Source organism: Opisthorchis viverrini (genome assembly GCF_000715545.1).
Source record: "Opisthorchis viverrini unplaced genomic scaffold opera_v5_251, whole genome shotgun sequence".
NCBI classification, from domain to species: Eukaryota; Metazoa; Platyhelminthes; class Trematoda; order Opisthorchiida; family Opisthorchiidae; genus Opisthorchis; species Opisthorchis viverrini.
This window is the reverse complement of record NW_008751908.1, coordinates 728,172-789,785: the sequence shown is the minus strand read 5'-3', so window position 1 is coordinate 789,785 and position 61,614 is coordinate 728,172. Positions and strand designations below refer to the sequence as shown.

The following is a 61,614-nucleotide window of genomic DNA, read 5'->3' as shown; positions in this document are numbered from 1 at the left end:
ATACCTACCACTATTCTACTTATCACAATATTCCAACTACATTAATGCGATGTTCGTGGTCAAAGACCTGAAGATGCCTCAGATCCTCCACCCAAAGTGGCAAAGTCTCGCGGACGTATAAAAATATGGCGTGTGCCGTAGTGTGTCACGCTCATCGTTTTGGTCGCCGTGAAATGTCTTTTGGACATCATAAGTAGTTCAAATTAGCAGACGCAATTCTGGCATTTGAAGTGCGTGCGCTGACTACACTTGTCAAACCACCACCAGGCTACGTGTAGCGTCACTGCAGTGTCACTCGTCCCTTGGATTCTCGAAGGCATGTTCAATGTGCACTACAACTTTGCACTTTGCGGGCGCAAAGAAAATACCAAAGATCTACATGGCCTTTGGTCAAGTGTTGTTTGCTCTTCCTGCCATTCTTCAAAATGAGTGCGTTTTTTCTTCATATACTAGGTCAATATGTTTCTCGCCTGGACAGAGTTGATCACTGCGATTTTGGGAAGCTTTCAGCTTCGGCCTCATTACCTCATCTATAACGAAACTAAGCAGAATCAAAAGACGTGGATATTCTTGTTACGTTTCACTGCTTATACAATAGCCTTTAGGGAGATCCCAACGCGCTCCCATGCTCCCAGAGATCTAAAGACATAAACGGCGCACGGTATTCATGAACCTCTGGGTTATATGGCTTTCAGCCAAAAGCTCAGCTGACCAGAGCTGAAAAAACTGAACTGAACTGAACGTTGGTCGGTCCTCGGCGAGTAAGATGCCGATCGTTAGGCGCACCCCCCGAATTCCTCTGAAACCAGGGTCTTCTCCTTCATTGTGCCTGGATATACTTAGAAAGTATACCTTAATAATAAATGCATTGTCTTTTTTGCGCAAACCAAAGGCAGAGCAACCACCAACAACTTGCGCGGAAACACTTTCTCACTTTTCACAAAGCGTCCCGCCACTCAAGGCAAAGGAAGTCATCTCAGATAGTAAACTTAAGGGATTTTTATGTGATTGCCAGCACACTTTGACTTGACTATATGGCAATGTTCCCTCTTCACTAGTATGCTGAGAATCAGCGGGCAGTAGGAGACAACAAAATAAGGTGACCAGTACTTTTTAAGTTTGGCACAAGTTCAGCTGGCTGAGGTGGTACTTTGGGTGAATATAACACTCGTTTCGGGAAACAGCATAGAGCAGATGAACTACGGCTGAGTCATCAGAGTGGGTATGCCGACTGCGGTAACATCATCGAGATGTCGTGCTTGGGTCCGTGAACAGCCCCGTACGTCAACATTCTGGAAAAGCTGAGGTTGTCAGGCTTGGAAATCGCGGCAAGTTAAGACCCTCATGGATCAAGGATGTCCCTGTGTCCCTCGTGAGCGCGGTGTGGTTCATTGCTGTCATACAAGGAAATGACTGCTGCGCATGATATCAGACAGCCACTAGTGGTCATAATTAGTAAGTGCTGAAGTGAGGCGACTGCTTGATTCAAAGAAGCCAACCGCAGATTAAGGGGAACCGCGTTGTGTGATCGGCTTTAACAGTTGTGGCAATATATGAGCGTGAGGTACATGCGTCTATAAAGACGGCTAGTTGGGTAGTCTTTGATGAACCCGGCCATGGTGGAAGTCGATGGCTCTCAAAACCGTGGTTGAAGCATACGTTGCTCCGTAGCTAGCTCGTGCACAAGGGGCCGTTATTTGGCGAACGTTTTGGTTGGTAGGATTATTATGTACTGAAGATTGTTAAGGCGGTCGACAAAGATAGCTTACATGTTATAGGCTACATTGTTGTGTAGTATATCGAATGAGGACGTGGATGGCCTTCTGATATTACCTGCTGCGTGAAAAGAGGTTCTAACAAACTTCGAAGTGTGCAGATAAAGAGCCCGAAGATAAACACGGGGTGCATGAGCGTATTGCATGTCTCGAGGATGAGGGGATTTTGAACGAGTGGAATCCGCTGGCGATATAAAAGCTCATGTGATGGATTTAGCGCTGTTGATGCTGGATCGGGAGTCGTCTCAGGACACGTTGCGCAAGAACAACAAAGTTCGGCTGTTTCAGATGCGTGCCAGACAGACTGCTGTTTGCAGTGCCAATTGGAGAATAGCGGAAACCGCTTGACAACTTGGTGCTCACCGAAGAACCAGCCCCGAAGCCGAATTCGGTACACCAGTGTCGGTGGAGATGGTCGGTCACTGCCTGCCACTCCGTCTGGAATTCCAGCATGGACTCCGACCCCGCACTTGTCCGCTGCTGCCCACGCGAAACGCGTACACAACGCTTAACCATTGAGAAGCCTGTGGAATCAGAAATCAAGCGAAACTTGAAACCAACTCCTCGAACGCACACCGAAAGGTCAGATGTCTAATCAGCTAGATAAGCGTAACCTACTTCACTTACCGCAGACTGTTAACCGAAACCAGCTGACATACACCCGGAAAATCCACTGATTCACGGCTGTTGTGACCAGGGGCATCCCGTGCTCCGGTAGGTTGTAATCGGACAACCACTGCTAACTGATGAGGAAGCAACCTAGAACGACAGTCATGACTGATATTTCTTTCCAGCTGGAACCAACTGGTCGCTGAATATCAAGAACGAATGGATGTAGGGAAGCCACATCGCCTGGTAAATGGCACATGCGTTGAACAGCACAAGTTGACCGTCTGGGGGCGCTTGAGTGTATGCAAAATTGAATACAAGTTATTCAATATAGATTCACCTAACCCTATTAGTTCCAACATAATGGTAGGACAGCTTCAATTGTCGCGGTCCCAAGTGCCTCAGAATGAGAAAGAAGGCATACATGGCCATCCTACGGACATTTAAAACGCAACGGTTGCCTTCCGGGACTTTCCCTTTGTCACACACCAGTGTGACCGAGGGAAAATCACGGAAGGCAACCGTTGTATCTCATATTCCTGAATAGGCCGCTTAGCGTTCCGGGACACCACATTTTTGGCATATTCCCTTGGGCCTAAGCGGTGCACCCGCATTCTGATGCAACTCCTGACGTTATTCAGACGTCTTCCGGTCACAGTGCGAAGGTGGATTGTCCCGAATTGTGTGCACACTTTGCGAGCAATGTGCAACCTGTGGACCGAGGTAAAAAATGAAACGTGAACCCATACAGCGCAGCGGTTGTAGGCCTTGTTGGAATCTCTATGTCACTACTGTGATGAAGAAAAAACCCAATGTTCGCCATTGTCCAGGATGACCATACGACAGGATATGCATCCGCTGTTCCCAACTTATCTATGACCAAATTACACAGTTGATAGCTTCGCGTACATGGTAATAGAACAAAGTAACATCGCATCCGAACACTAATCTTGCCGCTGACACGCATGTCACCGGTTCGCTCACGACAAACCTATTTGATGGATATTGTTCGCCAGTCCACCATCTGATCGAGCCAAACATTTCAAGCGTGGGGGGGAATTATTCGCTTTCCACGAAGGCATACATGACCGAGCGTCCGTAACGCATGAAACCATTGATCGAGCGTGGGTAAATCTTGTATCAACGGGACAGGTGTTAGTTGCCTCAAAAACACCTAACTAAATCGGTTTTTAGTATGCCTTTCATTTCCATTAATAATGTCCAGAAACCGTTGGAACAGCACTATCTGCTGTCAATCGGCGGAGCATATGTGATTATAGTTAACTTCCTCATGCTCATCACAGGCACTTGTTTAGACTCGCAAAGCTTACCCAGGACCCATGTCCCCTGCCACAAAAAAACGAAACTAGCCTGAACTTGTTCAACAAAGCAGGTCATTATTTCCCGGCTGTAGTTTTTGATGCCTTGATTGTCAAGGACCCTGTCGAATCCACTGACAGCAAAGTGCCGCACATCACGAGGTGGCGTTCTGTACCGCAGTAGGGCGCCACACGTGCTCAACTAATACCTACTCGGTGGCGCGAAATCTTGCTCACTTTATCACTATGCTCAACGTGATTATTAGCGAACGAGTAAAGGTTTCTGTGACCCCCTGGACACGACCGTAGGGAACAGTCTATGACTGGTGTGATGCCAGTTATTAACAGTTGCTCTCAGTTCATTGGATTCCCCCTTAATGCTGGACTTTTGCTCGCTTCCGCTAATCGTCTGCCGCATTTGACCCTTAGCTGGAAGGTGCTGGCTCCTCCAAACCCTTCCGGGTAGAGTGAAAAGTTTTGCGCGAATGCGTTGCAGTTTGTTGTATGCATCCTCAAACCAAAAACCACCATAATCTGTTTCACTTTTGCTGAAACTTATTTTGCCCAAGCTATCTTCACAAATTTTAGCGCGCAATCAATTAAATGTTGTGATGCTACTGTTTCTGCTATGGCCTCAAACAAGTCTGCTGAGAAATTGGCTGCTGCAGGGTTTGCATCCTCCATGACAGTTGAGAAGTCATCAAATGAATACTTTTGAAATACTTGAATACTCAAAGCATCAACGCCGGTTTTATTAAGGGTGCTTATATCACGAATGTAGCAGGTGTCCACGAAATTAACGAAAGTCGTACTTATACGAAGAACCTATTAAGTTCTGTGCATTTACTAATGGCGAATAGTACACAAAACACCAGCTGTCCGGTTTGTTTTAGTCTAAATAAGACACGAGAACAAAACAACTTTTCAGCGCGTTGAAGCAAAACGCGGTTCATCCAAAGATTCGTCGCTCACACTGGCAAAGCTTTTCCACCTGGTGCTTTGTCAGTCACTCAACAAAGGGAGCAATTGTTATGCAACCTACAAAACTGGTGATTGACATTCGCTCGACTACTGCAGACCTATTAGCCTCGCTGGCATACACGAAATTCTCCTAGGCCCTTTTTGCGTGACGAATACGCTTGTATTTATGGACAGCGTAACACAAGCTGAAAACGAAAAGCGTAAAATGAAGGCCACTTTTTACTGAATTAACAAAGGCACCTTTATTGAGTCCTTTACCTCCATCTGCTTCAAAATATCCAATCCTACGGGATCCAAGGCAGAAATCTACGCTGAAATAAGGTCTTTCTCTTAAACAGAAAATTTCGAATGAAAGTAGGCTCGACGTACTCTCCTTTAGCGCCGGTCTTCGCTTCATTTCCTCTGGGCTCATTTTTGGAACCAATTCCGTTTTCACCTACGCCAAAGATCTTCTGGATCTTCTTTCGAGCACGCACCTACTTTTCGCGGAAGACTTAAACTCCTGGGGTTAAATTTCTACGCCCAACAATGGGTGTAGACGCCTTAAAACAGTGGTCGCTGGGCTGGCAATTTTCTTTGAATGACGGAAAGTGCATCCATATATCTTTTGGCAGAAACCCATTAAACGGCTTGGTCGTTCATGATGAGAATAGACCAAAAGAATCACAATGTCAGATGTTGAAATGGATTTAAGTATCTGACTTACTTCTCACTGCACCACTTGTAGTTGGCTCGAAAGGCATTCACCGTTCTACGAATGATTCCCCTGTATTACTCGCCTAGACATTCAGACACCATATGGAGCCTGGTCAGAATGCTTCCTGAATGTGCCAACAATGCGGTACACTCGGGACAAACGGAGGACGAAGTCCTCATTTAGCGTGCCCAGCCGGTTGTTACGAAAGTGCTTACCGGCCTTAACTCCGCTGACCATAAAAAACGTCTCGTGGCGCTTGTCGTGCGGTTTTTTATTCGCAAAGCCATAAGGGAAAGAATCCGTATCTTTCGGTCACAGGCACTCCATGAGAACTTTAGGCCCTTATTCTAGTGTATTGCTCGCCCAGACCGTGTCGCAGAGTAGGTTTTCTGTTTCACACGAGACCTGCAACAGCTGCACCGCACGAGCACACTATTCGTCCATTGTTTCTTTTAGCTGTACGGCCAACAGCCATCTGTGGAACGCTGACGGTCTTCTGAGAATGGGGGCGCCCCACTCAGACACAGTGCAACATGACATACAGAAACTGCCCCGGCACATTGGATGGCTCATGCGCATATATGAGATACGTGCCTCTGCCTGCCTCATAGTGATATTTACACAAACGTTAATAGCTCATTGAACACTGTGCACGAAGAGTGCCGTACGATTCCTGCCAATACTTATTTGATAATCAATATACTTTTTATCTCGTCTATGTTAGACCAACGACGTTTCTTGATCGAGCTGGAAGGCTGCATGTCGGCTAGTTGATTAGCCATCCGTGTGCGTTGGCTTGCGTAGTTCAGCTCTCCTCTAAGGGCGACGTTTATCCAACATAATAAATTCGTTCACAGTGGCAATTAATTAGAACAGCTATTCCCGGGTCCCAAAAGACACGGGATTCGGCATGCGTCTAATCTAGCGAAGGCTGTAAGGCCATATCCAATTGCAGTAGTGAAACTTCCACATACTCTGCGATCATGGGTTTGGTGTGGGCGCCAGAAATTTAGCCCAATCACTTCAGCTTCAAAACCACCCGCAAAGTTTGCCCATTTTAAGCGACACACATTTTGCGGCAAATCGTGTTGCCTTTTTATGATTATACTGTAGCGTGGGACGTCAGGAAGTCAGCGGTATTCGACGTCCGAGAAGGCGTAGCGACGGTATACGTCGGTTCTTAAATGTGCAGATATAGAGATTGGTAGTACTGAATCCACACGGCACATATTCGCACAGGTCGGGTGACACAGGAGAAAAGATCGGAGCGTGGTAACAACGCACGTGTATTCAACCGAAACCGAAAGCGGGAGTCAGGATTACAAAGTCAGGTCGAGTTCTATCAGGAGGGTGTACAAGCCGGCTACTCTTTCGTGTCCGGAGCGCACAGTGGCTCGTCCGTGGAACCACACTTTCAATTCGACGTATTTGATGGCCTTGAAGATTCATTCATTTAAACAAACCAGTCACAGGGAGAATTGCCAGGAAAGCCCACTGGACATGGACACACTTGACTGAGGAGTAAAACTGCGAACGTCGTCGTTTCGGGAAATCCTTCATTTCGGCAAAAATTCATCGGACTTGTAACGCAAAGTTGGTGAATTTTTAACTACTGCGCGCATAAAAACCTTATATATCAATTCAATGCCTTCTCAAATGCCACGAGGTATAAAAGTTTGATATTTGTAGTTATGCCCAAACTTAGAATCAAGTTAATCTTCGTTCATTTTATCACAGTCTGTTTTAATTAACCTCGCTTCGTAATTATTGACGATCATTCGACTTCGCACTTGCTGTGCTACAGAAGTGGTTTAAATATGTTTATTGAGATATTGTAGCCTATCCGCCTTCTGCCTTTCATGGCAATTGGGATGGTGTTGAAGGAATACACGACGAACAACTATGGGAAGTTTGTACGTGTAGCCCTGTACTCGAAGCGCTAATGCTGTTGTGCGTTACGCGCGGCTGTAATGCAAATGCACTAGGAACGACGACCTGATCTTTGTGGAACGTTTTGCCACTAACAATGGAGAACTCCGTTGTAGTTTAGCACCAAGCTTGATGTAGGTATAATGGACATCAATGTCTTCAAGACATAAGTTCTGCCAACTTTGCATGAGTAATCTGAAAATAATGTATTTAGTTACCGCGATGACAATTTGGAATGACAATTATCAAGGTCAGGGAATAACTAATTCGGCATGAGGACAAGTATCCACAGGCACAGTGTAGAATCCAGAAAGCTCACTGATTTGTTTCAGCCACCGAAATACCTGCCAATTTGGTCCATTCTAAGCGAATAAAGTTTTAGCGCAATTTGCGTTATCATGTTTCGTTAGCCACGGTACGCACCGTGAGTGGTAACCAGTGACTTTGATGCTTCGCTCAATTAAATAAATCACACATGCAGATAATTTGAAGAACAAATCATTAGGCACAGAAAGTCTTCATTGTAAACTCCGTAGTTTTTGATAATCCAGTTCCATTTTGCAAATACTGTACAGCCAAATTTTGACGTTTGTACGCGAAAATATTGTTCGACCTGCGGTGAGGCCTGTCACACGAATGCCTCCGCCAAACCACTCAAAGCCGATTTGAAAGCCCTGACTCAAGGTCAAAGGTGCGCGTTTAATACCGCAGTGCTTCTGTAAATTTCGAGCTCACTCTTCGCAAAACTGGTTGTCCCTTGGTGGTGGCTCTTTTGCGTACACCCAATTACTGTTGGAGGGATTCCAGGAAGTTGCAGCAAATGGTCAACTGATGAACCTGGGCAAACATAACGATAGTTGTGGAAATTACTCCTGCTACAGCATCCAAACCTGTTTGGAGTAACGCAATTTTGATCAATTTAATCATTGACGCAGTAACTCACAAAAGTACTGCCAACTTTAGCTTCAACAACAATTTTCCCCATTTCGGACACCTGGCGCTTGGAATAAATTTCCTCCAGCGGTTGTTCAAGGTGCATCAAGCACCAAGTTCAAAGCGATTTAGGCTTTTTTCGCCGCCATCAGCTGGGAAGTTAGAGAGCAGTGTCACAACCTTTTTTCTTGTACCTTCAAGTGAGTGTAGGCCGCGTAACGACAAGAATAAGCTCGATGTTAGAAGCTTGGGCAAAAGCCTCGATCCTGGGTATAAATCCGTAGGGAAAAGCCCATCGAGCCGATCGCCCAGTTCTTTTATGGAGCTGATGATGGTATACTCCTCGATTTGTGGTCCAGCGTTACGAGGATATTTTTGAAGGCGCACAGGAGCGCAAGGATGATGTTGATGGGTGAGCTTATAGCTGCAACGACCTGACACAAATCAGAGAGGTCAAGTTATTCTGCACAAGATCTGTAGAGTTTCTGCATCAGGGGGATGACGCATGCCTAATGGGAAAATAACATCACCAAGGCATGCACAAGATATCAACTTTAACAAATTCGTTCACCGACTGTCAACAACATTCCGCGGGCATTCATGCTTATTAGGTATTTGCAATAGATGTGTAACGGTCGAACGGTATCTTCGAGTGACGCGTAATACCAGAACCTCCGGGTAGGCAAAACAAAGTCGGAGCTGGGTTTCTATACGGTACTATTGGGGTAAGAGTAATTCACAAATTATACAAACCTCGACAGAGAATACGCGTCTAAAACAAACAGACCGCTTGGACTACAAAAGTACAAATAAAGGGAGCAAACAGGCTCCCACGCGCGATAGTCGCACGTGAAAGCCCGATACAAATGATCGGATGACCTCAAGGCCCAATGGTGAAGTGGGTAAGGACAAACAAGCGTCAGTTCATATATACATACTAAACACAAAAGTGGGGCGGGGGTTACAAAAGGGAACAGAATAAGCGTGGGGAATTTCATTGTCAACACAACAGATGATACACCGCCCGCCAAATTCTCCACGTTGATTCAGCGGGTGCCCCGGTTCTTGCCTTCTACCTACGCGCAGCTCCATTCTAAGGTACCCCATCAGCCACCGACACGAATGGTCCGAGTCCACTCCTGCCACAAGTGCCGACTTCGATGAAGTGCAAGCCTATTTGCGTCCCTCCAGTAAGCACACCTTTCTAATATCTCCCTTAAGAACGCCGCACGCCGTTCTAACATACAGGGTTCTTATTAAGCCATCTGGGCTCGCCCCATACCTATCCACTATCCCTAGAGGCCATTTCTCACGAGGCAGGTCCTCACCAGAGACCAGAACCAAGTCTCCTCGTTGCTCTGAGCCACTTGGTAGGCACCTGCAACGCTGACAGATATTCCCTTATCCAACGATGACAGAACACGTCAGCGAGATAAATGACCTGTTTGCAACCGGTATGATATCGCCGGGCCAAACCATCGTGACCGGGTACCGCAGGACAGCACCGCATGAGCAACAAACCTTTTGGAGCAAACGGCTCCAACTCGTTGCTGGCTGATGAAAGCGGGACTATGTGTCGGTTAGTTAGAATCCATTCTGCCTGCATAAGGAACGTGTTCAGTTGTTCATCGGTCACACACTGTTCCCTGCAAGACATTAAAGGATACGTCGTAGTGAACTGCTTATACGCTCCAACACACCACCACGGTGGTTAGCTGCTGGTGGATCGAAGTGCCGCTGCATATTCATAGTCAAAAACCGATCTGATATTTTGCTCGGACTCCACCGCTTTATATCATCCCGAAATTCCGTTAGCGCACCAACGAAGTTCCTACCATTATCACTGTAGATATCGGTGGGCCTGCCACGTCTACCAGCGAAGCGCATCAAACATTGTAGGAATGAATCTGTCGACAGATTGCCTGCCATCTCCAAACGAACTGCTCTAGTCTTCAGACAGCTAAAGATAGAGCCATAGCGTTTTTCTTGCGAACGGCCGCGTTTGAGCTAAAAAGGTCCAAAGTAGTCCACCCTCACGCTCTCGAAGGGGCACTAACCCAATCCTACTCTGTCTGCAGGTGATGGAGCCATCATTTGTGTACCGAGGTGTGCGGACCGTCGCCTGCATAAAGAGCACACACCAATCACTCGCTTGACGGCGCCGGCCCCATCGATAATCCAATATCGCATTCGAGTAGAGTCCAAGACCTGCCCTGCTTGTCTACTTCATGAAGGTGACGTACGATCAAGGCAGTAACTAGATTTCAGCTCCAAAGAGCCGGATGTTTGACTGACTGACCGTAGTTCGAGTAACTAAGTCTGCCTCCCATGCACAAAATGCCACCGTTCAAAACAGGTGACAATTTTCGTAAGCTGGAACGCTTCGCATCCAGTACAGAAGCGTTAGCCTGATGCAGCTCTTGCGCGAAGTGGATTGCACCACCTTTATCAAACAATTACGCACTTGGCGGGGTTCGGATACTCTGATAACACCGGAAAGTAGAGCCCCTTTTCTCGCTCTGCCCGTCTTAATCAACAGATATTGCCTGTAACGCAGTAATCAAGCCCCGACCCGTAGCTTTATCCAACAGGAGAACCGAGACATTAGTGGGCACATGACATCATTTCCATCCCGTCGGTTAGCCTGTGCTACAAGGCTCTTCAGAGCACCTCTATCACAGGGGTCAACCTTGACCTGTAGCAACATCCCTTTGATGTCGGCTGCCACAGCAACTTGCTCTAAACGAAAGCCCAGCATAACATTTACAAGTTTTGTGGTTAAATCAGGGCCCGAATACAGGCGATCGTTTGGGGACACAGTCAAATACAACCCGAATCTTTTGTGGCTTTTCTGGGCTAATAACCAGATGGTGTGGGAGATACCACTACTTTGAATTTGATGACAGTGTGGGGGCATCCGCCAACCGTTCAATGTATCCCTTCTCAAGGTATGCGCGAAGCACCTTATTGTACTTTCCGTGTAAAACGCGATCCTTGCACAGTTTAGTTTTCAGATTATCTAGACGTTTCCTAGCCAACTGGAAGTTATCGGATAGAGCAAGTGCGTTATCCTTCCATGGAAGCGGCAGCTGGTAGTGCCCACTTACTCGCACCGCACCAGTCTCTGCTATCAACAGTGCTCTTTGATCCTCTAAAGAGACACTAGCGTTTGATGCTGAAGTGTCTGCGAATTCCGAGTTGTCCAGTCGCTGCAAATGCTTCTGGATGCCCTGACTGCACCCGCTTATACAATGACTGACGACCTTCTGCTTCATCCCGTTTTTCATCGGACCACGAATTATCCAACCGAGTAAGGTTTTCACAGCAAACGGCTGTTTTTTACCCCCCAGGCGCTGGTCGAAGACCCAGTGCGCTTCAGATACGTCACAACCAATAATAATTCCTACATCGTCTTCAGTCATTTCGACGAAGGCAAATTCCTTAAGGTGAGGCCACTTGTGAGCCGCTTCTTTGATAGATGGGAAAGCTTGCATAGGTAAGCTGTCAACGACGAATGCCTTGTCAATATCTATCGACTGCCTTTCATCCATTGATAAAAGCCTGATGTCATTAGCTTCCGATGTGCATCCCATGGAACCACCCAGTGTATCAATGGTCATAGACGTGGGTAGCAGCCTGACCCCATTTTTCACCAAAAGGTCCCGCTTTGCTATCGTTGTGTCGGACTCAGCATCTAAAAATTCATAGGTTGTCACCTTTCCTGCAGGACTGTCAAGCTTGGCAGGAATAACTCCTAGGCATGCCGGAAGCCGACTACCTCGAGTTAAGGCACACATACCCTCCGCCTCTGAGGATGTAGATGCTCTGTTTCCGGGTTGTGATGTATGTAACAAATTATGATGTCGTCCCTACGACCCGGCTGGCCGCATCGAACTACTGGCTTGCAATCCTTGGCCATGTAGGAGTCTCCTAAACAGGCAAAGCGTGCATTATGCTCCCGTATGGAATTCCATCTGTCAGGAACTTTGGTGGAAAAAAGCGCTGGCAACTGGAAATTGGGTGGGGCTGTGAACATAGTGCGCAAGCACTTGAACGACCGTCTTCGTCTGGTCAGATGTTAGTAAGGAAACTGGCATAACTATCCCGTCTAGGGGTTCGGTTGGTGGAAGTCGGCGTTACAGGGGGGCGTCTTACGTCCCCCTCTCCAACCAGCTGCCCGAACCGACTCCTTGCATCTCGGGAGCGCGTGTTCACAAACTCCGTCAAGTCTGTGAAGGTTGGATCCCGGCCACTCACGGATATCTTATCTGCCACCTCAGCCCATTTGTGCTGCAGTGGCGAAGGAAGAGAACGCACAATTCTCTCTACAACCGCTAGTGAGTGCAAGTCTGAAACGTAACACATTTGCGTCAGCGCAATTTCGCAACTGCGCATTTTTATACACAAGTCCGACAAAGACTTGGCTGCTCCAGTGGTCTGTCGTGCAAAACGAAACAGGCTTTCTAGTAGACAGCGAGCGATAATATGAGGCTGACCAAAGAGATTGCGTAGAATCTCCCGCGCCCTGGAGTACGCTACTTCCGGCGGGAGCATCACACATTCTTCAGTGGCCGCCTTTGCGTCGCCTTGACAGTAGTGGATCAGATAAAGGAGCCTCTGACCGGCGTCCTGCACCTTGCTCTCAATGTATAACTCAAATTGGCGGGTGAACCTCCAGTAATGACACGGATTACCATCAAAGTATGACAGTTCCACCTTTGGTAGTTCCATAGTGGCTGACACTGGAGTGACGGAAGTGGCCGGTTTTGGCCCTCTGATATTATCAGCATATCTCAGTGGTCTTTCATCTGTCTGACATTGTTTCACGTACCCCGCCGATCGTTTATTTGAGGCCACTGGTTCCCAGACTTAAACTTGTGAGTCCTCTTCGGCCTCTAGCTCGATTTTAGCTAACCCAGTTTTGCTACCTGCCTCTAAGAGAGTCCGCTGGAGCTCGACCTCCCGCTTAACCCGATACTCCTGGTACTGATCCGATTTTGCCAGCAGCGTAGCGGGTGTTGCCGTGTAGCCGGATGATATTATTCTAAGGTCCGATGTTAGTTCGCTATATACGAATTCGCCGAAATGGGGATCATTTTGAAAGAAACAAGCGGCTGTTACTTGTAGACATTCAGAGCGGACACTGCTTACGTCACACGAAATAAAATAAGGTATAAAAGCACGCCCGACTCGCACTTCGTTCTTGATTCCATCGCCTACGCCGAAAAATTAGGTCGTACAATGAGAACTGCAATATCCTCTGATTTCCATTGGTGGCGACGGACTGGTTTCGATGTTCCATTTAGGCTCCCGGGCCCTTCCAGCCGTTGTGCTGAAAAGGACCAGCTGGAATGCTCTATGAGGTTCTCAGCCCCTCGCTAAAGACAACGACTGAGAGAATGGATTACCGTTCCGGGTGAATTATAGGTTCGCTGTTACTTGTCTTCTTTTAACAAGTTGATCCAATCGGCAGGAAATAGACTCAATGAAATTCCACTCCATCTCCTGGGCTTTCAAAATCTACCAGCGTTCACTGTCACTCTTCAAGCCCCTGGTTATCCGGTGGTTGAGGGATCAGCGTGCGCCAACACGGCTGGTATGGGCCTTTGGCAGCAAAAAACCCCCGATCTAGACAAAATCCGCTGTCCATTCATCTCAGACGGATGGCTTGGACAAACATTTCCAACCTCACCTCTTTCACTCTTTTGCATTCAGCCTCAAAGCAGTCTTTTTCATCCGAATGAGCGCACCTTTCAAGGATTTTTGTAATCAGATAAGTCCGGGGATTCACGGCGGCTAAAACTCGTCGTAGCCGATGGCTGCGTCTACTCTGCTTTGGCAGAGTAGAGTCTTGTTGATGGAAAGCGAAGTGGCAACCGGGCTTGCACAATGGCATCATCAGAGTCAAGGTGCGTAAACCAGAGGGGACGATGACCTAAAATTGACGCTCTCCGTTATATGCCTTAATTGAGTTCACTACCGTTTGCGGTTGCTGGCGTCTAAGTGGTTCGATGAGGTTTCAGGTGCACGACCGAAGTGGGGACTTGTGTGCTTGTTTCGGAGGCACAACATACACCAACAGATAAGGAAATCACTCGTTCAGCAAGAGATGTCTGTTGTCCGATTTGACATCTACTGCGAACATTTAAAGCTGTGACGTGTACCACATCTTTTGAAGTAAGTACGTTATCATTTTGGTTTCCTTTCCTGGACGGCGGTGAGGATTCGTAACACTGGCTAGAGCATTGGCAGGATGGCTGATCGTACCGCATCGTTGAGTGGGTAGAGATGGTGTGCACGGGGAAGGCCAGTAAGCGGAGGGCCGTAAGGATGAATGATATTTCCAGGTTGCTTGAATGGAAGAAGGGATTTGGGTGAAGTACCTAATCTTGAACCAAAAGCCTCAAAAGTCCGAATCACGAGGTAGTAAGAGAATGTCAGGTTTCTTTCGGGGACCCTGCCCCTAGCCTCTGACTCAACATCTGAATCGAGGAGCAGCGTTGTTAGGCTTCATTGAGGACCATCCCCAGAGTCAACACCTCAATAGTCTGACTCACTTAGTTTCGGAAAGCCGACCTGCACGGTGGAGGAAGGGAGTGGAGCATTACTTTCTCACTATTAGTGCGGGTGCACACAGCAAGGGCCCTTTGATCAGTGCCAAACTCGTTGGTTCTGAGAGAATTTAGGAGGTATTGAATAATGCGCCTGTTGGTCACGGCCAATTGTTGGGCGTTTCCAGTGTACGGCTCTCGGGGCCGAAAAATTATAACCCATCCTTCCTTGGGGGAGGGTAGTGTCGCTGCTTCGTTGAATATGGATATGCTGGTCGCCTGGGGGAAGCACCGTGCTGCTTTCGGATTCCTACCCCACTGGACAGTACGACTTCACCTCCTGTCCTTCGTAACACTATTCGTCGCAGTACAGGGACGCGCTGTTCCTTGTCGGGCGGCTCCACATGGGTGAATTTTTAGGAACTGAGTTCCATACAGTATATACCGCAGGATAATTACAGCACGGAAGCCAGACTACGACGACAAGGTGATGGCTTTAGGTAGGAGATCGGTCAGGGAATCTAATGCATCCGGACGGAATCGCCGATATGAGGGCGACATGTCAGTTAGCTGCGGTTGACCGGGTACCCGGTCCCAAAACAGACGAGCAGCCATTAAACTTCAATTTTTTCTTGAAATTCTCGACCTTCCAGGGCTAGCCCCAGCAGCCACTGCCGCACCTCTACCTCCCATTACAGATTATTTGCTCCAACGCGGACGGTGGGCAATCACGTCAGAAAACAGGTGGAGCCACTTCAATATGACCCGCATTCAAATCTTAACGTTAGACGGCCACAGTGGGAGGTGGTTATGAAGTTCAGGTTACTGGAAAAATTACCAGAATAACCAAAACTTAGCGAGACCCTCAAGCTCACGCAGAGTTGCAGTAGGGAATTTTCAAGCATCTGGGCCAGAAAACCTGGCTACCGATTGGACGCTCGGTCAGTCGATCAGCAACAGCTGGTGATGCCCGTGTGTCCGGTTATGTCAGTGGTTATGCAACTGGATCCAATCGCCCGGAGCCGATTGGACAGCCTGGATTCAAGGTCAAAGGTGCACTTTCAGTACTGCGAGGTTCCCCCTAGTTTTTGCGGTCGCTCGTTCGGACTCTAAGATTCTGGATCAGGGTTGCAATTAGTTAAAAAAGATGTTACCGGTGCGACCTCTGTGGTGCCGACGGTGACAACGCGTGACTCTCGCTCAGACTTACGCTAAGATTTGCATACTCCGAATCAACCCAACCGGTTAGATGTCGACTCATCTCAGAAGGTGAAAGGGCCGTTTGCTTCGTGCTTACATGGATTCAGTTGATCATCATCATCTACAGCATAGTAACACTGTTCAGCTTGATGGTTGTGATTCTGTACGTTTCGGAACTGTCGGACGAACCACCATCCAAAGTTTCCCAGGTTGATCATAGTATATTACATCTGTACAAGTTTGCGAGTCCTTATGTACCGTTAGGATTCGAAGTAGCTGTTGATGGCCAATGGTACACAACAATGTCATCCCATTTCCGGGCTTATGCGGCTGATGGGATGGTACGGAAATCGGGTGAATACCCTGTAATCCAACTCATCCCGATTGCATTTATCTGTGACCTAGAGGGGGCTAATGATATCGTGGTTGTAGTCATTGGTGTCACTAAGATTCAGCAGCTACTGCACCTCGCTGAACAGTAAAACGCCGAACAAAGTTTTGAATTAAGTCTGACAGAAGTTAAGCACTATCCCATTAGTGGTGAAATAGCCGAGCCAGCGAACTCATTTGAGTAAGCATTCAAGTTCATCTTCAAGCGGACCGGGATTTGAGGATACTGTTTTGTCAATTCCGCCTACATCCAGCTCTGGGATCTGTGAGTTAAGACCCATACCTATGGACACGCCCTGTGCAACTTCAAATATGAGAAGCACGGTCTTTGTAAGAAGGCTTTAGCGGTTGCGAATCCAAGACAATTATGCGCCGCCAAAATTGGGTTCCTGGTCTGAGTGAGTTCAAGTATGTTTCCACGACACCAGAAAGTGACGGTTGATCACCTAACGACCTCAGCTACAATAGTTTGACCACGTGATCCAAAAAATAAACAGACTTACGCGACCACACGTTTCCTCGCGCTCCAGTTGGCATAGCAAACAGAGAAGAAAGACACGGCCCAACAGCATAAAACCCCTCCGATCATGAGTCTAGAAATCCCCGTGAAAGTGGAGAAGTATGTTGGTGTTTGTAATAACCTCGTCTCTAACCATCGATTGTGCGTTGCAGTGATCGGTGACATCACTGGAGTTGACTCAACAAAAAGCATCCTTTCTAAGATAAGGTGGAGTACGTAGTTTGCTTGGATCGCGTAATCGTCCTCATGCTAAATTCAGTGCATTTTGCAGAGTATACTATGCCCTTGTTAAGTCTGCGCATTTATGCCCAAAACTGTTTCGTTCCAGCCAGTAATTAACAGTTAACCGACACTTCTTCCATAACTACGCCCATAATGGCTTGAACATCTCTCCCAATGTCGCTTATTACCGATTCTTCGCGGAGGAACGCAAATTCTGATGCCTGGTTGGATGACCTTGCTTCAGACACCAGTGGGTCATCGGACGTGCAGCCGGTTGAAGCGGTGAAAAGAGTGAAAGCGGACTATGCTTGGCAGTCAGCAACCTCCACGCGCAACGCGCATAGTGGCGATGAAGAGGATGAAATGGAGGACGAAGAACGCATGGATGAAGCGGGAGATGAAGATGACGCTGACGATGAGGACTGGGTCGCCTCCGATTACGATAGGAAAGTAAGTCCTGCCAGATACGAAATTTAGCAAAACATGTCAATGGCCGGCTTCCCACCGCAATACCATTCCCTTTGGAGAACGCACCCTTTGGGGGCGCCAAGACGCTTCACCAATGGGTTTTTACAGGGGGGTTACACCAAGTACCGTACTATACGTTTTTGATACCAGGAGGGTGAAATTTCTGCTGTATCAGACTGCCCAAGCCGATTTTCGGGCATCTGACGTGCATCCCGTTTGAGTGGGGGAGATACTCCAGATATTCAATACAATCGTATTTACTTGATTGATACATACTGATGCAACGTAGTGCTTCCTGGTGGCATGGCAGCCAGGCACTGAAAATGTGCCACAGCTGATTGGCAGCGTAGTGAACACGCCGAACGGTCGTGTCTTTAGGCCCGAATGACACTACTACCACTACATTGCTACACCTGATTAAGAACTACAAGACAGTTAATGTACTCCAATGTGACGGCGGAAACGAGAGTGTTGATTTTGAACTCCAATATTGGGTTATCATGCACAGCTTCCTCCTGTATGCTATCTCCATCGTCTAAGTTCTGCCTCACGTCCAGATGAATGGTGGTCCTTACATTTACCGATCTATATCCAGTCCGAAGTGCCTGATGATATGATGCTATGGTAGATGGGCAATTCTCCTGCTATCCATCCTCTGACGACTGGGCCAATGCGAGTTCCTATCCAAAGTGTTGCTTGGTCATTGGATTAAGTATGCTAGTTGGGGGACCAGGATGTTTCCTGATCAGTTTGGAGGGATTTGTTTTCTCCAGGAGATTATGGTAAGAGGAAGTCAGTACTTTCCGAATTGTTCCCTTGACGGCTGTCTTCTCTTATGAAAACACTACACCTTTAGAAGGAGCACAAGGAGAGTCTCCGATGCTTGAAAAATGCACCGTGTAAAATTCACTGTATACGGTCTTTTTGTTTGTAGCGCTTGTTTTGCGGCGAAGACCAACAGCTTTCGAGTGAGAGAGGATATAATGTCTCAACTGTGAACTATCGGCATTACATATAAGTTGCTCATTGAAGTTTACGCTAAACGTGCGTTCTTTTGCCTTTATTACTTGCTCTAGACACAGACACATTCACCCTCGGTACACAGACTACCCTCTGGAAAATACGGAGCGGTTTTTTATCTGAGCGTGATCACGGGTTTTATTGATAACCGAATTATCGATTTACTTCGTTTTGTGCTGTGTCCATAATGGTCCCAGAAACTAATAAAAATAGTTTCGTCGCTACGCACTTATCACAATTTTATTGATCTTTGCCAAAACTTTTTCAAAGCCATCACCTTTCGCGTGATACTGCGGAAAATCCCCGAATATTCCACTACCATCAACATAGCACCCGCCATTTGGCAAAAATTTCGCGAGCCCTTAAGTTTTAGCCGATTGAATCGGAATTGTAGAAATTCGGCCGAAAAACAGAACAAATGGCATCTCGTCAATGGAGCGAGTCCTCTACAGTTGCTAGTTTTCAACAGGTCTCACCAGACTCGCCTTTTCTATCCGCCTCCACGATATTCACTCGTTAGAATTTTCATTCTGAGACAGATGAAATTCGACGAAGCTGCTTCACAAGAATAAGTCTGTCGTGTCAAAACCGCTATCATTGGTTTGGATAACAAAATTAACATTTGAATATAACGTAAAGCAATAACCATTGAAGGCTATGGTAATGCAATTCAATTACTCGACTAATCACCTTGTCTTATTGTCAGTGTCTTTCATCATCTGCCTGTCTCTGTGCTTGTCCAGCCCCTCTATGTATCGTTTCTGCCGACAAAGAGTGGTGGCATGATGGCGATTGCCTCGGTAGGTGCGACCATGTGGACCTTGTATTAGCCTAGGGGGTGCTATGTGGGCAACTTGAGACTCCTCAGTCGTATTTATTTGATGGCCGATGTGGGCCTTGGTCTTAACAGCGAACGAGGTCACCCAATCAGCCACCGGGTCTCGTATTGCTACGATGGTCTACCTGCTCGTAGTTTTCACTGGCTTATGTTATGTGTAAATATCAAGTGTTGAACCTAAGGCACAAATTGGGATTGATGAGTTTGGCTTGGAAAACTGTTTTGTCTCCTTATATTTTCAGTGAAACAAATCCATGGCTTTCATCACAAGCTGTCGAATTATTGCCATCAATGCTGGACACAATTGTTAGTGTCACACCGGATAGCTATATGCTTATGCTTGGATTCCACCAGCAGAGCAGCAAGACCGTGAGAGTTTATACAAGTTTGTGTACTCGAACAAAACTTGTTTATCCTCTAGTCATGCTTACTTTTGAAAAACTAACATGTAACAAACAGGCCCAATCACAAAACTGGAAATTTCAGGACAAATAGTTTTCCACACCGCCTCCACCACTGGTCTAATTTTGAGAGTTTGTGAGTTGGCGAAGACAGTCGACTGCTTTCAAGATTTACACACTAGTCGTCATGACAGACGTTTAGTTTGTACAATTTGTGGACACACAGCAAGGGGGGCCAGCAGTCGGATTGTTATTCTATCAGCCGTTGACAGCTCTCGCATTTGGGGAAGGCCACCTCACCATGTCGCTTCGCGGTTCGTTAACGTGCGGCTCCCATCAACCATCGAGGCTCCGGTAATCTTACTGTTTGTGTCTGCTCACTTTGCACCCATAAAGGTTTGTATAAAACAGTTTACAATGTGTCAAACAAGTTAAGTGCTTAAATGTCGGAGCCGATTCATAAAGCTGGCGACAAACCGCTGGGAGCCATGTAACCAATCACAAACTCTCCCGAGCAAAAGATCGTCACTCAGAAACTGGAAGTTTCGCCGTCATCGTCATTTATGTTATCACAAGCATCCGTTAGGTGGTTGAGAGAGACGGTGAGATGACTCAACATACACCTTGAAAATAATGCTTTATAAAACGGTCGCGTACCTGGGCTCCGTATAGATATGGAAACGTGGGGAAATGGTTGGTGAATACGGAGTAGTCACCAGTGTAGTAACGTTTTTGGAAGAATGAAGAGGTTTTGCTACGAACTTAGCTTGTTGACACATGCAGGGATCTGTTTGGCTGAAAGAAAGGAACGTGACGCATGGACGGGCGGTTGTTGTTTGAAAGCAGTCTCTGGGAGTGTTTCCAACCCAACTGTAGTAATACTGTAGCAGTTGGAGAGCTAAGAACGGGTCCTTATCAGGACATGGTCTTTAAATAGATAAGATCTTGCATGGTGGTGAGTGCAGTTTAACTGAGACCTTCGTTTCAACCTTACAGTGATATAAAACGTACTACTACTACTACTACTATCTCCTTTACGCTCTGCCGTATCTATCCTGGCAGCGCATACAACGATCAGGCATGCAGCGTCATTCTCATTCATCGTTGAAGACGGCAGCTTCTGGCAAGTCTTGCCATCATCAGCAACGTGTTCGCCACAAACCGAGTCTTAGTTCACCCAGACCTTCGCAACAGACCCAATTCAATTGCGGCCCACCGCGTTCCGGTCGAAGTGGATCGCAACATATCAGATCTCAAAATCGGGTCAAATCCTCTGTCCGCGATAATATGCAGACCTCTTCCGGCTCTCGGCGAGGCACTCGTCGGAACGCACCGAATTCGCCGAATAGATGTCCGCTGCCATGTGAGCTGGCCGAACCGCGTCAGTGTTTTGGGCCTGGGTGTACTCGAACCGCCGCTCGACCTGACACGAAATATTGTTCAGAAGAATGCGGTATACGACTTGCATTTCGGTATGAAGCTTTCGTACAGTCTTTGCTGCCTTTTGATCGTTATTTTTATGTCACAATGTGTCCGGGGCATGATGCCATTCATGATCACTACTTTTGTACGTTTTTTTCCACTACGTAGTGAAATCATGGCGGGAGATCTACAATCTGTAAAGTTCAGTCATGTTTTCCAAGAATGAGGGCCTTTTCGATGTGGTGGTCATTTTTCTTGGTGTAAGAATATGGCTGTCTGACATTGTAAGAAAAGATGCGGATGGAACACCCCGTCTGTTTTGTAGAGAGTAGCTGGTAGGTGGGAAGTTATTGAGATTAAATGCCGTCCGAGGTCGAATGCGACTTCGTTTTTTGTGGTCAGCTGTTCGTCGGAGGCCTTGCGAAGGGTTCCAAAAGTCAAAGCTTGACCACCAAGGAAAGTGAAAGTCATGGGTCAGCTTGCACATTTACATCTAAAGTTCAGAGAATTAGCTGATTGCATCCTTCAGAAAATCTCAAGCTATCTGGCTTCTGGGATACTGTCTCGCTGCTCCAACTCGAAATCAGCTGTTTCTTCAAGCTCCTTGTGAACAGATACATAAGCCTTACTCTCGTTTTTAGCAAAGTACTCTTGTGTAAGAAATCTGCCGCCTCTGAAAAACTTCGAAACAAGGGATTTTCTTAGTTTCCAGTTTTTTTCTACATTAGGCATAGAATAGTCCCCCTTCCAACAAACCTACGTTCCGAAGGCAAAAAATTTTTCGGATCAGTATTTTCACATCATAAATTCTCCGCACCAACAAACCCCAAGTGATCAGGCCAGGAACACTACCTCCGTGCAGCAACACCCCGAAACAAAGCCTACGTTGTGTGGTCGCGTCTTCGACATTCACCTCATCGTACTCACCCGAAACAAGCCTAGACACGACAGGTAGTCATTACTTCGTTGGGTTTGTCCCTGTGACACGGAAATGAAGTTTCTGATGACCTCTTCACAGAATTGTATCTGCCGAGAAGACCAAGACTACCCGATATCGATCGGAGGTTTAGCACTTAGTTCCAAACACTAGCCCCCCCCTCACAGCAGGCACCTCAAGAGCGACTTTAAGAGTATTCCAGTCCTATGAGACTTGGTATAAGATCAACACCTTTTTTAGAAACCACCCTAGCGAGATCACTCTAAGTGCCCCCAAGGAGCAACACACCTCCGCAACAAAGACCGGAGTGAGAAGTTCGTGTTTCGTGTTTTTCCCGATTAAGATATATCGCTTATTTGGTTTTACTACCACTAGTTTCCACCATATTTGGGGTACTGTGCAACCATGAGGATCTCATCTTATCTTACCCTTGGAGAGTAAACTAACCCTACCACGAGGAGCATGGCTCTGTCCACCAGAACGCTTGCTGGCAAGTGATCACTCATGCATAACAGCACAAATCGTTGAAAATAAACGGTTTGTTTACGCACACGTAAGAACTACAATCCGAAAATCCGTGGCAATAAGCGAAGATACATGTGAACAGCGTCTTGAGTGATAACACCGATGCGTACGGCAAGTGACGTCTACCCTAAAGTTGTAGGCACAACTCAAATCGGTGTTTTCGTGACCTCGCCGCTAGTTGATTAAATCTAACCTTACTAGGAAATATACAGTAAGTTAGACTCCCCCCTCCGAATGGAGAGTATTTCATGAGATTGGGCTTGAAAGTGCTATTTTTTAAAGGGTTACCACCCAACAAAGATCACCTAATTTTCTCAATGGCGCACAACAATCCCAAAATGGCCTAGGTTACACAATGAATGTACGGTATTGTCATGTATTTTTGCACCCACTGGGTTTCTGAACAGTGGTGTGAAGACAAAAGTGTTCCCCTAAATCCTTGAGAGTTTTGTAACATGGTTTCATCCTTAGAGCACACAACTAATACAGTATTTCTCTCTATAAAGACAACCTTCCCAATAAGTCCACTTGTGACTGGACCCTTGTGAGTTCATCGAACGATCCTTCCTAGAAAAGACCAGGTATCAGAAATAAGTCACCTTTGATGAGTCCCTGCGGCGAGAGAGAAGAGAATTTCCTGAAAAGACCGATCGGAAGTCATCTTTTACGGAGTGAAAATTTTACATTCGTCCCTTCTTGATGGTCTGACCGAAAAAGTAATGCAAATTAGGTACTGAAATGTGTTTCATTATCTAGACAAAATGGTTTCTTTTGATGGCTGATTACTTCTCACAGTGGTCCTCCCAAAGGTGGGCATAACCATAAATTGAGCCACTGGAGGTCGCGATTACCTCGAACTAGAAGACCATTTGATACTGTCTAACCATGCACATCAGTGTCTTCGTCATCCATCAAACATAACACAACACCTTGTAGTGTTATCAGAAAGAGGAGTCATCAACAAAAGTAGCTCTGATGTGAAGTGGATTTAATCTTGTCGCCTCTCCCCCCACTTACAAGCTCACACATGCCCACAAAATTTACCAGTGGAGCCCAAGGTGAATAATCATTTGAAGCACCTTGAACCAAACCCGATCAAAAATAGTTTAGAATCCCTCGACCCATCAACCGTAAGATTAGGCAACCACTCTCCCCCCACTTACAAGCTCACACATGCCCACAAAATTTACCAGTGGAGCCCAAGGTGAATAATCATTTGAAGCACCTTGAACCAAACCCGATCAAAAATAGTTTAGAATCCCTCGACCCATCAACCGTAAGATTTAGGCAACCACAATAACCAACAAGACTCTAACATTCAATACTGATCTTGTATGGTAATTTGAAGAGGTCCCACTCATTGGTTCTCCGTATGCCTTAAGACCTGACCAACTTGGTGACCTGCACGCTTGGTCTGATGATGCTTTGGTGGTGGGAGCGAAAGGTTATCCAGTTTAAAACTACCGGTTGTGTACCAGGCCCTTCTGAAACGATAACATGTTTGTGTCAACCTAACACAACTTTAGACAGCCTCTACTAGATTTGTCTCCTTGAACGGACCGTCCATTGGACATGTGAATATTTACGGTCTCATTGTGCGCCGTTTGGGACTCATGCGAGAGTACCTGGGCGCCATCCCATTTGGCTGTTTAACGGAATGTTCTTGACATCTATCGTGGTGATAGTTTCAATGGGTGACATTGGCGGAGTTTCTGAGGTGTGCCATTGTGTGCCACATTGTGCCATTGTATTATTATCATCAGAATTTGGGCTTTTTACATCCTTACTTAATCTTACGGTTGGTAGAGGGCATTCCTTCCCGGAGCAGACCACTCTCCCCCTAACTGAGATCAGTCAGACCGTTCCACCTGAATGAGCCTTTGTTTGGGGGCATGGCCAATGCACGTAATTACAATAACCTGACAACAGACTTGGTACCAAATAGATCATGGTCCAGAAAACACAAACAGTTTACGTAAATATCCAAAGTCAAACGGTATTTTACTTGCTCAACTACGCCACATTTTATCAAGCTCACCTATTATTCTTTTTTGTACTTCGCAACAACAGAAACAGAACAACCACGCTAGTGGATCGGTTTCGTGCTGCACTTTTCAATTCCTTTAGCCAGCAATAATCTCTATCCTTCGAACCCCACCTAGGAAGGGGACTGAGTCGGCAGACTCTGGTAGCTAGCCAGACACTCAATTAGGTGGACGTCATGTTCAACCCGCGAGCAACACAACACCATCTGCTTATTCCAAATCTAGGGCGTGATTACCTGGGAGAATCTCAACACCACTGTTCTTTTGGTCCTTTATAACCAGCCACGGTAAAACTGACCCAGACCCACCGCCACTTTGGGAGAATGTATCCTTACAAAACCGTCACATTACCCGCCATCATTGCAACCTATTGGGATGAACTTGCACATGTCCTACTATTTTCCGTCAGGTTTCATCGATGTTACCATACCTCCTAGGAACAACTACAAAATAAGCCAACTGACCAAGTTTCTCCAAAAGTCCGATAAAAGCAGATAGGTGGACAAAGCAAAAATGTAGCCTGTTACTTCCTACAATGCTTAAGGACTATACCCACATTCGTGATGCTATGGAAATGTAATCAGCCTTCTAGCTTTCTGGAATCCTTTGCATCTCACATACCAAAAAGTCCAGTGGCCGTACTGGAGTTGTGTTAACTAAGCCGAGCAGAGATCCCTTCCGATGGAGGACTACTTTTTGGTGGCATGTGATTCTTGAGGCAACCTATGTATGCTTCTAAGTTTTTTTAAAATTCTGTTGTCTAAATGGAGAGAACGTCTGTGAACGTGCGAGACCTACAAATGTGCCTATAAATATGTGCTAAGATTAACGGTCTGTTTGATGCCGCATCTGCCTTCATGTTTACTGTAGCTCCCACAGTTTTTGTACACAATGGATTGTCCGACAACCCAAATCAGAGTTTACTTCAAATCGTAATCAAAGTCTATTTGAGATTGACTGTGTCACGCTGGAACACGCACAGTGGGCGAATTCAGGTCGAGCTTATTGGCTCAATAGGGAAGACACTGTGTGTAACCGATTCTATGGCGTACTGGATCGTGGTTTACGAAATGACCAGAGAACTAGCCAACAATGTTGATTGTATCCCATTGTCGCCCGACACAGGGCCTAACCAATGTAGGTACTGCTCTTAACTGCTTACTAATTCTGCTCCATCTATGCGGTATAGCTAAATAGAGGCGAGCGGCACCTGATCGGCTGTCCGAACAGGGAGGCTCACCATCATAAGCTGTACGTACGAATTTAGCGTGTTTCCATTAGACGTACGGTAGCAAATTGTTCGAAAAGAAAACTTCACAAGGAATACGCGAGGTTGCGACCACTATGCTTGCAACCCCCCTTACCATCGTAACTTTACATGGAGACACTTCCATTCTGATTTATAGTAGAAATCGTACCCGGACACACTTTTGTTTCAAACGGCATATCTTACAACTAACATCAGGACTTATTTGTATGGTTTAGGGTGACCTGGTTTAGGACAAAATGGAAACTCTAATGAGAAACACCCGACTCGTGCGTTTAAGTCTCCCTCTAGGCTTTTTGTAAAGGCTCTGTGCACCACGGACAGGTGTCCTTGCCTAAAAATACCAACTTAGTGCTACAGATTAGTCGGCAACTGGTTTCAACTAGTGTCGAAAGGACGTTCGGCGTTTGGGAAGCTGTTTGTAAAAAAACAGATGAACCACCCCTCGGGCTTGTATTGTTATAAGTTGAATGTAACTATCCTTGTTCCTATTGGTCAATTCATTTAGAAAGATTTATTTTCAGCCAATATCAAGGCCTACAATAGCCAACAGCTGATAAGTCCCGCTAAAAATGAATTACTTTCTGGTTGGGCTCATCGTGGTCTGGTCGCTTTTTTACATGAAACGGTAGCTTTAGCTGAAATTGTTAGAATGAAGTGAACGTGGTATCACAACATCCCACCTTTGCCTTAGCCAATCATTCTTCACTCTCTTCCAATGTCTCCCACCTTTCTAAATTGCATAAAACGGTCCTGCTGTTATTTCACGAATTCGCTAGGCATCTGAACACAAAAATGATGCACTCAGTTACAACGACGAGGTTACTGGTTTCGAACACTTATTTGTTTTGCTTTTCAAGGCGACTGGAAGTGCTTCTTCCCGAACGGCTTCAGCGAATGAAGTCAGGAGATCCAGAAACCAATGAAACAGAGAGCCAGAAACTACCCGAAGTGGATTATTTAGCCACACGGCTCGACAGAGCTCGTCTTGAGGAGATACAAATTGAGAAGAGCGCGGTTCACGATAAGCTGGTTCAGTTGGAGATGGACCATCAGCACTTGACAAACCTGATCGCATGTGCTCGGGAACGCAAACCAGATCTGGTGAGATTTCAGTCGGCGAAATTTCAAATTTATGAGTAGATTATACATATCCTACAGGAATTAGTTTTAGTGCTATTGCACATTTCATACAGATGATGCAGTCGTTCCGGCTTCCTTTGTTTCTTTTTTTCGAACAGTCAGCAGTGAAATGGCCTGTTACAGATTGTTGGAAGCCGGCATGCAGAACTCCAGCAGTAGTTTTCCTCGTACTCGAAATAGACCATCCCATTTTTGTGCTCTGTCGTCATTTTGTGCCCCAGTTCAAAAGCCCACTTATCCGTTCGATACTCTTTCCTAGAATGATTGACCTCTATCGCTAGTTTGCCCAAAGGACTGAAGCTACTATCTGACGCATTTGCCTTCACTGCGTAAACATCCACCAAACATTCTGAGTACTGCTTAGAGGCATCTCATATTGTCTTTCAGAACAACACAGGAGTGCAGAATAAGTTTCCGTTTTTTTGGTATCACACAACCAAGTATCTAAGATAGGATGAAACCGATAAAAATTTTGCTTAATTGTCGACTGCAAACTCACCACCAACATTGACACTGAAATTGTGCAAACCGCCAGCTTTCCCTTGTTGAAGTGGAGAACTGTGCCGTACTAAGGAACATAGGCCATAACTGGTCCACACCACGTCGACCCAGACGGACTTAGTAGTCTTGAGTGCCTGAATGTACTCCGTGCGACTACCCCGAGATTATCACCATCTTAACTGGACCGTTTTATTTTCAGCTTGCAGAAGCCACCAATGAAGCAGACCAGGCAGAACAAATGGAACCGGTAGTTTGCGTTACCTGTGCTAGTGAGGTTAGCATGCGGCATGCCCTACGGCATATGGAGAAGTGCTTTCAGAAGGTGAGTTCAGTATCTTGCCACGCAACTGAATCATGCACAATAGCCAATGCAAAAGGCATTTGCACCAGACTGCTGAATACAGGCAGACCACCGGTCCGATGATTCATCGTCGATATGAAAGACTTCAAAAATTACCAGCGAATAATATACTTGGGGTATCATAAAGGTCACTTCTTCACAAGACAACTGAGATTAGTTTATCCATGTTCTTAAATCTGAAGACGACATATCCGCATGCCTCGGTTAAATGAAATCCTTGGGGGACCGTCAGTGGGGCCTTTGGTTTGTTCGACCTGGGAAATCCAACGAACACGGACACTAGCGGGCTTCGGTTCCTTACGACATCTTACTACGATAGATGGGTTGTCATCTGTACCCAGTAAATTTGCTTTGCATCAGATGAGCACCAAGTTTCAAGGCACTGGTGACGTATACAAACAAAATTTGAGGTTGTAGACTGACTTTAATACAGCGCTCGTATGCGGAATTTCAGATCCATGTTATTTTCATGTTATTTTCATTAAAACGTTCCGAACATTTTAAAAAGACATCAACACAATGTTCTTCAGCTGAGCTATGTTGATTGAAGCCAAAAGGTGACTCGATGTTAAGGTGTTATTGAGGTTTGCAATTCATCGGTTTTCTTCCCAAAGTTTGAGCACCTCAACTTGACATCGAGTCATCCTCCTTTTGCCAGTATGCAAGGGTTCCTGGTGGGTCGTCTTAAACGTTTCATTGTGCTGTGGTTTCTTGGCATGGAGGAGGTATATATTACATCGATGATGGCGTGGTGACCACACAGACATCATTCGCAAGTCCCCGAGATAGCTCAGAGTTGAGACACAAACACCTTACCCGAAGGCTTGATCAATGCCTGATCGCTCCCCCGTGCTTCTTTAAGGTTGTTTACCAGCTGTGCACCAAAAAAATCCCACGGCGAACAAGCCAGCTGGGCTAAACCGCATCCTATCCTCCAGGTGCATCGATTGTTTCATCCGTACGAAGTACATATTCATGTAGACCTCTCGGCTACTTGCTAACGTTGCACTACCAGTGGTGTGGTATTTGTGAGCTAAGCAAGAAGTGTGATGCTTCAAGTAGATGGAACTGTTATCAATACGTGTCTCGAGAACCCGTTGTGAGTCACCGTCCTTGAGTTCCTGAAATTTACTGTGAAAGTCAGATGTAAAACCATGTATGATGGGGTGAGTAATCCGCGTTTTGGAGTGGAAGATTTTTTGTTGAGTGTGCTGAAATACTGAGGAGAAAGGGGATGGCTCTTAAGGACCACAACTCAGAAGTACACTTTACCTAACGTGACGAATTCGTATCAGTTATTTAGTGAACATGTTTTGTAGGACACACGGTCTAATATCCGTATTAATGTGCAATCTTTTCCATGTACGTACCGGTGTGTGGGTAGCCACGTGCAGTTTTGTTGGCGAACGCTGTCGACTATCCGGATGTTGTTGGCTAAATCCTAACCACCAATGCTTCAAAATGGTCGCATATAACCATGCGAAGAGCATGATCGTTCCCACTCCTTTGTGGGACGTGTATTGGTGACAGGTATAGCTTGCTCATGTGCAGCCACACTCGGTCTATCGCCAAGTATAGTACCAGCAAGTTGGCAACCTGAACCCACTCGTCCAAAAATTGACGAATCAGAAGTGACAACAGGACTCAGGTGAGGAAATATGCTACGCAGCAGCCCAGCGTTAATACATTGTTAAACCGTTTTAACATAATCTGTTAATTGTTCAGTGACCTTCGTAGGCCGTTCAGTGAATGAGCGTCCGCCAACAATCCCAGATGATCGATTCCCCGAAGTTCGTGTCCTGTTGGTGTTAAATGTTCTGCTACCCAAAGTTGCAGCATCGCAGTATACGGAGGCATGGTGAAGCAATAGCTGTTCACGTATTTCACCATTTTCCATTCAAGAAAGGTTTTTAGGCCTCATCATCATCATCGACAACACGAAATTAGTGTTTGACACTGATATTGCGCTGCCATAAAGCTGTGGTTATTTGAAAGCCTTATCACATGGTCGCACCGACAGCACCCAGACTTTTCCCTTTCATACCCTTCTGCCAGGTCAAGGGTTGACCACCTCTCTGTTTCTGTCACTCCGATTGGGGCATGGATAACAGCACTCTTCGGGCCTCGTGAACGAGTTTGTCTGTCTTGTCATCAGGCGTTCCGAATAGTAACCTTAAATCCATGAATAATTTGGACGTATTCTTACGGATGGACTATCTCTGTAATTTACAACACCCGGTTCACCAACTGGTTTGAAACTAACTCACTGGAAGCCTTCCGTGTGCAAATACCCCATTTTCAGTAAGAGTATCTGGTGTTGAGCGTGGTCACAGAACAGGATAGCTGGACCTGACCGAACAAAGTATCATTAGAATGGCTTGGCATATAACTGCATCTTAGCATTGTTGAGCGAATCATTTGCCTGAAAATCGAATTCACTAAAATCTCTCTGTGCAGCAAATCACATAACCTTCAAAACTCGCAGGTATTCACTCACCTGAGGAATGCGGTCTTTTGCCTTGACCGAAGGGCAGGTATCCGTTCTTCCCACATTTTATGACAACATCCTCATTATATCAGGGTCTTTCTGCCATGAGGTACTACGAATCCGACTGCGCGTACAATCCAATGTCTTACCAATCTTTTCGCATTCTCTGCCAATTCCAATTAGGTTGCACATCCGGATTGCCTCATTCGGGCTGGTGGTTTGGGAGGCGATATTTTTTTGTCCCAGTTTATCTAATATGATAGGATAAATTCGACTAAGCACCATTCCTTTACTTCTGCACTTTTTATAGATGGAAGGTAACACAGTCTTTTGTGCCAACCAGAAAGAACAAGTGGTTGGAACTCCACTGTTCTGTGACGCCTACGATACCCAAGCAAAGGCTTACTGTAAGAGATTACGCGTGGTGTGTGAACACTTCAAAGAGCCCAAACTACCACCCGACACGGTTTGCGGATTTCCGTTGGTCCGAGACGTGTTCGTCGAGAGTGGGTCATTCTGTTGTGTTCCCCGGAACAAATGCACTCGGCATTTAGGATGGGAACGTCTTCGACGGGCAAGCATAGATATTGAGCGTTACCGCTACGTAAGTTGCATTTACGCCTGTGTATGATCGAGTGTCCACCACAAGATCTTCAGCCTCATCCGTAAATAAATGACTTTTTCCAAGAATGAGATTTCGCGACTTCTGGTTATTTGCTTTTATATTTCCAAATTTCGTCCCGACAGTTTATCCACTTTAATGTTGATGAGGACTAAAGCGATTGGTGTTCCGCTAGGAAACCGGTAACGTGGAACGTTTGTGGAGGCATCGTTAATCTGTCGATTATGCGGCACGGTGCGTTTCGGAGAGCACTCTGTGGATACACCCTATTGGTGGTCACCTTGAATAAACGCCAATCCTCCATGTCTTCTCCAAAATATCATGTGCAATGAAATTCAGTGTGGAGTCAGTCTCTATCTGGGGCGAGATGGCTCAAGTGGTTAGAGCGCCAATTTACTGACCGAAAGGTCCGTGGTTCGAACCTGACCTCTGCCTCTCGACTTTTCCTGTCTAGGCTTGGGCAACCTGCTATTATTCCAGCCCTCTTGCTTCCTTTGGGTGGCATGGCAGCTAAACACCGGAAGAATGATATAGCTGAACGATTATTATTACTATTATTAAATTAGTAGCCATTCAGACCTGAGTAAAAATGCCCTTAAGGGATCACCCAACGTGTAAAATCGAAACCCCAGTGGCTCCTTCATCCAAGCACTTTGGGCGAACGGAAGGGTAAATTTGTGGGGGTTGAGTTACCAAGTTTTGAGGTGGTCGCAAGTAGATGGACTTGAAGGAGTTTCCTCAACGCCTCCGAAATAATAATTGCTATCGATATATTAGGTGGATGGAGATTACAGCATCAGAGCCTACAAATGCTCATCCTCATCATGATTTGTAGCATTACTCCATCCTTCTGGGAACGGTTGGCCATCACGATAAAATCCATGACGGAAACGACATTAGCTAACCAGGCTTGTTTTCAGTAACTTGTATGATAGCCTCCGAATCTTACCAGTCTTGATCAGTTTAGAGCATTCATTGTACGATATAAAAGGTGTGCTCTTTGCCTATGGCATGATTGGTTTCGGCCAAGTGTGATGCAACTGCACTTGAGCTGTGCTTCCTTCAACCACTGCTCAGAGATACCATATTGTTCTTGCATCCTCACCGAGAAACGACTCGTCATACGATCATCCTGTGATGCCCGGTCCGAGCATACGAGTGAGCACACATGAAAGTCAGTCTTTCAAATGGGACCTGAAACGAAACTCAAGCACAGATTAGTGGCCATCCACGTCATGTCGGTAGAATGTCTTAAGTTTCCAGTAACCAGTTAAGCAGCCTTGTCTACCTTGAATGGCACGTTAATGTTTGCGCTGTGTACTACGATCGACCTCTTAAAGGGTGTGAACATCGAGAAAATTTAGCTATCCGTTGCACCCACGTTCAAAAGTAAAACTGATGTTGCTGTTGGCTGTGGTGATTTTAGCTGTTGCACGTGGAGATGATTTATTTGCTTAACAACGATACGGTATGTATTGTCTATTGAGTACACCTAGTTGTTGAGTTTCGATTTGGCTCATGAATATATCCGTCCCAGAGATCTCATTGCAGATCCGTTGAAACCAAACTGAAATTTGTACATCTAAGAAACTAGTAGTTTTCCGAGGTCCTGAATGGGTATGCCAATATTGCCACTGCGCTCAATGAAATCACAGATATACTCTACTGTTTCGGTAAGGGAAACGTTGGTAAACAAATTCAGCCGACATGCTACACTGTTTCAAATCAGTTCACACCAACGTCAATTTCGCTCTTGAACCTTGGTGCAACGGACAGCTACATTTTCTCAACGTTGATATCCTTAACAAGGTTGACGGCACCATACAGCGAGAAAAGATAATTTGTTGCTGAACCGGTTACCAGAAGGATAAATCATTTTACTGACGTGACGCAGATGGCCACCAATCTGTGCTTGAGTTTCATTTCAGGTCCCATTTGAAAGACTGACTTTCATGTGTGCTCACTCGTATGCTCGGACCGGGCATCACAGGATGATCGTACGACGAGTCGTTTCTCGGTGAGAATGCAAGAACAATATGGTATCCCTGAACGGTGGTTTAGGGAAGCATAGCTCAAGCGCAGTCACGTCACACTTGGCCGAAACCGACCATGTCATAGGCGAAGAGCACGCCTTTTATATCATATAATGAATGCCCCTAAACCGATCAACACTGATACGATTCAGACTATTATCGAAGGCAGAGGCCATTAGGATCCAGCTACGTGACCCATAACTCTGTGCCCAAAAGAAGCTTGTAGGACCTGTGAACTTATGAGCAACTGTCCTCAACAAACTTGCTCGACGATGACGTAATCCACTGGACTCCGTGACCCATTGACCCTTATTTCCGCTTTCCCCCTTTTCCGACAAATATAGTCGTGAATTCATTCAGCCGTACACGTGATTTCTGTTGAGCACCATAAATTTGTGATGTGCTAGCCAAAAAAAACAATCACAGCTTTGGAGATACGAACTCCTTAATAGCTGCAGCATGTTACCCCATCAAAACGTGTCTCCAGCCGTTAATGAGGGCTGTAATTCACTTCCAGGTGGGTGGTATGTACAGTCGAAGGTTCTATGGACTGAACCCACTGTTCACTCGTCTCCAGCCTGAACGAGGGTTTTTAAACGTTAGGCGCGACACTAGGTCAGAGAACACGAAGTAACCCGATTACACTGCAGTTTTCATTTGATCTTTCCTTGAGCGTGCATTTAACTTTGTACACGTTTGCATTGTTCACCCGATTATGGCGGAAGCAGCTGGCGTCCAAAATGGATAGCTCATTCGTCCAGTTGTGATGACGGGTCGATCATCAAAAAAAAAGCGCTGAAAACCTTTTTTGGTCGGTAGTCTGTGTTCGAGGTGCTTAAATTGATAGCGATACAAGAAAGAATGGGTTTCCGGAAATACATTAATTTGCAAATCAATTTGGTTTTCACGAGAGACTCAACTGAATCTCTCGGTTAGGGTATTCTACAACTGAATGTGCTGCACACAGACCGCCTCATGATTCAGTTGGCACGATATTCGGGATATCGCAGTATATTTTCGTAAAGGAAACTACTCACAAGGTTGCTGAAAACTCTTCGACAGCCCACGACTGGTTTCGCCCTTCTTGGGGCTCATCAGGTGGGCGCAGTCCCCAAGTTTCCGTCAACCTTATGTTCTACTTGAATATTATAAACGAGAGATTCAGTTGAGCCTCTCGTGAAAACCAAATTGATCTGCAAATTAGTGTATTTCTCGAAAACAGTCCAATTTGGGTCCAAGTAGATCATAAGGTTGACGGAAACTCGGGGACCGCGCCTACCTGATGGGCCCCAAGAAGGGCGAAACCGGTCGTGGGCTGTCGAAGAGTTTCCAGCAACCTTGTGAGTAGTTTCCCGTATGAAAAAAAGAATGGGTTTGTTTGGTAGGTAGGCAAGTCGCCCGCGTAGGACAGGAGCCTGCTACACTTCCAAAGTAGGTAAACTTGTCGACAGCTGTCTGTCACAGTCAGCCTCCCGACCAACCTTGTGAGTAGTTTCCCGTATGAAAAAAAGAATGGGTTTGTTTGCCTTGTAGGCAAGTCGCCCGCGTAGGACAGGAGCCTGCTACACTTCCAAAGTAGGTAAACTTGTCGACAGCTGTCTGTCACAGTCAGGCAGCCTCCCGACAAGTTTACATTTTGAAGACCCAAAGTGCATCTACTCTTCTTTCCCAATAGTACACTGTCCAGAAAAAACTCTACCCACATGAAATTACAGCTTTTCCTATCACACCGTCAGTCACGAAACTGTAGGTTGAGTTAGAACTACCGCTCTTGGTGACCTCCACTTGATGTACAGAACGTTGTAGAATATTTTTATCGACAGGAAACTTCCATGCATCAACCAGGATATATTACACTGAGTGTGTACGGTCTTTACTTCAGAGCCGATTCTGGACTTATTCTCTACTGGTGTTCTGTGCTGCAACGCGGAACCTGCTAGTTTGAAATGAAAGCGTTCTAACCACTATCAATGGGCTTGTGGTGTAATCACAACCAATGGTAGTGAGCTGTTGCCTTGACCACTCAGCGATCGGTATACTGTTCAAAACAGTAGCCCTGTATGCCCAGTGTACGATTATGGTCTCCCTTATCATTGCACGGCAGCCACACAAGGTCCGGTGGTCGACAAACAGCCCATGGATGTGTTTTACTCAGAGCATGTGACGCTGACGGATGTGCCTACACGTGACTCTGAAGTAAGCCAAAAATATCGTCCCACAGGACGGTCCTACGTATAGGCTTCGATAATAAACTTCTAGAGGTGAGCTTCCAAGCTCGATCAGCCAGGCTCATTCACGACCGTCTGTACTAGTTGTCTCGATGTCTTGATCAGACCCACACAAACATCGAGACTGGTGAGTGTGCCTACACTCAGTTGTTCATGTACCCAACATAACTATAGGCTTTTCAACAAGTTGAAACGAACATCCGCAAATTGATAACGCGCACAGTCCCCCATCCCTGATGCACCGCGCGCGCTTCTGCAAAACCCGAGTATTTCGCTGTTGTGGGAGTACTAGGCACACTGACAATCTGAAATTGTGGATCGCAAAGGCAGTTGCCAGCTCTCTTACCGTAATTTGACTGGCGACAGATTAAGCGGAACCAACTCCGAATCAACCGTATTATGTAACCCGTTTGGACAAGACAGTTGAGTAAGCAACTGTGAGTGAATTTACGTGCCAATTAAGAGTGAAACAATACTGAATATTGCTCTTTTACAAAGCACGATTATGTTCTTCATGTAATGAGTCGTGAGCGTTCTGATAAACGGTGGACCTACCAGGGGGAAATGTTTATTCAATTGGTTGTTCGATATTTCGGTCACTCAGTATTGTAAAACAACACTCTCTGCATGGATTTTACTCGCAAACCCCTAGACATAACATCGAGCGTGCGTTTTAGCAGACAGATTAATGCATTGTTCTGCTGCAGTCCAGTCAAATTTCTCGGAAACTTACTCTGCGAGTTCCAAATATTCTGATATGTTGCCAACAACAGTACGCCCGACACATGAGTCTCATCTAGAGTATCTCGAAACAGTTTAGAAACTGATGGTTGGAGTACCAACCGTCCCTAGCTCTGAACTCTCCGTTTGTGCTTGATGGTACCCAAACCTTAGTGCTTCCTTCGGGTTGCACGACGGTTTAGATCAAGAAAGTGCCATGGGAGGACGATCTTATCATTTTATTCTATTACTCCATCGAATTGCTAGTATACGGGCCATGTAGACATTGTTTTGTGGTTTTTAGTTCATCAAGATGGACGACCTGCTACAAGAGGAACAACGCATTCGCCAAGCCATATCTCAACGTGGTGGTCTTCTCGGAGTTTTATTGCATCAAACAGTTGATCATAATCCGTCAAAGCCGGTCCCTCTACCCCCCGAACTGCGGGCTCGGGGAACCAAAGAATGAAAACGCCTCTCAAATACTGTAAATATCTACATATCGTTCCTCTTCAATAAACTCAACTATCCAGACTTTGTGGGTTGTTCTGTGATTGACGGTCCGTCAATCTCGTTGAAGTACCGCGCATCGAGAAAATGTTCCAGGTAGCCTGTGGATTATTATAGTCGTTTCATCTTCTTGCAGTCAACTGGCAGGGAGACGCTAATTCGCTGAACGAGGATTAGATCAGATCTACCTTAAAGCATGGGGAAATGATCGATACAGGACAGGTTGGACGAGGAAGCAAGGGCTAAGCGCATCACTCACCATCTTGCGTAACCTAGAGATGAGGTAACAAAGGAGTGTATTATGCAATATGGGGCACAAGGACAGTTCCGCTAACCGGCAACTCAAAATAGTTCCCAGAGAACTAAGAACCATAATATTTTGAGGTACTCCACGGGTTTTGACGGCAATTCATTGGGTTTATTTACAATTTTTACAACTACTTGACAATGTCATTCATATCTGATTTAATGTCCATCATGGAATGATTCGTTAACCGTTGGCGCTTGACCAATGGCTGTTTCTCCGCATCCACTTGTGTTCGCGAGTTTGGCTCGTGGTTACGGACAGCATACGACATGACCGCGTCATTGATGTCTTCCTTTCCCGGCACGACATAGCACACAGTCGAATACGGAGTGAAATGAAATTCCATTTTGAGGAGCTGATTGACTAAACACCATGCGATCACATGTTCCAAGAACATACGGTCCGTTTTTTCATCTATTTTGAGCATCGCTCGAGTTAGCCTCTGGATTTCAGAGTTAGCACTCATGAGCTCAACCAATTTTGGACCAGTTATGCGCTCCTGTTTCCGCGACATATGTTCCGAAAGCAGCGCTTTGATTTCCGAAATCAGTTGTGTCAGGTTTAGCGAAAGGACTGAACCTGTGGGAAGAATATAGAAAACAAACATGTTAAAACTTCCTAGCTATGCTTGGTCACAGAAATAAAGGGACTAACGTTAATGTATATTGTATCCCTGAGATCATCCACACCCCGACATATCCGTAGCCCCTATACCGAGCATTCCACATGTGACCCGCATTATCATCGTTCCATCCGTCGGTTTATGTTTATGCCACATCTGCGCCCAGTTGCTGGTTTAGCACGTAACGTTCACACGTTCCCGTACATTAGATGAGGAAATAGTCGTCAGGCTAATCGCAAATCCCACGATTCAGCAACGAAATCATGGAAACGCAGCACATGAAAGAGTCACGAAACTCTGAGAGAACAGATATGGTGCGAGATCAAAATATTATTGATGATCACTCTATATATTGAGCAATTATGCAACACATTCACGGGCTGGTAGACGTCTGAACACCAGGAGTGCCGAACCATTTAGCTACTATACGATGGGCTGTAGTGTCCCCGAATGACAACCAGTGCTACCTGACAGCTTGCCCAAAATTACGAATGCAAGATTAATTGCAGAGGCACTAGTATATTAAGAAACGCGCTGGCATCGTTTTGGAGATACCCGATTCTCGAGGATCCGTAAGAGGTTGTTCGCAATGCAACCCTTCACCAGGGTGTCAACAGACTTTGGAAAACGTTGCCTGATTCGTATGAGTCGTTTTACATAGCAAACACCTAAAAAGTACGTAGGTGAAACGGAAGGGTGTCTATACACCCATTTGCAAACTAATTTGTTTTTTTTTTTCGAGAGACTCACCTGGAACCCAGCTGAATCTCTCGTTTGTGATGTTCTCAGACAACTGAATGTGCAGCACCAGGCCGCCTCATGTTTCAGTCGCTACGATACTCGAGATATCGCGATACACGTATATCTTTGTAATGTACTACTCATAAGGTCGCTGAAAATCCGCCGACAGCCCACGACCTTTCTACATGATTTACGCTCGTTCCAGGTACAGGATCGATGGGATTTTGCCGATAGTTGGAAGTATGATGAATAAAACCAAGACTTCGTAGGTTGCATGGGAAAACATCCATTGGTTCGCGTCACGGGAAAACCTTGACCAGGTTGGAATCGCAGCTTAAAACACATTCTTTCGTGACGCCGCGCGCCACTCTAATTTTACGCTCAGCCTTATGGTTATTGGCATAACCCTTGCCTTCCACAATATACAACATTACAGCCGATATAGTTTCTCCAGTTACCCTCAATATCCGAAGCCACAAATATGTACTGTAGTATAGGGCTCTGCTCAAATACTACTTATCAACCAAACACGATTTTTAGGGGGCACCCTCTTTCGCATTGTCCGGTGTTCACCAGGGGTGGGATTTGTGGTTGTCTGTTGAATGGTGGACAAAATTGTCGCAAAGCTGCCTGACAAATAGGTATCAATTCTTTTGAGGTGGAAATCAAGAGTGCGGGTTGAACACACGGACCAGAGTTCGGATCGCAATGTATCCAGCCAATAATCAACGCCTTATCCCGCCAGGATGGTTAAGGTGTTAGTTGATTCATCACTGAATGATGGTGTTCCAACGAAGTTTTTCGATCCAACGATTCGCCCAGTTTTCACTTTTGAGTTGAGTGATTGCGAGCCTTCTAATAAATGCGGTTGCTGATAAAAATCAATCTCTGAGGTCGTGCCAGCAAGGCGGAAAATTACCGTGTTAATTTGGTTACTTGAATACGGTGAGTAATAGCGGATGTTTCGGCCTTGGTGGTAATAGCTTCCTTCAGCTTGCGCAGAAGCGATCACTGAGAATCAACAGCTTCAAGTTAATAGACTTTTCCTACTATATCGCCTAGGCGATTCTGAGGCAGCTGAAAATAGAACAGTAATGATGAGTGAAACCGATGAGTGAGAAGTCGTCGCTCGAGGAGCCAGTCAACATGTGTGACCGCGTGATGTGGATCCCGTGATTGAAGGATGAGCGGCGCCATATCTTGTCTAAGTGCGAAGCCACTCGTGGCCGAACGGTTGTGTTCAAACTACTAGCCAGGAGGTCGCGGGTTCGAGACTCTTCAGAGTTTCGTGAGATGCGCACTGCTGATGATTCCCATAAGGATGAAACAGCTGTTGCTTGCTTCTAGGCTTTTCAGCATAGATTGGCTTCACTTACAGGACGAAATCTCCATAAGAAAAGAACAGTAGTGACTCACCCCAACCCACTCAGGAGGCTCTTTTCGACAATGAGCGAAAAAATTCAATCAGCCTGGTAGCGTGGTCCCCATTTTTACGCTCATTGTAAACATGTACTCTTAAGTTAATCAGGATAAACTGCTAGAATCAAAGGTTGACACAAGCATCTTGGATCCATGGTCGTTCGGTCAAGTTTTGTCTACCTTTGTCCTTGGAGTTTGCGCGTCTGCAATTGTCACAAGATTCCGCACAATCGCTTGGTGACCATGTTGGATCGTCCAAGTGCTTGGATATTAATAGACGGCGACAAGTGACTGGATCCAAACAGTAGGCCACTATCTGCAGGAGTTTCGAAAGGCCAGTGCGTTCTGACGAGACCATACTGGCTAGTCGAAAGAAGTCGGAAAACCGCCACAAAACTACACATTCGGCCGCCTCAGAGTCACGACCAGCACGTCCAGATTCCTGATAATAGTTTTCCAAGCTTTTACTTGCGGAGAAATGCAGGACAAAACGGACGTCCGGTTTATCAATGCCCATTCCAAAAGCGACAGTCGCAACAATGACCTGAGAGTAAAAAACATCTGCTGATGTATTGAAATAAAAAGACAGATTGGTTGACTGTACATTACGCTGCTTCATGCACGGTACCATTAGAAAACCTGAGCAAGCAAGTCCATGGTGAAAATTTTGGAATGATGCTAAAGAGTGAAGTAGCGATTACGGTTAAAAATAGACTACAACGCTTTAAAGCTTATGTAACATGCACCGAGCATCCTTTTCTGGTATATTCCTACCTCAATTGGTGATGAAATGTTCGCAATCAAATTGCCCAGCTCAGCGAACAAACCACTTGGATGCCGAATACGTGTGGTGGTCGGTTTTTAACAGACTGAGCAATGGAAGGCGAGCGGTTCTGAGACTAGTTGGATAGCAGTTTGATGCTGCTGACTCGAGCACTACGCGCTGCACTAATACAACAGCTTATTGACTTATTTAATATGGTACAACTTATTCCAGTCGACTGCTAACTCAGCTTGACTGTCGACGACCCACATAGATCGAAACAAGATGCAAATTTTACTAAATGAAATATTTCACCCTTATTGTGGCCCATCAGGTAGATATGATATCCTGATTACTCTTTTGGCAAGATGATCATACAGAATGCTAATCTGATTTATGTGGTTCAACTTTTCCTGAATAGCGGTTGACTTGAGCAATTCCACCACTCGTAAACGGTCGGGTCGTTTATCCCAGATAATCGTTAATCACACAGAACATGATAACCATAGAACCAAAGGCTTCAGCTTTGACTGGATGCTAGTTCATTTATCATGGCTAATTGTTCCTCCCTGAAAAAACATAAGTCCATGAGCACTGACAATATAGGCAATTATTAGGACCAGCTCTAGCGCGCGACTACGTTGTAGAGATCCGTCAAATCATATCTCACGCAAAGAGCCATTAACAATCCATAGACCACCACCACAGTTTTGAACAGCATACAAGGACTTTTCCTGTGAACCAGTCAGTGTGAACACGCGCTCGTGCATTCCCATCCATATTTGCGTGATAATGAGCCACTCGAAGACCCATTTGCCGAAGCTCACCAGCCACGTCCTCTGTGTCCTTTTGGGAGAAGCAGTATATGATTCCTGTAGGAGAAATCAAGCCACCAAAAACAGTTAACACTGGCATTTCACCGTCATAGAAAATATACAGGAATTGTGTGGGCTTGGTACGAAAGTCAAAGGATCAAGCTATCAATGCCGATGTGCATAGAACAGTCATTCCAAATCTTTCTGGGACAATACCCTCTTCATTTCACCTACGCAAAGTTATTTGGTGGTTCAAGGGTAGTGATGACTAAACAACTGGTCGCATAAGAGTAACTTAGTCAAATGAGTGAGCCAGCTGAAACTCCTCCGTGCTGAGTGTCAGGAGACTTGGAATAAGTACAAAACAGGCCGTCTGACTCGAACCTCCTTCCTTGCTTTTGATTTCATAGCCACTTATAAGAGTTCGTTTTTGGGTTTTCACAATTGTATTCTGATCCCAAAATACTTCAAGGAAGCGAATTCGGTAAACTCGAAACTTTGACCACCTCCTGGCCTCAAAGGTTAAAAATAGCTGGCCACGACTGTGTGACTGTACGAACACAGTTAGATAACTTAGGATTTTCAATACTAGACAGGAATGCTGGAATCGTCCTATTTGGTACACAAAAGGCAGAAAGGCCTCAACTGAGAAATCCGGTTAGGAAGTAGCACAATATTTACGTTAGACAGCCAAATACAAGTCACATCACTGTTATATAATAGAATTGGGGAGCATACCAAAGAATGTCATAAGAATATGGCAGCTCATAGCACTAAAGGCGAAGCAAATGAGAACGTTTCGCATACCACTTTGCACCGTGCATTGCACATTGTTACGTGAGCATTCCACCTCATCAAAACGCGAGGCGTTCGTGATGGATTATACGAATATTTAAGTTATCAAAGGCATGTTCGAAAGCTTTTGACCTTACCGGATTGGCCACAGTAGCGATTTTGGATCAAAAGGTAAAGCTGCTGGACGGCAGATTTAGGCGGTCCACACGTTGTTCGTACCTGCGGTATGGATAAAGCACAACTGAGACGCATGTGCAGCATGGAATACATTTACATTGCATGTGAGAAAACTAAAGAAAACAGGAAACAACGTCGAGACTTCGCGAACCTCTAACGCAAACGTTCATCGGATAACCGAGCCTTAGGTCCACCAGCTTGTTGGTGGGCTCAACACGAACACGCGGCTACTGTGAATGCACCTGGAATGAACCAAGAACCGAGACGAGGTTGGTCTGATAGGAATGGCTCGTCGCTTCCACTCAGTGGCCTTCGAAACAACTCAAGATTCGATAAGGTCCGAATGCAATTTACAGATTCAAAGACCAGGCTTCTGAAACATCGGAAAATAGAAAATATACGGTGGGCTAAAAGAAGTGAGGAGCTCTGATCGCGGGTGTTGTTTGCTAAAGGCAAACAAACTTGTGGACCGACATTAAGAACAAACCGACGATAAGCCCAACTGGTCGGACCAAATTCTGGAAGATCAGGAACACCACTTCTTAACACTATGCAACCGTTCGAGCAATGTAGATTTGGGCTACATAGCTCGCCTGTCCCGAAATACAACGAAAGACTGCAATGGCACAACTACAGCAGGTGGTAAACCAAGCTAAGGTTATGCGCGGCCACTCCAATGGAGTGCGAGATCGATACCGGGATGAAGCAAGGTTAAGTCACTATCGAACAATAGTCCGTCCGGAAGTGTTACGCCACGGTGATAACTGCTAGATTTGCAGAATGGGCTGGCCAAAACACCGCTCCACGAATCCAAGGTCTGTATGCTGCTGTTAATCAATGACTGCGTTTTATATTCGCAGACTATGGCCTTCGGTTCAGCGGCACGTCGCTTTGACTTTGAAAATACTTGGCATGTATCAGCCTACACCGGGGGCTGAACAAAACACCCCGAATATTCAGCTAGATGGCTATCGGATAAAATGTCATAAGGAGTTCTGTTACCTTAGCAGTACACCATCCACAGACGTAATGCTTGATAGAGAAGTGAAGGCACAAACTGCAAGGGTCAGCACTGCATTTGGTCGCCTGAAGAGGCGTGTCTGGGGCAATAATCAATTCCGTATAGATGCCAGTATTGCAGTGTACCCAATATTGTGCAGCACGGAAACCTGGAAATCATGCAGATATGTTCGAGGTCCGTGACCCATTTCACCCGCAATGTCTCCACAAAATTCTACGGATAAGATTAGCAAACCGAGAAGGGGAAACACCATTGGAGTCGAAAGTAGTCTGATACGAAACCAACTGTGGTGCTGAGGTTGCTCAACAAGAATGGCCGAAGCTCCCATCGCAAAACTACTGGACTAAGATCAGCTAAAGAATAGTTTAAAATAAGGAACGCCCTAAGTTACACCTTCAGGTAAGTTTGAAAACCTTTGATTTCCTCATTTGGTCACGCGAGGACCGGGCACTCTATGGAGTGGCTTGGGAAATGGCTATCCACTCAAATTTGATAGGCTTTGAAGTGCTTCAAAACAACCGAAGTACTCAGATGGGAACAGATGCCCATAGTGCAGCCCCGACCATGTCAACTTGTTAAAAGGGTAGATCCAGACACCTTGGTGAGGCTGGCCTCGGGGATCACCCACTGGCCCACCTGCTAGACCTAGAAGGCAATTTGGTTCTATTTTTAATCAGTATCTGCCCGAGGGACGACAACATAGTTGCCCATGTAGTTAACTATGGGAAAACTATGGTTAGCAGTCAATAGAACGTAAAATCTCAGGAGTACGACGAAAAGGATGAGGGCATGAACTAGTCACTTGCTGCCTTAACGATCCCGGAGCAGCCATAACTTATAACCGTAAAAACCCACCGTAAACCCACCTCGTAATACAGGTTTTTTCTGTTGTAGCACGAGCGAACAACGAGACATCTATCCGGCTGCAAGCCCAGCATTGACTGTACATCCACAACGACATTACCAGAGGCTGTTGCTGTGATTCCCAGTATGGGCACAGTGGGAAACTGGCGCCGGAGCACGTGGAGAAATTGATAATCCGGACGAAAATCATGTCCCCACTGGCTAAGACAATGCACTTCATCGATGGCTATACGACCAAGAAGACCTTTACTGTAGGCAGCTTCCAGTCGATTCAGAAGACGCTTGCTCTTTGCTAATTTCTCCGGTGTCACGTACAGCAACCTCAAAGAGATTGATTTCTTGGTGTTTCTGTATGGAACGGGGAAACCAGGATCATTCGGTCAAAGGTTCCTGTAGACTGTGTATGAATCAAAATGCTAGCAAGAATAAAAACAGTTCGCATTTCGGCAGGAATCGCATATCATTTTGTGGTTCCTTCGAGCATAAGACAGTTATCTTCATATGACTAACCTCATTCGCTATAAAACCGTAGTAGCCTTCCCCAATAAGTCGTTTTAGCTGGTCACAAGATAGGTGATGATGATGAAGTAGCACGGTAAGTTGCTGCGAACTGCACACCTAGTGTCATCCCGATCCTGCATCCAGAATGGCAAACGCAAGACGGCAGAGCGAACAGAAACGCCATTGTGATTCAGATGTTGATATCATGCACCAAATTTATTAGATCGGTCTTCGCATGATCGGTAATGAACATAACAGAAGATTCAACATTCTTATCTGCACGCACAAAACTCAGACTAGCCAGTTCACTGGTGTTCCGCAATGTCTGCGCAGTCACAGGATAAGTGTTAGCACTAGTAGGAAGTATTTTGGGTTGATAACCAAGACAATGAGATATCCATTCAAGAGTTAGAGCTAGTTCCGTGCTAATTTCGTGCAATTGGGTTTCAAGTAGAACATAAGGTTGACGGAAACCCGGGGACTGCGCCTACCTGATGAGCCCCAAAAAGGGCGAAACCGGTCGTGGGCTATCGACGGATTTTCACAACCTTATGAGCAGTACGTTACAAAGAAAACAAGGTTATCCAGCTTCAAACACTAATTTTTGGTCCGACACCAAAAACAAACACACGCAGCAGATGAGCTTCGGAAAGCAGACTACTCACATACTTTCCAACGAGCGAGTCCAAAATCTCTTTCTGCTCCGTCAATGGTGTATTTGCATCGAACGCCTTGACCATTCCTTCGGGAATTCCAGATCGGATTAAATTCATGGTCTGATCGGTCATTAGCGATACCAGTGGGCTGATAACTAGGGTCACGGGGTTTGTCTTCTGATCCGGACGAAATCGCGAGTGGTCTAGCAGGGCAGGGAGTTGGTAGACGAGACTCTTTCCAGCACCTGCAGTCATAAGAGGCGAACAGCACAGCCGGAAGAGGAACAGTGTTTTTATACAGACACTATTAGTTTCGTAATCACAAAGGCAGATAAAGGTAACGCCACCGTCGCCATGAATAAGACTGACTATTTGCAGGTTAGACAACACCTAGCTCATGGGTCCCACCGAGAAATTAGCAGTGACGATTACGTCAATGATGAGTAAGAGTAAGGTTGAAGTTGGGGCGTAGCTAAGGTCGGTTGTAAATCATCTGGGTCAAGGCAAGTATCGGTTGTACCCAAAAAAGTACAATCCAACCACGACTTTATGGGCCACCTGATATTCACAAGGTGGGTGTTTCCATAAGACAGGCTCGACACACATGAGCTAGCCAGATTCCTGGCAGGTATCCTAAAGTCACTAACCGATAATTCGTCCACATACATTCAAGATTCTGGACTGCGTTTCCGTTAGTTCTGATGTCAACTCGATGTACACCAATATTGCCAAGACACGCTTTTGAGGTAGCAAGGCGATTATTATTGGCAGACACAACGTTGCAATGAAAACACAACTCTCTGTAGCTGAGATGGATGAAGCTTAAACCTTGGTCAATTCGCTTTTACTCGGCTACGTACTCTCAAAAACAAGGTCTTGTAATAGAATCTCCAAGATCTTCAATTTTGGCCGAAGAAAGACCGAACAGAAAGCTCTAGCCGGGTTCGAGCGTCCACCGACGTTTTTTGGCGTTCAGTAGATGACACGCTCGTCGTGATCAATATATTAACACTTTGATCTCCACATTAAGTTTAGCATGGGGCAAAAGTTCACTCCTTGACTGCATGACACAAGAATGATGGGGAATTAAAAATTACTGTTTACCGGGTACTAAAAGAGAGTGGCGAGGTCTTAAACTACTCACCACCACACCCAAAGGCAGCATACGTCGGGTGACATAGAAGCTAGGCAGCGAAAGGGCGTTTTAGTGGAGCGATTGTTAACCAAAAGCACTGTATACAGAAGAGGTTGACCAAGCAGTAACACAAATTGAGGTAAAAAAAAGGGGACCCCAAGACGCTGAATACCCAGTGGGTCTAATGGAGCGACAACTAAGATGGGTAAAGGCCCGGGAATCGCTGAGAACACCAAACATCCCATAAAAAACAGGAGCATCATAAGTTACTAGGAGGGTGTTGAATAAGGCTAACATTGGAGTGACGTTCCAGAAGGAATAAAACTTTGCGCTCAGTATTGGTGCAACTGAAGGAATGTCTTCTGGTTAAAAGGACTGGGGACTGTGTATACAAAATAACGTATCGACCGCACGGTTTATATGAGCCAAACATCCAGGGAGTTGCACACCAGGATCGGTGACCGTAAGAGGCGTGTGAACAGATAGCCGTGTTTAGGATGGAGAGAGATTTATTTGATCCCTGAATGAACACAGGCTAATGGCGAGCTCAAAGGTGCTATAAGGAGTATGTTGGCAAAAGTTACTGCGTAACTGATTAAGCATGCTGAGCTGCAAGTTTTGGAAGGAAAACAACCCTTGAGTGTGCCGTGCAAATCGGTTAGAGAAAATGATATTTTTACGATTGAGAAACTCCAAGCACTCGAGCTATCAAACTTTAATACGAAAACAAGTGGCTAGTGGGGATACTGACATCAGGAACCCCAATATGATGTGGCGCACGCCACTCAGGTTCGGAAACTCATAAGTTCATCATCTAAATAGTCCTCAAGTGGACAAACATCGCTACTAACAAGGGGCAAGTTGGACTCGCATTAACCAAAGAAGCACTTGTTTCGAAGAAACAACGTCGAGGATTCCAAACTTCTTCCTTCACTAGGAGAAATACTACCGTATGGGTTTTGCATTAGGGTGCTGAAAATTTATCCGTATCCGAGTATTTTTGAGCACATTTCGTTATGATGGGATGAAATCTTCTATTACATCCAAAGTGGATACTCCGGATGTCCAGTATTCTCATGTCCATGATTCACACACACAGGCACATACTAGCCCAACATGGTGATCCAGCGAAATGGATGTCAGATCCCGTGATCAAGGTCACGTGTTTTTCATTTAGCTACCAAGCAGAATAACACAGGTTTGTGAAACTTTTGCCACCCAAACGTTTTAAACTTATTTACTAGTGTACTTCAGTTAAAAATTGTCCGGTTCACCTGCGATTTAACCATCAATTCTAATAATAATTGACTCATCTCACTCACTGACTTTTAGGAACTCCTATGCTGCACTCTCGACACAGATTCTATAGCATTAAATACCGGCAGTGATGGAGTTGCAAATCCACTCCACTCGGTCCCAGTTTAGCTGATATTTTTGTGGACAAGCCCGAAAACGCTTTGAAAGCAACCACAGAATAGGTACCGTTTTACAAACGACATGTTAATGAATTTTTCAATTATTCCTGAATCCCATGCTAAAAATCTAGTACTAAATGTTTTTAACACTGTCCATACTGCACTGCTTTTTACTGAGGAAGAACATTCAATTGGCAACTTCCGGTTTCTTGATGTTGCATCAACTAAGGGCCGGACGGTACGAAAAACCTACACGATCCGGTCAGTAGACAACATCGTGGACCTGAAGAGCTCGTAAGGCCTGCACACTTGACAAATCGGCTGCTAGACTGCAGCTTACCTGGCGAACTTTAAGAGAGAATGGTCACCCAGGTAAGTTCGTACGGGGGCATTCCAGACATCAAGTATCCAAGAGAAGAAGCCCAACAGTAACAAAGCCCATCCACATTCAGATGTTATTTCGAAGCTACGCGGCTTCATAGAATATGCTCCGGTGCCTGACTACCTGCCTGAGGCCAACGTTCAATATAGCACAGCAGAGGATACAATTCAGCATCAGCTTAATACAAATCTGTCCGAAATTACGTAATCATTTGTTTGCGAATCTTCCGCAAACTATGTGGATCGAACGACACGGCTCTCGTCTCATATAATCAGGGGACACCTATCGATCTGCCGAAAAACTGAAACAGCCAAACGCGTGACAGCCGTTATTCCGAGCCATCTGATCGATACCGACAACCGGATCGATCCCGCCGTGATTCAGCGTAATCTATTAGGTACGAAAAAATCTGCAAAGGCTATTCACGAACGTATGTTCGAAAAAGCTGAGGCGATCGCCATTCGATTAAATGACCTATCTCTGCCAGGAAAAGACACATGGGAGCTCTGTCCTTGTCTTGGCCTGCTAATGAGTAATAAGTGTAGTTTTTATGCCAATAGTATAGCAACACTGGGCGTTTGCACGATGAGACGCGATTGAAAACTTCTATATCTCCTTATTGAAATGAGGATATTTAATAAGCAGGATGAGTCGTCATAAAGACATGTTCTTATATCACAAAAAATGATTGAGTACTGGGAACTCAAGCGACATTGGGTTATCGCACAACGATTGGCCATATCTTCCGGCTATATTACGTTCAACAGGTACTTCGGAGCATATCTGATGAGTCAATGTCCGTCAATAGTGATTAGCCCACTGGAAGTCTGTGCATGGAGAAAACTGTCATGAAAACTGTCATCAGAATGCAGTGCAGATTGTGCGACACCCATGGTTATTTTATCGATGATTTCGAAAACAATAATCTGTGGGACCTGGCAGAGGTGTTCAACGCGGATCGACGGTACAGGGTCAAATACACCCTCGTGCACACTTCCCGCTGTCCCTGTAGAAGACAACAGCGTACTGCACTTGTTACTGCCACTGTTCCGCCGTAATCCCGCCCTGTGCGTGAACCACTGTGCTCAAAACCTAATACATGAGTATTTTCGAGCACCTATTGGAAAACGTATTGGTCAATCTGCAGTTAGGATGCGCTAACGTAGGTGGACATGACATGTACAAAAAGGCGACAAACACTTACCAGTCGGCATGACCAAAATGACATCTTTTCCATCCAATGTGGCGTTGATGGCCCTCAGTTGAAGTGGTCGGAAAGCGCTGAGGTGGAACAACTCCCGTTGCACTCGCAACACTTCCAAGGACCATGGAAATCCATCTGCTCTGTCATACGGAGAGGAATTCGAACCACTGGATAGCTCGCGGACCTGCGCAGTCCTCAGTTTAGTTTCCGTCTGCAAGGCATTGTTGAGCGTGTATGAATATGTCAAAGGTGGCAAACATGAGCATGAGCGTAGAGCATATGTGGACCATACTCAAAAAGTCTAGGTACTGTTCTTTAGAGTGGGAGTGGAACACTTATTCAACGTATAACGAATGAATTCCCATCTAGATATACGCAACGCACAGAAACGGTGTAAAATAAGATGTTATACTCTGAGTAACAGGACAGATTCTAGCCCAATTAGTGTAGTCTTTAAACCACATTTTGAATCAACATGTCTAGAAAGCGCAAGCTGCCCTATAAATGCACCAAAAATGAAACCATATGTAATCGGGACTTACGATAAGAAATTAGACTGAAGGAAATTCGATGGTAAGGCCTATCTGATGAAGTCGGTTTACAGAGGAATGATAGCATCATCATGAGAGACGTACTGTAAGTTAAGACACAAGTAAACAAGTGAGCTTGCAAATGAACCAGCAATCAAAGTAAATTCCGAAGGAAAGTATTAACTTGGGTCTTGAACAGTTGGACGTTATTGTAGGCCAGTAATATTAACGGTGGTAGGAAGTGCCAAAATCCTGCTGTGCAAGGGAAGAACACAGACGCAGGATAGTAATAACTTGGTTAAGTTGGCTGGAAGAACAAATTTTATGAAAACGTTCAAATGTTGTAGCAAGGAGAAAGTTGATGCTAGTTCGGGAGATGCGATAAGAAGGATAGACAGGAGACTGAAACTGTCTGAAAGAGGTAAGATGACAATGGGGCTAATAATGTTTATTCGATTTCAGCCTGCGCCGATATCAGAAACCAGAGGAACAACCCGTTGAAGTGTACCGCTAAAAAACCTCAGATTCAATTGACCAGTTTCGAATGCGTCCATCACGTAGTTCATTTTTACGTATCAGTATACCGTACACAATTGAACGTTTTCCAGATATCAACACAAAATGTGTCCAAAGAAGATCAGATGTGGGAGATGTGCTTTGGTAGATCATTTGTGAAGCTAGTTTCCGTCTGCAAGGCATTGTTGAGCGTGTATGAATATGTCAAAGGTGGCAAACATGAGCATGAGCGTAGAGCATATGTGGACCATACTCAAAAAGTCTAGGTACTGTTCTTTAGAGTGGGAGTGGAACACTTATTCAACGTATAACGAATGAATTCCCATCTAGATATACGCAACGCACAGAAACGGTGTAAAATAAGATGTTATACTCTGAGTAACAGGACAGATTCTAGCCCAATTAGTGTAGTCTTTAAACCACATTTTGAATCAACATGTCTAGAAAGCGCAAGCTGCCCTATAAATGCACCAAAAATGAAACCATATGTAATCGGGACTTACGATAAGAAATTAGACTGAAGGAAATTCGATGGTAAGGCCTATCTGATGAAGTCGGTTTACAGAGGAATGATAGCATCATCATGAGAGACGTACTGTAAGTTAAGACACAAGTAAACAAGTGAGCTTGCAAATGAACCAGCAATCAAAGTAAATTCCGAAGGAAAGTATTAACTTGGGTCTTGAACAGTTGGACGTTATTGTAGGCCAGTAATATTAACGGTGGTAGGAAGTGCCAAAATCCTGCTGTGCAAGGGAAGAACACAGACGCAGGATAGTAATAACTTGGTTAAGTTGGCTGGAAGAACAAATTTTATGAAAACGTTCAAATGTTGTAGCAAGGAGAAAGTTGATGCTAGTTCGGGAGATGCGATAAGAAGGATAGACAGGAGACTGAAACTGTCTGAAAGAGGTAAGATGACAATGGGGCTAATAATGTTTATTCGATTTCAGCCTGCGCCGATATCAGAAACCAGAGGAACAACCCGTTGAAGTGTACCGCTAAAAAACCTCAGATTCAATTGACCAGTTTCGAATGCGTCCATCACGTAGTTCATTTTTACGTATCAGTATACCGTACACAATTGAACGTTTTCCAGATATCAACACAAAATGTGTCCAAAGAAGATCAGATGTGGGAGATGTGCTTTGGTAGATCATTTGTGAAGCTGTTGCTGAAAATCCATCGACAGCTCACGACCGGTTTCGCCCTTCTTGGGGCTTATCAGGTAGCCGCAGTCCCTAGGTTTCCATCAACCTTATGTTCTACTTGAACCCGAATCGCACGAAATTAGCGAACTATACTCATTTGCACATTAACTTGGTTTTGACGAGAGACTCACCTGGAACCCAGCTGAATCACTCGTTCCATGATGTATTTAAGCAACTGAATGTGCTGCACCAGGCCGCTTCATGTTTCAGTTGGTATGATATTTGATATATCGCGATACACGTAAAGACGTAATACTGGAAGCCTATGGAAAATGATTCTAATCTTGAACAAGGACTTTGAGCACCAGAAACGGGAAAGGATGAAATGGTGCGAAAACTGCTCGTGGCAGCTTTCGCTAAGTTTCGGACTTCCGGCAGGCGCATTTGATAGTTGTCCCTGCGACCGACAAGACGGTCTTTCGCCCAACCGACGGTTGTAAGCAACACGTAATCGTACTAGGTGAATGGAGAGACTGCTTCTATGGGCCACAGCACGGATACAAGCATGACTGAACTACTCAGGGAGCGGCAGCTAACCTCCTTAAATTATCAGTTCCAGCTCCCTATCTATGCCAATACAAACCCGTCTATCTGTAGCTCTATAAATTCAGTACCGAATCCTAGTCCATTACCCATCAAAAGAATCTGTCAACTCTCTGAGTGAATGTTTTGAGGTGGAGACAACTGAAATGTTTGTGGTAGACTGGCACTAGATCTTTCACTCTATTCTTCTTTGCCATAGGACTTCATTTAGGTGAACTGAGAAGGTTGTGGGGCAAATGGGTACCACAATGGGGTTAGTGTCAACGGCGATCCCCTAAAATCACGCGTTCCAAAAACTTCAGGTTGAAGTGGCGGCGACGAATGGAAACCAAGTAACCGCGAAATCTACCTTATATCTCCAACGAGACTCATCCAACGGAGAAGCAGTCTTCTCACCGGCACATTGTTATCTATGTGAGGATCTTGGGAAAAATACGACGGCCGGATAATCACGGGGTTCCAACCACAACTCAGATTTACTGTTTGATGGTAGAAAATCACGGTATCAGAGCGCCAGTACACTAAAAGTGGACGAAAGGCCCGATCAAAACGCACTCACCTCAGAGTATCTCTTCTGAAGTGCTTGGCGTTCCTTATCAAGGACCCTTATTTTTCTGGTTACCGTATCCAGATCACATTTGATCGAATCCAATTCCTTCTGCAGGTCTAGAAAACAAGGGAGTTGTAGGTCAGGTTCGTCTTGTGATCCACAAACACTGGAGTCCTACGGTTCCGCCAATGTTCTGAATTAGTACTACGGGGTTGCCTATTATATACGGCTACAAGGATAACCTAGCGTCACTTAAGATCACTTAAGGAAATATCCTGTAGAGGTAGTTGTCTGGGGAAGGGTTTCACTGATAGCGTCAAAGACAGCAACCAATTCCCCAATGCATTGTTTGAAAGCCTCTTACAATTGCACTAAACTAGATATGCATTTCTAGGTGAAACCCATTTCAGCCTGTTTGCTTATTTTTATAAGGTTGAAAAAACAAGCCCAAAAACAATTTGGCCTCAATTTCGGGGAACACGAGTTTAATAGAACTCCCATAGAAAATGCTCACCCTTTAGAGAGGCGCCCGAATAAGTGGGGCTGTCCAGCACTAGAATCTACAAACTATTGAATAGTATTGAAAACTATGCAGTCTCACAGATGAATACTCTAATTTGTTCAAAGTTCGCAGACCCGCAGATTTATCAACCAGAGGCTTTCAGTTCCTCAGTTAAAAGCCAAGAGTTCCCACAACTTTTGGTTACAGGGAGCCATCTATCCGTATTGTGAGCCATCAGCCCGGTTTAGAAGAACCAGCCATGCGACCCTTTCGCAAGCAGCTTCGGTTCGTTAACCACGTCACACGCCCACCAGGTGACCGTCAGTTCGCTCCGGTTTGGAGTAAACCGCTTATGAGCCTGCAAATCTCGTCTTATTGACCGGCTGTGCAAACCGATTGGCCGGTGCACGGTCTTCTTGTCAACACCCTGAAACAGGTAACCTGGAAGCCAGGCAAGCGATCCTTATGCATCCACCTGATAAGTTCAAATGAGGACGAAGAATGTGGCGTGATTGGCCTCTTTTGGGATCAAATTAAATCCTAGCTTAAACCTTATAAGGGGAGTCCCCGGAGAGAATCCCCGTCAGACGAGGCCACAACATACATTTCTCGTAGAATTTTTCTAAGATAATCCCGTCACCTACCGATTTTTTTCCCTGGTGAGTGATCTCAACGCTACCTGTACATTTCATTGATATCTACAGGAAATTAACGCGATCACATGAATGGGTGCGACAAATGACCAGCAGTTCATGCACCCAATTTCCTTCTGAGCAAGGAGCATCATAACAGACTGGACCCAACCACTACACATTTCATTAACGGTTTGTATACCAAAAAGCATAGGGCAAGATGGCGGACGGAAAATGACAGTAAAAGCAACTAGTCTAGTGAAACCAATACAGCAGACAAAGATCGCCAGACTCAGGTTCTAGCAACGTACTTGTACGCATGAATCAGCGTCGGTCCGTCGATGCAAGACACGACTAGGCTAGTCATGAATTCTACGTATTTACGTATTTATTTGTGGCGTCGGAACACCACCGCTTCAGCATAGGATAAAAGATGGCTATTGTTCTGCCAGTTTATGGTTGTCTTGAATCTTTGCTCTCGTTTAAACCCAGCAAGTGACAGGCGACTATGCCGAGCGAGGGTTTCGAACCACTAAGTGCTCAGACGCACGACAAACTACATGAGCAACTGGTGGTGAACATTTGTATCAACGCCATTGAGATACCAAAATCAAGGTTAAAAACGGGGAGTGTTTTTCCTTTTTCTAGACGTCCAGATGGTAGGAAATAAATATGGGTCACTTATAACGTCGACCTGGACATGGTATTCCCCAATAAAGTATGAATGGTTCGTTTTTCAGAGCCAAAGAAATTGGCTGAAACGTTTAAAAAAGCTTCTGAAGGTATAACTACCAAACTACACCTGTTTCAGAGTGTGGGACAGGGATGGAAACGAGACGGTGTCCTTAGAAAACATTTTTCATAAAAATACCGTCCAAATAGAACCAGAATGATTGATTATTCGATCCCGACAAAGCCGAAACTAACCAGAAACTTAAAATATAGCGTACCCAATAACTCAAACTGTTTGTCCTGAAGCAACCAAAGCCTGTAGCGAAACTCAGGGAAACTCCTAGCGAGCAGCTTAAAAGCCTCAAGGCAGCGGTGGTTCGCATAAGACTGTTATAGCAGTCTACATTTTTAAGAAGCAAGTCGCCACACATGTTCCAGCCCCCAAACTGGAGGAACAGGAGATTGTGTTAGTCAGACCTCTAACCATTGACCAACTTGGTATCAGGGGCTCTTAGAGTGTTACACGTACACTATTCGGTACAGCCCAATGGTTATGGAGGTACAAAAACCTCTACACCGCGATGAGATTTTGTCTCTTCTCAGAACTCAGTATATCCCCTGTGGAACGCTGCTCTTAGGTTAACCCTTCGAGTGAATTTATATGGAACAGCAGCCCCGGTCCACTACCTACTGCGTACTGTTACGGGCACCAACACTCTTCTTCAATTATACTTAAAATATTTCATCCACGGTAAGCTGCGTCCGTTCCAACAGTACATTGTCTGTAAATAGCAGAGTTCCCTTTGGCATATTCGTATATGGGAAGTTGACATTAGGACTCAGAAGAATGTTATCTAATTTCACGGTGAAACCTGTTGGCAAAGTCGTGTGAATTCGTAATATGGGTGTTCAATTTGCAGATGAAAGGATTCGGGGTAACTGCCAAGGATATGGCCAGCTCATGTTGTGGAGATGCTAATCCGTTTACTATCTCTCTCATAAACATATTTTTATCATCATCAGCAATACAAGAGTAATACATACTGGCGCCTAACTGCAATATAAACACGAGGGAGGAAAGCCTTGGTGAAAGAAAAGAAAATGGGGGTAAATCCTGTATTAGTAAGGAAAACGACCAAGCGTGAGATGCCCACACATTTGGACAGCATTAAAATAAACGCACGTGAGCATCATTTCGAAGTAGGGCACTAGCAACGGGATCGCCCAGCGTATTTTACGGACCACACCCATCATAAGCTCGGCACACAACAGGCGAACTTCAGCTAGGCCATCTGGCCGGGAAATGACAGCATGCGCGCCTATGAGGTCTGTTGTGCGTCATATCCTGTAGGATTTCTCGCCACCTGCAAGCACAATATGGCGGGCCCTAGCCAGGAAAGTGGGAAGATCCCGCAGCACTCAATCCGACTGTGGTCGCCTTCATTTAACGTTATCATGTCACAACCTGGGTAAGTTTGACAGACTCTGAAAGCGAAGTTGAAGTGTAATTTTAGAAAACGGTCGATACGACTTCCCTTGTCCCAAATGGTTTATCACAGGTCTCAAGATGTGATTACAAGATGTGATGCTCTTAATGTCAGTCAGTCGGGATGGTTCATCAGCTAAGTGCTGTTTGACCTTCTGGAGATAATCCTTATCCACCCCTGTAATCAATATATTGCCCATCTGTCTTAGGGCATTTAACACTCTCCGATCTGCTGGTGAGACAGTTGAGGCTCGTGAGGGCTGGAACTTAACCACGACCAACTGAACATAAATTTTCTCCGCTTCCACTAAGGGAAGCAACTAATTTGCTATCCTCATAAACCTTAATGTGAGATTAAAACCCCTCTCTAACAAATAATCTTTCGTTTGGCGACCTATCTGATAAATTTATTTCAATGCGTGGAACAGTGTACGGCTCAGGTCTTTCTATGGGCTCACTGGAAAGCGTAGGGGGGGGGCGAGATGGACTAAGTGGTTAGAGCGCGAATTTACTGATCTGAAGGTCTGTGGTTTGAATCCGACCTCTGCCTCTCGACTTCCCCTGTCTAGGCTTGGGCAACCTGGCAGCATCCCAGCCCTCGTGATTCCTTCGTGTGGCACGGCAGCTAGGCACCAAAAAAGTGCTACAGCTGAATGATTGATTGATAAATTGGTTGACTGATTGACTGGAAAGCTCAGTTGTAGAAAACTCTTCGAACTAATTTAGTTGTCTATCTTAGCAATATTGCCCTTAGTGCCGTCACTTCTGTGGAATTCGTGTTGGGTGACTGGAAATAGACGAAAGAGTGGGCTCTAAAGATTTTACTTGGGGTGAAACATGTGGACAGGTATCAGGCAAACGCTGAAGTCTCTGTTTCAGGAATGACGTGGACGCTAGGATGGCTATTCGGACAAACTCAACAGAAATATCTGGTGACTTAGTAACCGCAGATGAGTATGCTGTCCTTCAGACAACAGCTGAGCAACTGAAGACATTCATGAGATCTCAAAGATGGCTAAAGTATGAGTAGCACTCTACAAGGGGACCTCTGAGCCCTGCAAACGAAGGATTGCCTCCCGACAGATATACTTTAGGGTTGCCTTTACAAAATCAAATGCAACGAGTGTACCGAGGTCTACGTAGGACAATCGAATAGGGAACTTGACATCAGAATCGGTGAGCATATCAACATCGTCCCCATCGACAGCACAACGTCGTGTTCACCACTCCACCGGCGAACACAACGGAAGGATAAACAAGCCTACGACAAACACAAATGGATACGAAGCGCCAGTCAGAGACTTGCCAACGGTGACAGACACGGTAGAAATTGACTATAAAATAGCTCAAGAGGTTTTGAGGTGAGTACTACGATGGGACTGGTCACCAGGTATATGAGAATCGCCAAGCATCCCAACATGAACAGACTAGGAGGTGTAGAAATGGGGCGTTTGGACAGCCAAGATATGTAGCAGTGTGCGTTTAGCAATCGCCTACAGAAGTCGTACGAAAAGCATCTAAACATTCTGTCACCAAGTGCAGAACCTTACGGCATGAATGCAATCTTATTTTGAAATGTGCCATTTGTGACGTGGTCGAAAACACAGTGTATTATTTGGATGGTGTGTTGTCTGTGCAGTTCAGGCCAGATGTGAAGCAGGTCGTCCGATGGAACCGGATCGGATTCAGTTGCCCTATCCAACATGCGATGTTAAATGGAAAAATATGAGTAGACATAAAAAGTGGTAGTGAAGTTTGGATACGCCTGATTAAATAAAGGCTAAACCAATAAAACATCTGACAAAAAGTCGACCAGTACCTTCGACGACAGAGGCTCCCTGCATTCGGTTTGTCACTCAACGAATATCAACTGGGCAAACTGAGCTGTAAATATGTAAGCAGAAGGATAACAGTAGAAGAAAAGGCTCAAGGTATACATCTGCGCCGTTTTCTAGGTGAACTACTAGACTGCGTTGTAGCCCACAACAGAACGTGTGAGACAGTCAGTGTTTTGTTCAAGATTTTCAGCGAGAAAGTGATGGTCACAATCGGGAAACATACTTAAAACTCATTAGAACAAACCCTGAAGAAACTGTTGCAAAACCGAAAAAGTGGAAAATAGGTGTGGCAAGAAATACAGGACAACCCCAAGGCACTGTCCTACAGAGAAGCCTTTGTGGAGTATTACGGCTATTTCACAATTTTAAGTCGTTCCACAAAAATTCAGATTGAAGTGCGCATGACAACGTGAATGACACTCTTATTTTATCAAAGCATCCCAGAATTAGCTTTATTTATAACTACGTGTGCTGGCATGTTCGGTTCAGTATAATGAGTGCATGTGAATTGCAATAGGTATTGGAAACAGTGCAACTCTGAACAGACAGTGAGATTTTCCCGCCCAGCACCAATTCACAATGACATCCTCCTTCCCCCAAACAAGATCCGACCCAGACAGCCTAAATCGGAAGGCCTGTAACTGTCCGCTTGGCCTAACTACACATGCTATTCAACACGAGTCCACTTAAAACCAAGTCAGTAAACATCCTAACAGACCATTCGCGGAATATACTAAATTCCCGACATTCTTCAAATGCTGCTTACTAAGTAATTACTGGATCTCATCCCACTTCCTCCAGTAACTGTTAGCCTGTTAGCTACAAATAAAACCAAGACCGCAGACAGCTCAGAGTGATAGATAGCGTCCAGCTGTAGCACCCTTCCGGTGCCTGGCTGCCATGCCACCCGAAGGAAGCACGAGGGCTGGGATACTGCCAGGTTGCCCAAGCCTACACAGGGGAAGTCGAGTGGCGGAGGTCGGATTCGAACCACGAACCTTCCGGTCAGTAAATTCGCGCTCTAACCACTTGGGCCATCTCGCTCAGAGTACAAGTGTCAGCCTATTCTGAGCATGACCATAGAGTTGTGATCCGGGTTTGCATCGGTGATGTGTCAACCTCTGTTAATTTCGTAAACCTGTTCCACTTATTCAATCAGAGTGAAAACCAGTAAGAGTTAGTAAGGCATTACTTGATGAAAGTGAGCTAATGATCACTTCACGGGAACAAACTGAACATTTAGTGGGGACACTAGGTAAAGATTCAACAAGCCCATTCAGCTCACTTTGCTATTGTAGTTATTTTACGCTCTACGTTTTGTTGCCCACTAGTTTTCACGTGCTCATTTCATATAAATTGGCGGATGATGTTAACAGATGTGTGACCGCTTGGTTATTCTGTTCTACTGTTGTTCCATTTCCTTCGTGCTCCGCGATTCATGCAGATCGCGTGCTTGTTTGTTTGCGATACAGGCGAGGCATCCCGTCCAGTCGACTTGAATATATCAGGCAACAGAACCAAGTCAAGTATATTGTCCACTAGGTCGAGAAATTTAGAAATCTAAGGAATACTAGCTATCAGGGAGTCCAAGAAGAATTCCCACTTAATTCTTCGAAGTGTTCAGACCCCGGTGCCCTTGTGTACCTACCGAACATTCGACAGTTAAGTCTGCATTTTTGTATCAAGGAAAGATATTTGTCTCGAGATAGCTAGGTGGTTGATGCACCAGCTTAGGAATAGGAACGTCTGTGGTTCGAACCCAATCTCAGCTGTTCCTGTTTATGGTTGGGCATTCTGAAAGCATCCCAGTTCTCGTGCCTCCTGTTCGCATGGCAGCTAGGCAAAAAGGTGCTACAGCTGAACGACTTGATTGATTCTGACCAAGGAAAGATGTATGGATAATACATGTGATTAGATAGAACTAGGGAATAAGAAACAAGTCACTCAGAACTAGCATCCATCCGGTGCATAGCTGCCATGTGAATTGATGAAAGCATGAGAACAGAGATAAACCAAAACGCTGAAGCCTGTACGGGAGTAATCAAAATGTCAAGCTCATCCTGCCCGCACGATCGCTGGGGTAGGATATAGCTCTAGAGCGCGAATTTACTGTCCGGAAGGTCCGTAGTTCGAACTCAACCTCTGCATGTCAACTTCTCATGCCAAGGCATGGGCAACCTAGCAGTATTCCAGTCATCGTGCTTTCTTCGAGTGGCATGGCAGTTATGCACCGAAAAGGCGTTACAGCTGAATGATTATCTTATTATCAGGCTCAGTTTTGAACCATAGACCTTCCTGGTTGTAGCTTTGCTCCTACAAAGTCTATCTTTCTCAAGCTCTGGGCTGCAATCTTGTGACCAAAGAAGATTTGTGCGGTGGGGAGACCAAGTAATGAGCAACCAAAGCTGCGAATCATAGTCCTGAATTTCTAAGAAGCCCAAGGACCTACTGAAAGTGCAAATTTGGGCAACGAAAGCGTGATGAAAACCATATCTGAGCGTCTAGAGCTTCCACGGCTAGAGAAGATTAGGTTAAAATGCAACATGCCGTATTACAGGCCCTTGCCCACAATCTTACACTATGGGCAGAGTAGAGCATGGAGGATAAACACAACTTTCTTGATGAAGTAGTGTGACGGGTTAGCATCTAGTAATATCTAGTCGGATCAATTAGAAGCTTTTGAGGGCTGTCCTAAGATGAGGGAGAATCCACTAGAGGTTTGGGCGCCGATTCACACATCGACCGTAATCTCAAGGTACTTCCTTTGAGGCATAAGAGCCCTTAACGGATTACCCCAGGAGCTACCAACTAGACGTATAATACTCACGTAGCTGATACACAAATCTGGTTTGGATGTGCGTAGTACCATTCAAGAAAACTTTCAGCAACCCAAGCTGGTCCATGCAGCCGCTCAAACACCGCAGAAAACCCAACTTTCTTGAAGAAACACCCATCCCCGATAGAGAATATGGTCAGTACGAGTTAGCGCATCCGGTTAACGGTCGACCCGATCAGATCGCGGCGAATAGGGTGGCTCTTGAGGGCTATAAGTGATGCTTTCATAAAGCTATATACTTCCACTTACTTAAAATTACTGTGTGCAAGCAGTCTCGATCCGCTGACTGATACCGTCTGATGCTATTACCACAAATTGGACCTGCATGATAAATACCTCATTTGCGACTGGATGGCGCTTTAGGTATCACTGGTTTGTCGACAACACTCAGCGCGTGCATACAGAAACCGTGTAAGTCATCAGGGATTGCACAATAAAGACGCTACATCTTGGGCAAATGCAGGGTGTAACCAAAACAAACACTTAAAAACAATCGTAGTGCACATAAGCCAACTGAATAAAATTATCCTCTGGTGGCACTTTTATTCAGTGAGTTCCTCATAGGTCACGAAAATGAAAAATCGAAAGGTTGTGGTAATAGTGATATCCCCATGACCAGTGCGCACCTGATGCAATTGGCTATCACGTTGTTAGTGGCGCCGCTAGCAATGTGATGGCCAACTGCATCAGGTGCATTCACTGGCATTAATGCCAACAATTGTCGGTTTTAGAAACCGTTCTGTGAGCACGTACGAACTCTTCGATCCAGAATTCAACACAATTGTGTTGAATAAAGTCAACTTTATTCTGACTGAACATGAAGGGT

At 45.4% G+C, this 61,614-nt stretch overlaps 3 protein-coding genes across 3 annotated transcripts; 2 read left to right on the top strand and 1 right to left on the bottom strand.

The window, feature by feature from the left end:
* Positions 1-16,143: 16,143 nt before the first annotated feature.
* On the top strand, positions 16,144-16,476 carry T265_09038 (hypothetical protein; the record flags this gene model as incomplete). Its single annotated transcript, XM_009175002.1, has 1 exon — positions 16,144-16,476. One exon carries the CDS (start codon positions 16,144-16,146, stop codon positions 16,474-16,476), a length of 333 nt encoding a protein of 110 aa, XP_009173266.1.
* A 472-nt stretch (positions 16,477-16,948) lies between these two features.
* On the top strand, positions 16,949-36,679 carry T265_09037 (hypothetical protein; the record flags this gene model as incomplete). The annotated part of the gene is made up of 8 exons (XM_009175001.1): positions 16,949-17,003; positions 17,057-17,116; positions 17,233-17,576; positions 20,916-21,325; positions 26,910-27,153; positions 27,893-28,015; positions 30,853-31,146; positions 36,450-36,679. The coding sequence occupies 6 exons, from the start codon at positions 17,301-17,303 to the stop codon at positions 36,612-36,614; spliced, it is 1,512 nt and encodes a 503-aa protein (XP_009173265.1).
* Positions 36,680-37,047: 368 nt separating this feature from the next.
* Positions 37,048-52,996, bottom strand: T265_14736 (hypothetical protein; the record flags this gene model as incomplete). The annotated part of the gene is made up of 5 exons (XM_009175007.1): positions 37,048-37,541; positions 39,925-40,288; positions 45,346-45,581; positions 49,473-49,683; positions 52,832-52,996. Coding segments are annotated over 5 exons (1,425 nt in total), but the record flags the coding sequence as incomplete, so codon positions are not given.
* Between the last annotated feature and the right edge of the window lie 8,618 nt (positions 52,997-61,614).